Below are 72,089 nucleotides of genomic sequence, written 5' to 3'. Positions count from 1 at the left end.
CACAATATTTGACCCTAGAGGTCCGGTCCAGCTGCCTATCAAAAACCAGATTAAAATCTCCCCCTAATATAACCGGGACTGGGTTCTGTGATAGGCTTGCACTAAGTTTTAAGATAGGACCTGGGTTGTCCTCATTCGGGCCATAATACACTGCGCAGGTAAAGAATGAGCCACCTATAGAGAGGGCTGCCATGAGCCATCTCCCCTATTTCTGGACCTTAACCCCTTCTGTCGTGAACATAGTACATGCTGTACCCACCCCGATTTACCAAAAACGTGTTCACATACTTTAGCCTCTAAGTGTGTTTCCTGTAATAAATAGAGATGGGCTTCCGTGCTTTTTAAATACTCACAAACCCTCGATTGTTTCCTTCCCCCCCTAAGCCATTAACATTCCAGGAGAGGATTTGTATACCACTCAGTCCACTCATGATCTACCCGCAACTACAATACATCTAGAGCTTTTAGCACGAAAGACAATTTTGCATCGTATGAGGACAATTTTTCCCAGTTTACCCACCCCTTTGTGGCCCCACCCAAACCCTCCCATGAGGAACCCTCCCTTCATACCTGGCGCTGGTATCGCCTTGACATGATGACACAGTCGTTTCTCCCACTATTCCCACTGTGAACAGGAATCCATTAATTGTTTATTCCTTTTATTGTATATATTCTACTCCTTTATACTTTTATATATATATATTTTTTTTTTTTACCTACACCCCTTATTTTGTAGCGCCCCTCCTTTTTTCCCTTCTTGAGGCTGCCCACATATCTTTTAGTGTTCCCATTCACCATCTTTCTTCTTTTTTTTCTGACTCTATTTTATAATTATTATATATAAATATATAGATATATATTTTTTTTATTTTATTTTCCCCCTTTTTTTTCCCCCCTCTGAAGCTCGAAGTGGAATTTACTGACCCCCTTTTATTTTTATTTTTACTGTTTCATCTGAGATAGGAGGTCATCAACATCTTCTGGTTGGCTGTAATTGTACATTTTGTTCCTCCACATTATTTTCAAAAGGGCAGGAAATTTCATTTGAACTTGTGCTCCAAAAGACCTTAATTCCGGCATTCTAGAGCCCAGCTCCCACTGTCGCTGCGCGGTTCTTCCCCCGATATCTGATCTAATTTGATAGGGATGTGCCTGATGGTGGAGAGTGGAGCGAGATAGGCATCTACCTAAAAATAGTTCTTTAACGCAGTATGTTTGGAAATTAACAAGAATTTTCCTTGGTGCTTTCCAATCTGGATGTAGTCTAAAAGGGTCCCTATGTACCCTTTGAATCTCTGCCTCCAGGTCAATGTCAGGCCGATCTTTCAAAACTCCGTCCCTCAGTAGTTTACAGACAAATCCTTTAATGTCTTCCATCTCTTCCCCTTCGGGGATCTTCAAGATTCTGAGGTTGTTCCTGCGGGCTTGCATTTCTAATCTTTCCATGTCCATTATGAGAGACCGATTCTGGATTTTTAATGTATCGATGTCGTTAGAATTTCCTTGGACAGATTCTGACAGGGCAGTAACTTTAAGCTCAAGTGATCCAGTCCGCACGCAAATGTCATCCAACCTGGACTCTAAAAGGTCAAACCTATCGTGGATACTTTTTTGATTATTCTCAGAGATTTCAAACTTAGACATAAGATCCCCCCTTAATGACTGAAATAAGGAACCCAGCCTACCCCCGTCACCATCGTGGTTGTCTGACAGCAGAGAGCCCCTCTGAACCAGAGCCTGCAACTGGAGCGGAGCTGGGACTTGAGATCGGCAATGCCCATTAAAGTCCGCTGTAACCTGTGGAGGCGAAGGAACTAGAACCCCCGATGAGACCTGAAGGGTTTGAGTCGAAGAGAGGTAATCTTACGACTAATTGCTGAGGGGCCCTGATTTGCGCCCTCAACACCCCCTAGGTCCAGCAGATTCTCTAGAGGTGCATACCGATTTTCCAGCTCTAAGGAAGGATCACTGAGCCCCTGAGCTGATGTAGCCATCTCGGTTCCCCCCTCAAAGCCTACAACCTGTTCCATAATTTTAAAAAAGGTCTTAAGCGAAGGAGTATTCTTCTGAGTTTGTTGAACCACCTTGGGACCTTTTACCCTTTTAATGCCTCCTGCTTTTTTCTTCTTCTTGTAGGGGGTAAGCGGAGTTGGACCCTCCCTCGCCACAAGGTCAAGCACCCCTTTTGACCTCAGCTCTTGCTGCGACCTTAGTTGATATCTGTTTCTATTTTTTAGGGGTGAAATTGACAGCACTCTCTGTACTCCCGTAGGGTTTCTCCTGCTATAGCAGCCTGAGAAAATAGACGCCTGCACCTCTGGGCTTCTTCCTCGCTGGACTGCTACCCCCCCCTCACTACAGGGGTTAACCGATTGAACCTCGACAGAGATCAGATCCATAAAATCCCACTGACACTCCTCCCCTGCTTGGAAACTCTTTATCGGGAGTAGCTGTTGGGGAATGGGGTACAGATGGGGAAAATCTCTGCAGACCGGCCCACGAAACTGGGTGAATGCAAGTGCAGCCCGTGCCCGGCACCAGATATCCCTCCGTCGACCTCCAGGCCGCCGTCCTGATGTGCAGCTTGCTTCCTGGAAGGCTCTATCCGCCTCTACCGCTACGTCGTAGCCCATCCGTCGCTTCACTTCAGGGGGTTTACCCAAAAAAAAGAAAAGGAGCCGGATTACTCGTTAATCAAAAGAAAAGGGGGAAAACGACACCATCCGCTCACCAGTAGGACTAAAAAAAAACTCCGCTCATGTCTCCTGCTCGCTTTTGCATGCTGTGCCGCCTCAGAGCTCCTGCGACCGGCGTCAGCCTGCTGGCGCCATGTTCCTTCGAGACCCCCATACTTGTTCTAGAATTTATTATATTTTAGTTAGTAAACCCCTACTCCCATCCATTCAATCCTCTGAGATTGGATCTATTTATATTTCTGATCATGCCCCCGTTTTTTCTGCCCTTGATCTCTCCCTGAGTTCTCCAAAATTTGGTTGTTGGAAATCTAATTATTTTTTGTTGTCAGACAATACTTTTGTTACCGAAGCTACTACCTTTATTAATTAATTTTTTACTGTTAACAACCCTTTGGACACCTCCATTACGAATAACTGGGATGCCTTTAAGGCTTCCTTCCGTGCTTTTGCTATTTCATACTCAGCAAAAAAGAAGAAAACTGCTAAAGCCTAGTATGCCATTTTACTACAACAACTTAAACTGTTGGAACATAATTACTTTACTTCTAAATCTCCCTCTGCTCTTTATGAATTGATTAAAGCCAAATCTGCTCTTAACAAACTTGCCACGATTGATGCATGTAATGTTCTTCTTAAAATTAAGGCTAAATACCACGGTGGTCAAAATAAAGCTGGTAAGATGTTGGCCAATTATTTAAAAATTAAATCTGAACGTAAAAATATAGGTACTATTCTAAATGAATCCACTTATAATTTGGCAGACTCTCATGAAGATATTGCTTCTGCATCTCATGACTATTATCAATCATTATATTCTGATGATACGAATCCCTCTGCTCAAAATTTACATACCTTTTTTTCGGGCCTCCCTAATCCTTCTTTGCTTCCTGATAAATTTGAATCATTAGAAAATGAGGTTACTCTTCAAGAGATAACGGAAGCCATCAAATTCTTAAAAAAATCAAAAGCACCAGGTCCTGATGGTCTTTTTGTTGATTTTTTTCTACCTTTTCCTCTATTTTTGCGCCCAAATTTCTGGCCCCTTTTAATTAATTCATTGTTGACTCCAAAGCCTCTGGCTTGTTTATGGAGGCCTTGATTGTCCTTATTCCCAAACCTGATAAGGATCATTCCCTCTGTAAAAACTATCGCCCCATTTCATTACTCAATTATGACTGTAAGATATTCGCTAAAATCCTCTCCACTTGTCTTGAGAGTATCATCCCAATATTGGTTAAAACAGATCAAGCTGGTTTTGTTAGGGGTAGATTGGCTTCGGACAATGCTCGCATGTTTGTTAATGTTATTTCCTTCGGAAAAAAGTACAAATCCCCACTTGCAGCATTGTCTTTAGATGCTGAAAAGGCCTTCGACTGCATAAAATGGCAATTCATATTCAATACACTCAAATGGTTTGGTTTTGGTCCAAATTTTATTTCTTATGTTAAATTGTTATATCCTTTTCCTCGTGCTAGTATTTTTGTTAATAACCATTTTTCTAAATATTTTCCGTTATATAGAGGCACATGCCAAGGTTGTCCCCTATCGCCCTTGTTATTCGTATTATGTCTCGAACCTTTCCTTGAGTGTATTCGAATTAATTCAGGTATTTCTGGCTTTTCACATAACTCTATAGAAAATAAATTGTCAGCTTACGCTGATGATATCCTGGTATATATGTCTGATCCTAATTCCTCCCTCCCCCCTTTTTGGATGAAATTCGGCTATATTCTAGTATCTCTGGATATAAGTTGAACTTTTATAAAACAGAAGTCTTACCCTTTAACTCTCTTTGCTATCAATATATGTTTAATAATACAAATTTTACTTGGTGTCCCACAAAAATTAAATACCTTGGTATTTGGTTTTCCTCTACATTATCTACCACCATTAGTTATACGTTTAATGTTCTAATTACCAAAATACAATCACTCCTTCTTTCTTATTCCCCCCTTTATTTGTCATGGTGGGGTAGATTAGACACTATTAAAATGATGATTGTGCCCCATGTCCTTTATACATTATCCATGTTACCGTTTCAAATTCCTGCTTTGTATTTTTCACAGATTTATTCTATTTGTACAAAGTTTTTATGGAATAATAAACACCCCCGTTTTGCTCTTATGAAACTCAAACGTCCCAAAACAGAAGGGGGTGTACGTTTTCCATATTTTAAATCTTATCATTCTGCAATTTTAATTCTTTAATTTTTTTGCTTTAACTTATGATTTTGCTGATACCCCTATCCCCCATTGAATTGTTTTTCTTTTCGAGATATAATATATATGTCTAATGGCTCCTTCATATCAGATAATCCTATTTTAAAATACTCCTGACAATTATTACATAATATTTTTTCTGATGGTTTAGATTCATATCAATGTTTTTTGTCTTCCACTATTTGGTATAACAAATTTATCAAATATAAACGTAAATCATTTTATTACAAGCATTGGAAAGAGAAGGGAATTATTTTTATTCATCAATGAATCCAACATAATTCTGTTATTCCCTTCCAGGAATTACAGTTACAATATAATTTACCTGACTCATTTTTTAATGAATATCTTTTAATATCAAAAGCTTTGCAGTCTTTTTTATCTTCCAATAATTGCCCTTTAGACTTTCCATTACTCTCTTCACCTCACCGTTATATAGTGTTTCTCAGGAGAATAGGCCTAAGTCTGCTTTTATTTATAAGTTGTTGTTATCTCATGTTACTGAACAACCTAAATCCCCTGTCGAATTACTCTGGGAAACAGACTCATCTATGTCACTCCCTATTTCTTCTTGGGATAAATTATGGCTCAAGCTATTTAAAGCTTCTCTTGCCGCACGTATTACTCAATCCCTTTACTTCATTTATAGGAGAGCTGTTATTACTCCTGTTCACATATCCAAGTTTTTCCCTACTTCCTCATCCCTTTGTTGGTCTTGTTCTGAATCTACTGGGACTTTACTTCATCAACTTTATGATTGTTTGAATGTATTAAAGTTCTGGCAATCTATTTGGTCTAAATGTATGATAATATTTCCATGTAATGTTCCATTAACAATGCAAAATGTTTTCCTTGGTGCCTACTCACCTGATTTTGATGTTTCTAATCACATTACTTTGTTGTTTGATCTATTTATTGCTATAGCATTTAAAGTGATTTCATCCTGTTGGAAGGATAACTCTAAATTATCATTATTATCTTAGTGGAACTTTGTTTGTGATGAACACAGAATTGCCACTGTTTCTTCTCTTACTCTTGCTCAGAAAATTAAATCCGACCTACTTTGGCTACCCTTTACTTCTTATCTTTCTACACATGCACCTGCATCTTAATTTCTTACTCTTTCCCAATCTCTATTCCTCTTTTTTCTCTCCTTTTCTTTTCTTCTTCTCTTCTATATCTCTTCCTAGAATGTGTCAGCTTTATAAGGCGAGAGCCACACTGATTGTCTCCCATTTACAAGAAAGGGTTGAAAGCACTTAAGAGCAGCTCCTCTGAGGCAGACCTGCTGCGGCAATGCGTTCTATTAAGATGTCGTGATTGACGGTGTCGAACGCCGCCGACAGGTCCAGGAGGATCAGGGCTTGAGTGCTGTTAACATCAGCTTTTTCTTTAAGATCATCCATGACGGATAGAATGACAAATTCAGTAGAGTGGGAAGAGTGTAAACCTGCCAGATGAGGGTCTAATCATCTTGTGTCTTCTATGAAGGTGCTGAAGAGTTTAGCTACGGGTGTCTCTAATACTTTGGCCAGGAGTGGCAAAAGGTAAATTGGCCTATAGTTGTCCAACCTCTGTGGGTCGACACCTTGTTTTTTCTGTAGAGGGATGATTACTGCTTCTTTGAAGGCTTGTGGAACCGTTCCTTGGCTAAGGGATAGGTTCAGTAGGAAGAGGATACTCTCTGGAAATACTGAGCATATGGCTTTTTGTATGTGAGAGGGACAAATGTAATTTGGTGAGCCTGATTTTACTTTATTTAGAAGTTCTAGGAGCTGTTCACTGCACATGCATGAGAGAGTAGCCACGGTGAATGTGTTATTAATTCCAGGTGGTTCAATCACATTACTATTGTTAGAATCTATAGAATGCTGAATTTTCCTGATTTTGTTAGAATGAAAAGAGTTCAGATCATTACATAGTTTCTGTGTGGCCAGGATGGAGGGGGTCACACAATCGGGGATGGCTAGCTCCCTTACTGTGTTAAAGATGTCTTTAGTTTTGTTATAAGAGTTTAGTACTTTGTTAGAGAAAAACATATTTTATGCCTCCAAGATGGCTTTTTTGTCGGCTATAAGATTAGTGTGGTAATATTCTCTGGATTCTATCGAATAGGTGTTTCGCCATTTCCTTTCAGCCTGTTGTGTTCTAAGTTTGGCTGATTTTAGGTCAGCAGTGAACCTTTTGGATGCTTCATGCCGCCTGACACGAGAGGTTTGGTTCTGTAGAGGTGCATGAATGTTAAAAGCATTAAATTGCCATTTAGTGATTGCTTTCTCCAATTTATCTATATTATCTGGGCTTGCTGGCAATTTATCACCCAGGGTCTCGCATAAGGATTCTAAATTTATGCTATTCCAGTTCCTGGATAAGGGACGTAGTATTGGGCAGAGTGATATCACACATAGTAAAACTAACTGTGTGTTGGTCAGAGCATAAACAGGGTTTAATGACAAGTTTCTGCAGATTGAGGTTTATGGACCAGGCTTGGTCAAGTGTATGACCTTTGATGTGTGTAGCTCCTTGGATGTGCTGAGGTTCAAACTTTGTACAGCACTGGTCAGTTCCTTGGTGCTCTTTCCCCCTTCCGCCTCATTTACCCAGTCGTTAATGTCACCAATGATCAAAACTTTATCATAGTCCACTATCAGAGATGCCATACAATTTGCAAATGCTTTAGGGAAGTCCGGCATAGAGTTGGGCAGCCTATACAGGAGTACACAGACTCCAGTGCTATTTGGGAATTCAAGTTTGATAACTAAGTTGTCTACTAGTTTTATCTCTAGCAGAGAGATGGCAGTTAAAGATAGCCCTTTTTTTCCTTCCCGTAGATCTATTTGATTGTAGGAAATAATAATTATCTGGGAGTGCAGCTAGGATATCTAGGGTAGATTCCTCTGTCAGACAAATTTCTGTTAGGAACAACATATCAGGAGAGTCAGTGTCTATAAGGTTAAATAGTTCCAGCTGGTGTTTAACCATGGAACGAGTGTTTAGGTACATAATATTTAATTATGTTACAAGTTTAGACTTTGATTGGGTAAGAGTAGTTTGGCTCGAGGCCTAGCAAGTGTCCCTATGTTTACAGAGGTTTGGCAACTGGCCAGGATGAAAGAGACCAAGTTCTGCTAGTTTGTGTTGGAGGGCGATCATGCAGTTGCCTGACTTGCAGGACCAAATCTTTAAGTTCATCTAGCGTGTGAGTTTTGGGGCATCATGACGAGGCCCTGGCCCCGTCTGGACGCGGACGGGTGCAGACGGGCTAGACTTTGGGGCACGTCGGCTACGCTTGTCTGCTGTGCGTCCACGCTGCAGGCATCCTTTTCACTGTTCTCGGAGTGCAAGTGACTCCGCCCCCCAAAACTTATTGGCTGAGAGTCCTTGAACCAATCACGGGTACGGGCTATTGCAAGGCAACTGAACCTGGGGGGAAGCAAAGGTAAAGGTAACTGATGCAAACAAATTCATAACAATAGTGCTTTATAATGCGGCGCAATGGTTAAAAAAATTACTTGAAAAAGAATAAAACAAGATTAAAAAGAGTCTCAGGCAGAGCTCACTACCGACCGGACTGTTTGGTACAGTGTTTCTAAGGTGCATGTCCGCGCTGCGGGCATCCTTTTCGCTATTCTCGTAGTTCAACTGACTCTGCCCCCTCCCCAACCTGATTGGCTGAGAGCCCTTGAACCAGTCACGGTACGGGCTATTGTAAGCGAACTGAACCCGGTGGGAAGCGGAGTTAAAGGTAACTGATGCAAATAAATTCAAAACAGTAGTACTTTATAATGTGGCGCAATGGTTAAAAATGACTAGAAAAAGAATAAAACAAGAATAAAAAGAGTCTCATGGAAGAGCACCCTACCGACCAGACATTTTGTTGACCGCATATTGTGCGTAAGCTTTATTCTAAAAAAAAAGAATGCCAGTGTCTGTTCTGGGGTCCTCACAGGCCCCGTCTGACTCTAAAATATCATTGCTGATTTTCCCTTTTTCCCCAAAAATCGATAAGATTATGTTTTGTTCTTGAGGGATGCATTCCGACTGGCTGGCTTCAAGTAAGGTCTCCATTTTTCCAGTGCTCAGTGGCTCATGGGTTTCTGTCTGGTACTAATACTTTCCTATGAATTTATCACCAGGCTGCCTCTTCCCCCACTTTTACATATTCCTCTTTGGGTATGGTGGAATAGTCTCCTTCATCGCTATCAAGAAGGCAGCTTTTAGGTTTTTTTTTAAAAGTGCTTTTTAGAATTATTTTGAAATATCAACTTTTTATGATTAATTTGTGCCTAATTACTGCACATGGTAATATATTGCCATGTGATATGTTATGTATAGCATTCACTGCATTGCAGTATGCCTTCGTCCTATGGCCCTCATTTATGAAGAGCTTGCGCCGCCGATGCGTCAAAATTTTTGACGCATTGACGGCGCAAGTCATACTCCATATTTATGAAGTGACGCATCTGCGAAGATGCGTCACTTTCAACCCTCTGCGTGAAGAAAACACTGCGTCATAATGGACTGCGTCATTTAAGGATTTAATTATGCAAGCTGGGCGTTCCTTCGGAAATACATGCGCAAAAGTGACGCATCTATATTTATGACTTTTCCCAATAATGACGCATCCGTAGCTTAAGTGACGCAGCGTTGCGTTTACGTCAAAATCGGTGCGCCTGCAAAACAGACGCGTAGGAAATGACGCAACAACACGTATATATAGGAGAAGTTGGAGTGGACAGTGCTGCATCTACAAGTACACCATGGAGGTAGTAATTCTGCGGCTAGGAGCCAGACGGAGACGAGCAGCAACATCAACCCCACCACAACCCCCCTCCCCACAATCTCCCCCACCCCTCCAAAGGCAACGCATGAGAAAGGAGCGCATATTTCGCCAAAGGAGCACTCTGAGACGAATCAGGGAGGAGGAGGTCATCAGTCTCCTTCGCCTCAAGAAGCAGACTATACAACACCTACTACAACTTATTGCTCCAAGGCTGGAGGTCACAACCAACAGGCCTACCAACATACCTCCACAGGCAAAACTCATGGCTGTGTTGCATATGCTAGCGTCGGGCTCCTTCCAAACAACAGTTGCCAAAGTGGCTGGAATATCCCAGCCATCCTTCCCATCATTCCTCCCCACTGTCCTGGACGCTATCATCCATCTGACACCCCGCTACCTCCATTTCCCCAACACCCCAGGACAGCAGATGGAGATCAAGCAAGGGTTTTATGAAATAGCAGGCTTCCCACATGTGCTGGGTGCCATGGACTGCACACATGTGCAATTTGTACCTCCAGCAGCAACCTCACATCTGTACAGGAATCGGAAACATACTCACTCCATCAATGTACAGGCCATTGTGGATCACCGTGGACTTTTCACAAATGTGCTGGCCAAATACCCTGGCAGCGTACATGATGCCTTCATATTTCGGCACAGCATCATAAATGACCGCTTCAAGAATGGCCAGTATGGCAATGGCCTACTTGTAGGTAAGCTAAACAGTATGACCTAACGCACCATTCATAATGCCATACTGGCAACATTGTGCTGCTTGAAGGACACATTAATGATGTTCTGGATGGAACAATGTGTCACTAGCATATATATATAGAAGGTCATGTAAAGCCACGTAGGGTAGCAATCCATGCCCTCATGCCCTCACAAATATGTGTCCAGTTCCATGTAGAATTATGTGCAAAACTTTTGTTGGCTGTGTGTTGCTGGGTGTGTTCTCTGCAACATCCATGCCTTCTGGACACTGCACTTTCTACAAATGTACACGCCATATGGCCTATACTTTACCCTAACTATGTCAAAGATTTGATTGTATATTTTATTGTTTATTTCAGCTGACCAGGGATATGGTATACAGCCGTGGGTCATGACACCCTATGGAAACCCACAGTTGCCGCAGGAAATCGCCTACAACCAGGCTCATTGCAGGACAAGAAACATTGTAGAAAGAACCTTTGGTCTGCTGAAGGCCAGGTTCAGATGCTTGGATATGTCTGGTGGCCGATTGTTGTACTCACCACAAACAGTATGTAAAATGATTTTGGCATGTGCAATACTGCACAACATATGTGTGCTGACAAATGTCCCCTGGGATGAGGAGCCTGAAATCAATCAGCATATGGCGGAGGATGACCAGGAGGATGGCCAGGTTCCAGCAAATCCAAACACAGCAGCAGGCATACGCAGACGTGCCAACATAGTCCGTAATTTCTTTTCATAATAGTAACCTGCAAATATTCCTTATGCACCCAGATTTGTGTTTACAAAAATAAAAATACAGTATAAAACTATTACTTGCCTGTGTATATATATATATATCACATGTCAAATTAACATTGTAAGTCGCAGGACAAACTTAGACTTGGAGTATATGTCAGAAATGGACTCTCATGTCCGATGCCTGGCATCAGATATACATCAACCCACATTTGCAGTAATATTGTGCTGCCTTGCGTTTCCCCCAGCAATGGCCCTACACTTAGCAGTGTATGGCCAACACAGGTACCCTTGCACCATAGTGCAAATGTGTCTGTGTGCAGGGTAGGATTGCGTATGTGTGGGAAGGTGTCCCTTCAAGCACATAAACAATTCAATTTTGCCACTTTCATGTGAGCTGCTTAATGCATCACACATTAAAGTCACATACACATCATAAATTTGGAAATCGATTGTTTATATACAGGAAGGGGGACATTCATGTACAGTAACAATCCATGTCAATTTTGCTTGTTCGATGTGTGATGCACAAGGCAGCACTCATGGAAAATGCAAAAACAAGGATGAAAAAACATTTCTCCTTGCTTAGCAAACTTAAGAAGAGATTTTCCCTGGTATTAATTTTGGCGCTGCCTCCTGTGTATGCCACTCTTGTACATAGGGGGCAGTGTCAAAAACAATGGGAAGTGGGGTGGTACACCCACTGCCACACCGAATGTCCACACCTCTTACGCTAACAATAGTGTGAGAGGGGTCCTTATTTACAAGGCAGCGTTAAGCCACATTAAGTGGATTAACGCTGCCTTGTAACTAAGGCTAAGACCCTATCGCCAACACAGCCTTGGAAAAATGACATTGTTGTGGCCATAAACGCTTGTACATATGCCATAAAGATAACTTCCATTGTGTTTATTACTCCAATAACACATGAAATAAGCCTACATAGACACTACATTCCCAATTGTCATTAATCTAATTTTACCATGAATTAACATTGTTTACTATTCCAAAAACTGCATGGGTGAAGGTGACCCCATATAATGAAATCTCACACAACAGTTCAAACAATATAAATATTTATGTATGTTGTCAAATTTTGTGGATCAAAAATGTATAATAGGACAAACATTAAAGAAAACATCCAGTACGACAGTGGTGGACTGAAAAATTATGTCATGGAGTGAAAAAGGTGCTGTCAGTGCTCGTCAGAGTTTGCATAGTCCTAAATATAGCTCACCCCCGAATGACGTTTAAGCATCATATGTCAGAATCAGACATATGCATTTCCCACTCAAACCCCAAATGACGTTTGTGCATCATATGTCCGAATCAGAAACATGCATTTCCCACTCAAACCCCAAATTGCGTTTGTGCATCATATGTCAGAATCAGACATATGAATTTACCACTCAAACCCCAAAATGGCATTTGTGTATCATACGTCAGAATCAGACACATGCATTTCTGACTCAAGCCCCAAAATTGACGTTTGATCAGCATATGTCACATTCAGACACATGCATTTCCCACTCAAGCCCCAAAATTGACGTTTTATCATCATGTCACAATCAGACACATGCATTTCTGACTCAAGCACCAAAATTGACGTTTGATCATCATATGTCTCAATCAGACACATGCATTTCTGACTCAAGCACCAAAATTGACGTTTGATCAGCATACGTCACATTCAGCCACATGTATTTCTGACTCAAGCCCCAAAATTGACGTTTGATCATCATACGTCAGAATCAGACACATGCATTTCCCACTCAACCCACCCAAAATGACGTTTGTGCATGATAAGTCAGAATCTGACACATGCATTTTCCACTCAAGCCCCAAACGTGACTTTTGATCAGCATACGTCAGAATCAGACACATGCTTTTCTGACTCAAGCCCTAAAATGACGTTTGTGTATCATACGTCAGAATCAGACACATGCATTTCCCACTCAAGTCCCAAAATTGACATTAGATCAGGATACGTCATATTCAGACACATGCATTTCTGACTCAAGCCCCAAAATTGACGTTAGATCAGCATTAGGGGTGGGCGGAATTTGCGGAATTAACTTTCGCAAATTATCGCGAAAATGTTGAAAATTATCGCAAACTAGCGGAAATATCGCGAAGATGCGGAAGTTTTTTTCCGGCATGTTCGCGAGATTTTCTGCATGGTTGCGGGTCGCCAACTTACCCATGTGGTTGCTTGCGGGCGCGGCCATCTTGTTTTGAGTTGTTCTCGCGGTGCAAGATCGCGAGAAGAAAGACGTGATCGCGCGACGCATGACGTCACTGCGGGCGCGAACTGTCGCGAGACAGCGCAAATGGCTAAAAACAATACAACATCTCATGGAGAACGCGACCGGATCAAGAAAACTTGTCGGCGAACGCAGGGATTCAGGTAAGGCGATCGTGCGCGCGCGAGAATGTATTATTTTACAGCGCGAGCAAGAAACAAATTATCGCCAAGCAGCGGAAACCGGAATTTTTGACATTTTCGCGCTCTCCGCGGAACGCGAAAATGTCAAATTATCGCAATTTCCGCGAACGGAACGAAATTTTCGCCCAGGCCTAATCAGCATACGTCACATTCAGACACATGCATTTCTGAATCAAGCCCCAAAATTGACGTTTGATCACCATATGTCACATTCAGACACATGCATTTTCCACTCAAGCCCCAAAATTGACATTTGATCATCATATGTCACAATCAGACACATGCATTTGTGACTCAAGCCCCAAAATGACGTTTGTGTATCATACGTCAGAATCAGACACATGCATTTCCCACTCAACCCACCCAAAATGACGTTTGTGCATGATAAGTCAGAATCTGACACATGCATTTTCCACTCAAGCCCCAAAATTGACGTTTGATCATCATATGTCACATTCAGACACATGCATTTCTGACTCAAGCCCCAAAATTGACGTTAGATCAGCATACGTCATATTCAGACACATGCATTTCAGACTCAAGCCCTAAAATGACGTTTGTGTATCATACGTCAGAATCAGACACATGCATTTCCCACTCAAGTCCCAAAATTGACGTTAGATCAGGATACGTCATATTCAGACACATGCATTTCTGACTCAAGCCCCAAAATTGACGTTAGATCAGCATACGTCACATTCAGACACATGCATTTCTGACTCAAGCCCCCAAATTGACGTTTGATCACCATATGTCACATTCAGACACATGCATTTCCCACTCAAGCCCCAAAATTGACGTTTGATCAGCATTCGTCACAATCAGACACATGCATTTCCCATTCAACCCACCCAAAATGACGTTTGTGCATCATAAGTCAGAATCTGACACATGAATCTCACACTCAAGCCCCAAAAGTGACGTTTCATCATCATACGTCACAATCAGACACATGCATTTGTGACTCAAGCCCCAAAATGACGTTTGTGTATCATACGTCAGAATCAGACACATGCATTTCCCACTCAACCCACCCAAAATGACGTTTGTGCATGATAAGTCAGAATCTGACACATGCATTTTCCACTCAAGCCCCAAAATTGATGTTTGATCATCATATGTCACATTCAGACACATGCATTTCTGACTCAAGCCCCAAAATTGACGTTAGATCAGCATACGCCATATTCAGACACATGCATTTCAGACTCAATCCCCAAAATTGACGTTAGATCAGCATACGTCACATTCAGACACATGCATTTCTGACTCAAGCCCCAAAAGTGACTTTTGATCAGCATACGTCAGAATCAGACACATGCTTTTCTGACTCAAGCCCTAAAATGACGTTTGTGTATCATACGTCAGAATCAGACACATGCATTTCCCACTCAAGTCCCAAAATTGACGTTAGATCAGGATACGTCATATTCAGACACATGCATTTCTGACTCAAGCCCCAAAATTGACGTTAGATCAGCATACGTCACATTCAGACACTGGCATTTCTGACTCAAGCCCCAAAATTGACGTTTGATCACCATATGTCACATTCAGACACATGCATTTCCCACTCAAGCCCCAAAATTGACATTTGATCATCATATGTCACAATCAGACACATGCATTTCTGACTCAAGCATCAAAATTGACGTTTGATCAGCATACGTCAGAATCTGACACATGCATCTCACACTCAAGCCCCAAAAGTGACGTTTGATCATCATAAGTCACAATCAGACACATGCATTTGTGACTCAAGCCCCAAAATGACGTTTGTGTATCATACGTCAGAATCAGACACATGCATTTCCCACTCAACCCACCCAAAATGACGTTTGTGCATGATAAGTCAGAATCTGACACATGCATTTTCCACTCAAGCCCCAAACGTGACTTTTGATTAGCATACGTCAGAATCAGACACATGCTTTTCTGACTCAAGCCCTAAAATGACGTTTGTGTATCATACGTCAGAATCAGACACATGCATTTCCCACTCAAGTCCCAAAATTGACATTAGATCAGGATACGTCATATTCAGACACATGCATTTCTGACTCAAGCCCCAAAATTGACGTTAGATCAGCATACGTCACATTCAGACACATGCATTTCTGACTCAAGCCCCAAAATTGACGTTTGATCACCATATGTCACATTCAGACACATGCATTTCCCACTCAAGCCCCTAAATTGACATTTGATCATCATATGTCACAATCAGACACATGCATTTGTGACTCAAGCCCCAAAATGACGTTTGTGTATCATACGTCAGAATCAGACACATGCATTTCCCACTCAACCCACCCAAAATGACGTTTGTGCATGATAAGTCAGAATCTGACACATGCATTTTCCACTCAAGCCCCAAAATTGACGTTTGATCATCATATGTCACATTCAGACACATGCATTTCCCACTCAAGCCCCAAAATTGACGTTTGATCATCATATGTCACAATCAGACACATGCATTTCTGACTCAAGCACCAAAATTGACGTTTGATCAGCATACGTCACATTCAGACACATGCATATCTGACTCAAGCCCCAAAATTGACGTTTGATCACCATATGTCACATTCAGACACATGCATTTCCCACTCAAGCCCCAAAATTGACATTTGATCATCATATGTCACAATCAGACACATGCATTTCTGACTCAAGCACCAAAATTGACGTTTGATCAGCATACGTCACAATCAGACACATGCATTTCCCACTCAAACCCCAAAACTGACGTATGTGCATCATACGTCAGAATCTGACACATGCATTTTTCACTCAAACCCCCAAAATGACGTTTGTGCAACATACATCAGAATCAATGCCACTGGTGAGTGTGATATCATTTAAATCCTTGTCTGTTTGGTTACAATGTTTCCTCATGCATGCCTTGCTTGGAGACATGTCAGAAGCATCATCTTTGCATGCAGCAACATCACATGTGCATGAAAGAGCAAAGGAGTTATTGGTACTATGTGCACATGCATGATGACAAAATTAAGGGTCACATGTATGAAGTGTTGCTGTGGGCGAGTTCCAAATGTTCCCATGTTGTGCTGCACTATGTCTGAACCACATAAATGGAGCACACATTGTATGTGACAGATAGTTTGGGGAAACAATGCCTATTTGAGACATGGAAATAGTAGAAGCCCAAAGATATAGGGCCTTTTTTATGAAGGCCTTGCGCCGCCGGTGCGTCACTTCGGCCCATTTTAAGAGTGACGCACCGGTGGCGCAAGGCCTTCATAAAAAAGGCCCATAATGTATGCAGTTACCTATGTTATATAAAGGGGCATATGTAGAAGCCCCTATTGCCATCACAACGTCACATGCACTGATGTTCTTGTGGCAAACGGTACTTGCCTCATTTACAAGGCAGTGTTAATCCACATACCATGGCTTAATGTTGGCTTGTAAATTATGCCCCCTTTCATGCTGTGTCTACCATGGAAAGGGTTGGGCAGTGGGTGTTGCGCTGTGTGTCACAATGCAACACCCATTGTTTTTGATGCAGCCCCCCATTTACAAGTGTAACGTAAATAGGAGGCTGTGCCAAAATGAAGAGCAGGGCAAACCTGGTCTTGACTTGGTAAACCAAGCAATAATGTTTTTTTCCCATCGATTTGGCTTTTTACATGTGTGTTGCCTTGTGCAGCATACAGGGACAAAGTTCATTAGACCTTGGATTGTTCATGTGCAGGAAGGGACATCTTCAAACACATAAACAATCCTTGCCTGCTCGCAGACGCGCTTGCACCATGGTGATGAGGTGCCTGCGTTGGTGCATGGCAGACCTTGTGTTCCGGCGCTGGGCAAAAGCACAGAAATGCACCGTATCACATTGATACAGCCCTTTCCTGGCCCTTAGATTTGTCATAAGGCAGCATATTAATATTCATTACTTCGCTGCCCTTGGTCTAAACATCATAAATGAGGCCCCAATGCTTTCAAAGTGATTTTCTGTTAGCAATAGAGCCTTGATAATATGTCCCTTATATTGCCTGAATGTGCATGTCTACAAGTGTCAATGTGTAAGTGTAGACTGATGTGGATGTAATTCCTCCATTGCAGCCAACATGACACCAGATGAGGAGAGGCAGTACAGGATCCGGCTGGAACGATACCGCCACATCCGCCATGTGGCACGTTACTTCAGACAGATGGGCCGCCAACATGATCGCTCAAATGCGGCTGGAACCTGGAACTCACCAGTTCCTACTCCACCATCAACTAAACGCACACGAAAGACCAAGACAAAGCCATCTGCTATGGACACACAACAAGGAGTAGAAGCAGGGGAAGCCCATTCTCCACAAATGGAAACATCCTCACCTCAACAGCCTGGATCCTCTACCCTACACACCTCTGCACCATCCACAGCTGGCCCATCTGGATCTTCATCCAATCTGCCCTCCGGAACCTCCACAGCTCCCCAATCTGAAACTTCCTCTGTTCCGCCTCCTGGAACCTCCACAGCTCCCCAATCTGGACCTTCCCCTGCTCCGCCTCCTGAAACCTCCACAGCTCCCCCATCTGGACCTTCCTCTGCTCCGCCCCATGAAACCTCCACAGCTCCCCCATCTGGACCTTCCTCTGCTCCGCCCACTGAAACCTCCACAGCTCCCCCATCTGGACCTTCCTCTGCTCCGCCCCCTGAAACCTACACAGTTCCCACATCTGGATCTGCTGCTGCACCTTCATACATTGATGTCGGCCTAATTTTGTCCAAGGTAGAGAAACTGGAAAAGGGCCAGCAGGACTTGAGTCTCAAGATGTCGGGCATACAATTGCAACTGGCCACCCTATTAAAGATGGTGGCAGACTTACAGGAGAGCATAAACCAAATGGATGAGCAGCTGTAGCCAGCCACTCACCAACATGATCTCCAACTGTTATGTGTTCCGAACATTTCTTTGCACATATATAGTGTTAAAGTGTCTTTGCAAGGTTTTCTATTTTAATGCATTTATAGTTAGTTAGCTGTTAGTGTACTTGTAGTGCTTAGTATTAGTTCTAGGATAAGGCGTCAAGTTATTAGTAGTGGGTGGGGGGTTGATGTTTAGTGAATGTTTAATGTATTTTAAGAATACATTGTTTGAAAAAACATTAGAAAAATATATCTTGGTTTAGTTTGCTAGGTTTAGTTAGTCTGTGTTTAGATCGAGTGCATGTATGCCTGACGTGTGATTGTTGAATACAGGGGCGGGAGGTTACCTGTGTATTGTGATGCAGGTGTGAGGTAGGATAAGGTATTGGTATGAAGTTTAAGTTTAGATGTTAGGATGTCAGTGTAGTAGATTTAGTTTAGTTTAGTGTAGGACGTACCATTTAAAGTAGTTATAGTGTAGTGATGTTAAGCATAGCATTTGAGTGTTGTGAAATATTTTGAAAATAAAGCAATGTTTGTATTTAGGAAATGTCTGACTAGTAGGCCTCGGAACTGGTGACATCTGCTCAGGTTGGGACTTACACTTGCTGTGCGCAGACTGTCAGTTATGATCTCAACTCTAACATTTGTATACAATTACAGGTAATCTAAGCAAACAATTCATACCTCAATCAGGAATTCATAGAGCCCACTACTCACCCTTGAGGGTCTTAAGGTATAGTGGGACAGGGGGGCTTCTGTCATCACCCATCATGTGAAAATCCAGGTCTTGAGGCTCTTACTGAATGCTTGCAGTGTTGGACCGATGCTAAGGGGGAGTATGTTCCAGGTCATGGCCGCAAGTAGGAAATTGATCTGCCTCACGGTCTGGGTCTGTAGATGCAGGAAATTTTGGCCATGGCTTGGTCAGCAGAGCAGAGGTATCTCTTGTGGGTGTAGAAGGAGATTCCTTTGTAGAGGTATTGTGGTCCGGTGTTGTGGAGGGCTCTGTAGGCTTGTGTGAGCTGCTTGAATGTCAGTCTTTTTTTAGACGTGGAGGTAGTAGAGCTCTTGTAGGTGGTGGCCGATGTCGTCTTGTCATGGGACGCAGAGGGAATGTCGGGCTACAGTGGTCTGGACATTCGGGATTTTGTTGCTCTGAAATGTGTTGACGCCGGTGTACAGGGCTTTCCCATAGTACAACCTGCTGATGATGGATGTGTGGGTGATGGCATTCCTGATTTTGGGCTGGAGCCATTTGAAGGTCTTGCAGAGTATGCAGAGGGTGTAGAAGTATGTTGAGGATACAGCGTTGATCTGTTGGGCCATGGTGAGGGATGAGTCATGTACGAAGCTGAGGTTGCATGCTTGGTCCACGTGGTGGGAGGGTTGCCCAGGGCAGGGGGCCACCAGGTATAGTCCCATGTGGAAGGGGTGGCTCTGAGGATGATGACTTGCGTTTTGCTACAATTTGAGCTTTGGCCAGCTGCAGCTCATCCAGGTTGTAACATCTTTCATCCATTGCGGTAAGTTGTGTCTTGTGATGTTGGGTACCTTGGGGAGGGAGAGGCTGAGCTGGGTGTATTTGGCGTAGGATACTACGCTGAGTCCGTGTTTACTGATGATGTCAGCAAGTTGGGCCATGTAGATGTAGAAGATTGTGGGGCTGAGGGACGATCCTTGGGGAACTCTGCATCAGTACACAGTGGGCCCGATTCACAGAATTAACTTAAGACAAAATCCTAAACTTACTACTTCTCGTATTCACAGAATGCACTTACTACTTTTGGTATTCACAGAATGCACTTACTACTTTTGGTATTCACAGAATGGATTTCCTACTACTAACTTTACGTCCACACTCGGGCCGGAAAATCCGGCCCGGAGGCGGAGCTTCTGGCCCGGGGGCGGGGCTTCCAGCCCGGAGGCGGAGCTTGCGGCCCGGTGGTGGAGATTTCGGCCATGGCTAAATCTCTGCCACTGGCCAGAATCCCCACCTCCAGGCCGGAAGCTCCGCCTCCGGGCCAGAAGCTCCGCCTTTATGCCAGAAGCTCTGCCCCCGGGCCGGAAGCTCCGCCTCTGGGCCGGAATTTCCGGCCTGAGTGCGGACGTAAAGTTAGTAGTCGTAAATCCATTCTGTGAATACCAAAAGTAGTAAGTGCATTCTGTGAATACCAAAAGTAGTAAGTGCATTCTGTGAATACCAAAAGTAGTAAGTGCATTCTGTGAATACCAAAAGTAGTAAGTTTAGGATTTTGTCGTAAGTTAATTCTGTGAATCGGGCCCTGTGTGTTCAGATAGGAAATGCTGGAGTCTGAATCATTGACTTTGGGCTGCGAGGAAGGAACCAATCCAGTGTAGGGCATTTCCTTGTATGTCGCCATCATGGAGTCTGGCTGCTAGTGTGTGGTGGGAGATGGATTTTAAAACGGCTGAGAGGTCTTGTAGATTGAGGGTTGCAGTGTGGCCTTGTTTGAGGAGTGTGTGGATGTTGCGGTGGCATCTAGGAGGGCACTCTTGATGCTGTGGTTTCTTATGGAGCTGGATTGAGAAGTGTTGAGAATGTTGTAGGATTCTAAGAAGTTCACTAGGTGTATGTTGACAATCTGGGTGGTGCCTTTGGGGGCAAATGTGAGGGGAGAGATGGGCCTGTAGGTCTTGCTGTCTGTTAGGTCTGCAAGGGGATGATTGGGAATGGCTTGGACTTCTGGCCATTTGCTATCATTGGGGAGGCGCCTGTTCCAAGGGTGCAGTTTATTGTCTGTCAGTTTTCTGGTGCAATGGCGGAGGCAGCCCTGTGGAAGATGTGCTGCGGGCAGGAGTCTGTGGATGCTACCGAGTCTATGCCCCTCATGGCGTTTGCGGTGTGTTCTATGGTGATAGGGGCACAGCAGAGGATGGTCTGTAGGGTGGATTTTTTGTTGGAAGGTCTTGGGTCGGATGCCTTGGTACTGTTCATCAAAGTTGGCATTGACTTTCCTGATCTAGTGGTAGAAGAGGGATCCAAGTTTCTTGCTAAGGTCCCGGGAGGGAGTGAGGACTGAGCTTTTGCTGGGGGGTCAGGTGAAATATTGTATGATGTTGATGAGTTCCCTGGATTTTCAGGAGTTGGAGAGGATACTGCCCTGGATGAAGTAGCATTTTTGTGGATCTGATGAGTTGGATAGTGTGCTGTAGTGTTGGTCCTGTAGGCGGTGCGTGTTTCCTGGGGTTTTGCTGATCCTCCCAGCTTTCTCGACTTGTCAGCACAAGAGCTTTGAATCTTGTAGGTCCGTGATGAAACAGGTGACTTTTGTGATGTGTTGTATGTTGTACTTCTGGAGGGGTGCAAGCATGTTTCGGCAGATGTAGTCCCATTTGTGGAGTTAGTTCGCTGCAGAGTTTGTGTTACTCATGGTGGGGGGAGGAGTGCGGATTAGTGCAGAGGCAAGGGGCTCTTTGGTGATCTTGCACCAGTGTCTGCACAGGGTATGGGGTGTTGACTTGTGTATGGTGTGTTTTGAGAAGGAGAAGTGGACGCAGTGGTGGTCGGTCCAGAGAGGTTGTGTGGGTTGGCCAAGGCAAATGTTGTTACCACTGCAAAAGATGGGGTCAAGGGTATATCCCATCTTGTGAGTCGGGGTGATGACAAGTTGGTTCAATCTGATGTTGGCGAGGTTGTCTAGGAGGGCGGTGTAGTTAAGATGGTGGAGGTTGTTGAGGTGTATATTCTGGTCTTCAAGCAGTACGTAGTCAGAGGAGGCAAGGTAGTGGTGCGCTATGTGATCTGCGATGGTGTTGGTGAATGGTGTGGCAGATCCAGGATGTCTGTAGGCGAGGGTTCAACAAACAGTTGTTCTGGGGTTGACCGGGATCCGGGAGTGGACATGTTCCATATTGCGCAATGAGTTGATCATAATGGAGCTAGTCAGTTGGAGGCAGTTCCTGGGGAATGGTGGCAAGGCCTCCTTCAGGGTGTTTGGGCCCGTATTTCCTCATGATCTTGTACCCGTTGGGGATGGCGTATGCAATGTCGGTTGCAGATGTGAGGAAGGCAACGTCACTTGTGCAAGAGGGTGTTGATGACCTCCCAGATTTCCATAACATGTCTGTGCAGGGAACGTGTGTGGAGGAGGATGCAGCTCAGGGGTTTGGGTACATTAGTATCCAGCCTGCTGACCGTAGCTGTCATTGTCCGGAGGTGGGTGAAGGTGCTTCGGCAGTGTCGACATGAGAATGGTGCTTGTGAGTTGCAAGGTGTTGAGAGCTGGCAGTTGTAGTAGCTTCCAAGGTTGCATGCATAGCGTGCTGGAGTTGTAGCGGTGGTGAGTTGGTGATCCAAAGTCACTTGCGCTGGTTGTGGTCAGGTTGTGTAAGTGCCCCGATGGGCTTGACTTCAGCACACCAATGATGCAGATACACAGCAGCCGCCATTGACCAGGGGTCGTGGGTAGGGAGAGCAGTTAGAAGGCAGGAACATGTGGGGGGGCTGGATGCAGAGGTATCTGCGGCGGAAGAGGGAAGGAAAAGACAGTGGGAATACAGAGAAAACTGGGTAAACGGCACAGACAGGCAAAAGAGGCGCTATCAGTCAAAGCACAAACACACAAGGGCCCAAAACAGTGAACAAGGCACAGACAGACCATGGGGGCACAGACAATTGACCTCATTGGCAATATGCATTGTACTACTGGTACGGATAGTACCACACATCTAGTACACCACAGATATTTTCCGTTTCAGAGTTTAATTGGTATCTGACATTTAGGGTCCGTTAATGCGCAATAATCAGTGTGACAGGCCTGCACACATGTCAATATTGTGGATATGCAAGCTAACTCCACGTCCCATTGCACTTTTGCTGATTTACAAATTGTCTTCAACCTGGTAATGAATCAGGTTGTCAAGTCTCTACAGGAAATGTGTAACTTAGCTCAAGGAATAGTGGGATGCCGAATGGTTGACAGTCTCTCAGATTTACATATGTGTTCGGACGAATCAATTCTGCCATGTCAGGGAAGTTCTGTTGCCGTGGTTAATTGTAAGGCCATTTTGGTGCATCAGTGTCTCCTTCTATATCTGGCACAGTGTCATTGCAGTACCACAAAAGTGTTTGTAGGACCTCATACATGAGACACAGGTTGAGTGATAATGGATGTGGTTGCAGGCACACTGGTGTGAAGCATGTCCATATTCCAACAAATGAGCAAATTGCTGTGTCTACGATATTTTTTACTTTAGGGTGTGCCTTTGATGCCAGCCACCTGCACATGTTTCACATGTATATATACCTGAGGGATGTCAGCATTTGTATGATCTCACACATTCACCTAGGAATGACCCACATAAATGCAAGCTTGCAAGCAGAATTGCTTTTACCATTCACACACTCTTTGCAACTTTTGAACTGTTTGTCATACCAACATGGGACCTATTGTGCTATCTTAGCCATTGCTATTTCTGTTCTCCACACGGTACTAGTCACTTAATTGCTGTTGCCAGTTGCACATTGCATGCTGAGCTTGAAAAGTACATTTATTGATACAATAAAGCAAGTAGCAAGGTATGACGGCAGGTAAATAATCAAGAGACACTTACAGTAAGGATGAGGATGTCCATGCACAATCCCTACAAAAAAACCTTTTCGGACATATAGGTGAGAGTAAGATTTAACTGTGAAGAAAGGAAGAGTTTCCAACATACGTTCATCTCACAGAGGAAGGCCACAAATAATTAGGTGATAATCCAGTGACAATGAGAAATAGGACATTTACATTTTTAGGGTATGCTGTCAGTACAATGAGCACCGGACAGTGTAGATTTAGGATCATTTGGCAATAGGTGATGCTAACGCGCCATTTTCCGGACGACTGGAAATTCATCAACATCATCTTCCTCAGATGTATGTGTTGTCTCAGCTGATGGTGTTATCAATGATCCTGTAGACACAGGAGGCATACACACATCAGGAGCTGAAGATGTGGAAGGCAGATTTCCTGCATCATTTCCCTGAGCCAACATGTAAGGCAGCAATGCCCTGAGCATGACTTGCTGGTTTGCCAGCACTGCCGCAACATCCCGTTGGTAGGCAGCCAAGGCGGTAAGGTATGTATCCTGTTTCTGACCCATGGCTTCAAGTATGTTCTGGATGGCCCTCAGCCTGTTGGCAACTTCAAGGGTGCCACTTGTGGTGGGCATTTGCTCGTGCCTCTGCTGCATGACAACAGATATGCCATTCAGGGCCTGACACAAGCCACGTTGTGGAGCATCGGTGCCTCTTCCATTTTCTGCACTGCCACAACCTGAGCTTAGACAACTGAGGACCCCCTCTAGGGTGGCTGCCATGCTCTCCATCCCTTTCCGCACCTCATGTACCAACTGGCTCTGCACTTCAACAACACGTTGTTCAAATACATTTAGCGTGTCCTGCGATTGGGGAGGTTCAGATGTTGTGGGAGATGGTGTACGAGGGTTTCCAGACAAGTTATGTGGAGACCCCACAATGCCGCTTGACCTTCTTGTGCCGGGAGAGGGTGTTTGAATCGATTGTAACAGCTCCTGGAGGAGGCCTTGGTCCAGGCTTGGCACACTGTCACCCTCCTCATCAGCCTCTTCAAACACAGGTTGCTGCTCATGAGTAGGCGTTGCATGCCCTGAAATGTAACAAAATGTAGGTTGATACTCATGTTTGACATCTGGTCTCAAGATTCTACCTTTTGTGTTCACATCACTTTGTAACTATGATGTAGGTCAACAGAGCAAAGTTCAAGCTATACATCATCAGATAAGATTTTCAAATTTTGGTTACAAAATGTCCTAGTTGCGTTTAAAATGTGTTTCCTATCACATGGCACATGGCCAGACAGGCCAGGCCTGAAGCAGTGCATGCACCTTTGCACCATTTTGCAAGTGTGCATGCCTTGATGGCTGTATTGTTGACGGCTAGGAAAGGGCACCTTCCAGCACTGTAGCAAGTCCAAGTGGCATTATGCCACCTCTATGTGTGTGACAGAAATCAGTCCACATTTTATGAGGAATTGACACATGGAATTGTTAACTTTTCACATCATCCCACCTGTCATAACCATCCCTGGTGTGGTGTTTGGATGTGACTCATTTCCCATGTTTACATGCTAATTTTGATATGTTGTAATGATACAGATTCCTGCCAATTTGTCAGGCCCCTTGCACCACCATTACAACCCTTTCATGCATACTTGGATTTATGCACAGGTAGCACAAGAATTTTGGTGAAGAAGACAAACAAAGACATTTTTGTGGGGTCACAAACAGCAACACCAATGTTAAAACAAAATTTTACCATTTTGTCAATATAAACTCTAACATGTTTCCAAGGCCATGTAAAGGTATACTAAATTGCCATACGTAGACTTGTTCAAATGCCATTGATTAGCATGCAACAGTGGGATTGTTGAGATTTGATGAAACAGCGGGACAGAGGTGATACAGGGTGTATGAAATAATGTGAAGCATTGTACTTGGTGACCTTGTGCACTGATACTTCACTATTGACATGAACATTAGTGACATACCAGTTGCACAAGGCCATTGTAATTTGGAAAATTGATGTTACTGTGTCTCCCTGGTTTTCATATGAACTTGTGTCAACTGTAAAATGACAAATGTGAGCGGAACTGGATATCTCTACAGGCACTGTTGACAAGCATAGCCTACTTAGCTTGACATGTTATATGGCACAACAGGGTCATGAATGTACAGTATCAGACACTTACATGTCAAACAATGTTAATTGTCTGTGTTTAGAGCACCTCCGCGATTTGAGAATGGTTTGAGAATGTAAATATTATCCTAGGCTGCTTATACACACACAGCATGAGCATGTATATTGAAGCTACATTTAAATCGTTTGATAATGGATTAGTGTAGACACAATGGGGCATATGTACATGGACTTCACGCCGCCGTTGCGTCATTTTGTTTTTGGTAATGTTGTATTTTGTTAATTGCCATATGTAGAAGTTGCTGCTACCTGGAGTTTGCGGCACTTTTCTGACCAAAATGTACATTTGAAAGATTGTCACTTCTGTTAGTGGTACTTAACAAAATGGAAATGCAAGTTAGGCGGTCACATCCAAAAACTGCAGCAAAGCCAATTTTGCAATAGGTACAAATATTTTCTAATATGTTGCAAAACAAACTCCAGTTAGAGGCATTTTTTAAGCCCAGGAAATAGCTGATTTGAAAAATGTGGAAAACTTTTGGGGCCATATTAGCAAGAAATGGCGATAACTCTCGCTAACCTAGGTAAGCGCTAGTTCTTTTTATCGCTGTCGATCCCTACAAGTTATCGCCCTGTTAGCGACGTATTACCAACGTGTTGCTGACAGGCGATAGTTTCCGGGAAGACTGCCGCTAACGTTAGCGTGATGGCGTTAATGAAACCGGCGATAGCGGGCGGAATCCACCGAAAAGCCCATCCCGTTAGAAAAAGGCACCCTAAGCAGCAAGTGTGGACTTAGCCTATCAGTCCCCCTCCAACATAAAAAATGTAGAAAAAAAAGTTTAAATGCAGATTTGAGCAGCCAGGGCCAAGTGCAGCACATATCAACAACCCCCTCAAACCACCCAGCATCCCGGCGGACCAGGATGAGAGTCTGGATGCCTCGCTGGACATGCGTCTGGTTCCTGGATCCCTTGCTGGACCTGCTTCTGTGGCCTGGAGTTGGGTGTGGAATAGCTGTGGAGTCGATGAGCCGTTGCTGAAGACATTACTTTGCGAAGATCGCCCATACATGGTGGTGAAGTCTGGCAGGTCACATGGAGACATGTTGCTGACCTGTGTGAGAAGCCAATGGTAGAGGTGATCCTACGCACCAACGTTGTGAGGTCCACTTTGCATACTATACTCCACCACTACACCAGGGTGCATGGAGGGGATTGCCAATGGTGGGTGCCGTCTCCCTGCATCACAGGACGTGATGATGTTGGGCTGGCCAGATGCTCTGGAGGGTGAGGCCCCTGTGCTATGCCAAACTTGTGTGCTCTGAGCGCTACAACTACACACCTAAGGGAGCCCTGCTGCATCAACTGCATCAGGTGGTCCACCAGTGGACTACGTGGTGACTGCTGTACCCAGACCAGTGAAAGCACACCTGGCTCAGGCTCCTGCTGGCTGAGTCACGGATTTGGAGTGAGTGCAGTGGACAGCGCCACGGGGTCAATGTCCAGAGAAGGAGAAGGTGAGTCGCGTAGTGCAGGAGGGCCGGGGGGGAGTTGCTCATGCCAATCACACATAGATGATGCACCACTAGAGAAGAGTGTTGCCCCAGCACCTCAAGCAGGGCAGGAGAGGAACAATCATCACATGATGAAAACCCAATTAATCAATCACTCAGGGGAATTGTAAGCGCGCTACTCACCCATGTCTCGTATCACTGAGGGGGGGGGGTGCAGATCTGTTAGCGGAAGAGCCAGGTCTTGAGGGTCTTCCTGAAGGTGTTCAGGGAGGGGGCACCTCTGATATCTGCTGGTAGCTCATTCCAGGTATTGGATGCGATATGGGAGAAGGATCTTCCGCCTGCTCTGGCTCTGTTGATGCATGGGGTTTTGAACAGTGCGAGGTTGGAAGATCAGATGTCTCATCTGTGTACGGGAAAGTTGATTCTGTTGTTAATGTATTTGATTAAGTTGTTGTGTAGGCATTTGTAGGCATGAGTGATGATTTTGAAGGTGACTCATATCACCACGGGGAGACCGTGGAGTCTACATAGGTGTTGGCTGATGTGACAGTGCAGGGGGATGCCGTGGAGGAGTCTGGTGGCGGTGTACTGTCATGTCGGAAGTTTGCAGAGTAGGGCTTTGTAAATGGTGGCATACAGTGAATTTCTATAGTCCAGACTGCTGGTGATGAGTGCATGGATGACTGTCTTCCTTGACTCTGGGGTTATCCATTTGAAGGTCTTGCTGAGGATGCACAGGGTGTTGAAGCAGCTGAAGGTGACGGCGTAGACCTGTCTGTTCATGGTGAGGGATGGGTTGAGTACGATGCCGAGGTTACTGGCGTTGTCTGAGGGGCTAGGTGGGCTTCAGAGGGAGAAGGCCAACAAGTGGTGTCCAATGCTGAAGGTGTGGTTTCAAGGACAAGGACTTCTGTCTTCTCTGCATTGAGCTTCATGCAGCTGTTGGTCATCCAGACTACGACGTCCTGCATTCCTTTCTGTAAGTCGAGTCTGATGGTGGTGGGGTCTTTGGTGAGGGAGAGGATGAGCTGGGTGTCATCAGCATAGGATACGATGTTGAGGCCGTGTTGTTGGACGATGACGTCGAGGCTGCCCTGTAGATGGTGAAGAGGGTCGGCCTCAGAGATGAACCCTCTGGGACTCCGCAGGTGATTTACGTGGTATCGGAGAGGAAGGTTGTCAGTCTGATCCTTTGGCCTCTTCCGGGGACGAATGATTGGATCCAGTCGAGGGTTGTTCCTTGTAATCCAGCGTCATGTAGTCTGGCGACTAGTGTGCGGTGGGAGACGGTGTCGGAGGCCGCTTAAAGGTCGAGTATGATGAGGGCTGTGGAGTGGCCTTAGTCCAGGAGGGTGTGGATGTCATCTGTAGCCGCGAGTAGGGCAATCTCGGTGCTGTGGTAGATATGAGGAGGGCAGGGGTCGGTGTGGTCCCCCGAGTGGATTCCTGTCATGATCAAGGCGGTGTATTCAGCTGTGACCGGCGTCCAGGTGGGGATGGTGGGATGGCTGGTGTGTTGGGGGGCTTTGGGCCAGCTGTAGGCATCTGGTGGATGGACAGCAAAGTTGTTGTGGAGTATTTTTGATCTTGAGGTGGAACTAGGTTCCACGGTTATCGCAAAGCTCTTGGGACAGGGTGATGTCTGTGGCTTTGCTTCAAGGGTTGGTGAATTCATGAATGACCTTGAAGAGTTGCCTCGAGTTGGTGGAGTTGTTGAGGATTTGGTTGTGGTAGTCCCTCATGACGTCCTTGTAGGTGGTGTAGATTTCAGGTGTCTTGGTGTTTCTCCAGTTCTTCTCCAGGAATCTGCGTATTGCTTCTTGGGTCTCAGGTGGCTTTCCTGGGGTGCTGTTTGTCGGGCTTGCGTAGCGGGGTGAGCTTGTATGCGCAGTTGGAGATCCAAGTGTGGAGTTCACTGGCTGCGACGCTGGCTGTGTTGGAGGTTGGTGTGGTGGTTAAGGTCTGGCGTCAATGGAGGCAGGTGAACTGGCCATGGGTCATGTTTGGCAAGGCCTGTTGTCAGTCTCTGAGTTTTCCGTGGTTGAGTCCGTGGAGGGTAACTGAGCTGTAGCAGTAGCTGGCTCGAGATCCATGGTTCCTGGCACTGGTTGCGTTTGGGACACGGATGGGCGCAGATGGGCTTGCCTTAGGCGTGCCTTCAGCACACCAGCAGCGTGCATCTGCTGCGCGACTGCGCAGCGTGTGCCATTAAGTAGGTGAGGGTGGAGGAACGATCATCTGGGATGCGGAAGTGCATGAGGACAGGGTGCAAGCTGCAGGGGTAGCATCCGCGGGAATCGGGAAGTGCGGGCTCAGAGAAGACAGAAAAACAGAATGAAAAGGGAAAAACAAGGGATGACTAACTGATGTGATCATGCTATGTATCCTCAAGGCATGGGAGGGTGGGTAGGACTGCTTCAAACACGGAGCAGGGCATGGGCGGATTGGCGAGGCAACTCAAGTGCGCAGTGACTGTTCGGTCGGCCCACCCATGATGCACAAAGCAGTCATGTGCACTTCCCTGTTCGCAATGCAGGCTGCATTTCAGCCTGCATGCAGAACATGACCACCCTCCGGCCTGTGGCTGCATGACTTGTCCCATTGCCAATTACCAGTCACACCGCTGCATCAAAGCATTGTGATTGACTCAGGGGAGGAAGCCTGGCTGCCTACTTCCTTTTCCTGGAAGCAGACGTAGGAAAGCAAGAGGTACGAAGACATGGGACACGGCTTCGAGGTAAGACTTCCCTCAATAGATTTTTAGCAACACCCGCTCACACACACATCCTCGCATCTATGCACCATTCAGTGTTCTTCAATCAATGTTGGCCGCTGTGCGCCCATGCAGAGCAGGCATACCACTCTTGTGCCAAAGGCACATACATACTTGCAACGCATGCCATAACATTGCATTCCATTCCAATGCATACCAATATTAGGCATATTGCAACTGTAGAGTGGGTGTTGCATAGCGGAGACTTTAAGAACACTGTTCCCACTTCGGTGAGTGAAAACCAAAACTATCCTTGTCACCACAAACGCAACCGAGAAGCCTGGAATTCCTTTATGAGCACCCACAACACACCCAAAAATCTCATTTGAGACTAATGCACACCCCATTTTTCATTTTCAACACCAATATACACGCCATTCTTCATATTTTACCCCAAAAATACACCCTATTTTTCATAATTTGCCCCAAAATAAACCCAATTTTACATATTTTACCTCATAATACACCCCATTTTTCATATTTTACCCCAAAATAAAACCCAATTTTTCATATTTTACCCCATAATACACCACATTTTTCGTATTTTACACCAAAATACACTCCATTTTTCATATTTTACCGCAATAAACACCCAAAAGAAAATGTTTACATCGAAACCCATACCCACCTGAAATACTTAAATTACACCATTATTGACCTCACAATGCCTTGTATTCAAATGCGATGTAATGGCACCTGTGTTGTCAGAGTTGCGTTGTTAACAATGTACTGCCTGCGCTGTAATGGGCATCTCCCGAGCTAAAGGCAACCATAGGCTACGCTGTTTGCGTTTGACTGGCCCTGGACCACGCTCAGCATCAAGGATCATTCCTCTTGGACACTCCACCAATACGATGCCAGCACCTTCCTTGCCATCAACCCTGGACGCCACCTCGCCTGCCAGGACCAACCTCTGCTCCGGACATCGCCATTGCCATCACTGACGACTGCAGTGTCACCTGCAAGAGGTACCCCAACCATCAGAGAGGAGGCATTGACATCATACAAAAGAACACTCAGACTGACCTTGCACTCTAATGTGCCAAGGGTGACCATGGACTACGGCAACTCCAAGATCCTGACCAGGCCCATGAACATCCTCTGTGGCACCCTCATGTGCAGACCCCCCCGGACCATGGCTCCCATTCTCCAACGCCATTAGACCTCATTGCACCCCAGGGTCTCCCATCCACAGACAGCATCCAACTCGGTGACCTCAAGTTCCACCTCGGCAGCCCAAGTGACCAGAGCACCACCCCCTCCTGGGGGAAGTCACTAACATCAGACGCAAGCAGCAAGGCACCTCAACAGGCCACATAGCAGGACAGACAGTCGAGCACGTAACCTATGCCAGCGGGTACTTCCACTACATCCACGACTTCGGACTCTCCTGGCACTACCATCATTGGATGAATCAAATTTTCAAATTGCCCACCGGACGCCACAGCCATCATTGGACCCCCTCGCAGCTGGATCAAGACCACCGCTGAACGTCTCGTCAACTCACTCGAATTGACACTCCACCAATGCTTACAAATGATGACACTGCAGCGCACAACCACCACTGGTGGATCTCAAACAACGCCATCATTCGGGCACCCCTCATGAACGGCACTGCGTCAGTACCTTCCGCCTGTCTCATGGCAGGCGTGAAGGTGGGGAAGTGCCATGGGGATAGGCTGCCCCAATGCATTGCTGGAGTTGCGTCGTGGTTGTGACACGACTGCAGCAGTGCGTGACTTTAGTGCAAACAGATTTGTCATGATTCCTGACGTATCTGTCATTAATTGCGCCATGGAGCACTGTCCAGTGAGTACTGCACATCCATGCTGTTGCAAGGGGGGGCATAATGAGAAGTGTTGCAACGCTGTCTGGTCGCAGCTACACTTTTCATGCCTGGGGCCCAGGAATGCGCACTACCTTATTGATGGTGCGCATTCCTGCAGTGTATTTTTGTCACAGGGCAGTGCTGCAGCATTGCTTGCAGCGCTGTCCAGTACCAAACACATGCATAGATGTGGGCCCAAGACTTATCCCCCTCCTTAAGAACAGCTATTTTCTGGTCTTAAGTTCCTGCAGCTAACGGGCCTTAGCCTGACTTTTTTTGTTGCTTTGCGGGTCCGGGCCAGCCTTGCTAATAGGGCGAAGTGCGGTTAGCGGGATTTTTTGCAATATTTAGAGATGGAACGCCTATCTTCAATCAATCAATCAAAGACATTTATAGAGCGCACTACTTACCCGTAGGGTCTCAAGGCGCTGTGGGGAGGGGGGTGCCGCTACTGCTCGAACAGCCAGGTCTTCAGCTTCTTCCTGAAGGAGAGGTGGTCTTGGGTCAGGCGCAGGTCGGTCGGGAGGGAGTTCCAGGTCTTGGCGGCCAGGTGGGAGAAGGACCTTCCTCCTGTAGTCGCTCTTCGTATGCGGGGGACGCCGGCGAGGGCGTGGTTGGCTGATCGGAGGTGGCGTTTGGGAGCGTAGAAGTTGATTCGGTTGTTGAGGTAGCTCGGGCCTTGGTCGTGTAGGGCTTTGTGTGCGTGGGTGAGGAGGCGGAAGGTGATTCTTTTGTTGACGGGGAGCCAATGTAGGTCTCTCACATGTCCGGAGATGTGGCTGGTTCGTGGGATGTCGAGGATGAGTCTGGCTGAGGCGTTCTGGATCCGCTGGAGTCTCTTCTGGAGCTTAGCGGTGGTACCGGCGTAGAGGGCGTTGCCGTAGTCCAGTCGACTAGTGACGAGGGCCTGGGTGACGGTCTTCCTGGTCTCGGTGGGGATCCACCAGAAGATCTTCCGTAGCATGCGTAGGATGTTGAAGCACGCCGAGGAGACGTTGTTGACTTGCCTGGTCATGGAGAGGGAGGAGTCCAGGATGAAGCCCAGGTTGCGTGCGTGGTCTGTCGGTTTGGGTGCGGTGCCCAGGGCGGGAGGCCACCAGGAGTCGTCCCAGGCGGAGGGTGAATAGCCCAGGATGAGGACCTCCGTCTTGTCTGAGTTCAGTTTCAGGCGGCTGGTCGTCATCCACTCGGCTACCTCTTTCATCCCTTCGTGCAGGTTGGCTCTGGCGGCGGCGGGGTCGTTGGTCAGGGAGAGGATCAGCTGGGTGTCGTCGGCGTAGGAGATTATGCTGAGGTTGTGTTGGCGTGCGATGGCCGCGAGGGGGCTCATGTAGACGTTGAAGAGGGTGGGGCTCAGCGAGGATCCTTGAGGGACGCCGCAGATAACTTCGGTGGCCTCTGACTTGTACGGTGGTAGGCGGACTCTCTGTGTTCTTCCGTCGAGGAAGGAGATGATCCATTCCAGAGCCTTCTCCTGGGTACCGACGTTGCTGAGGCGCTGTACTAGGGTGCGGTGGCAGACAGTGTCGAATGCCGCGGAGAGGTCTAGGAGGATGAGGGCCGCTGTTTCTCCGTTGTCCATCAGGGCTCGGATGTCATCGGTGGCGGTGATGAGGGCGGTCTCGGTGCTGTGGTTGGCTCGGAAGCCAGACTGTGAGGGGTCGAGGGATCCATTCGTCTCAAGGAAGGCGGCCAGCTGCTTGTTGACGGTCTTCTCGATGACTTTGGCTGGAAACGGGAGGAGCGAGATGGGGCGGTAATTCTTGAGTTCGGTGGGGTCCGCTGTGGGTTTGTTGAGTAGAGCGCTGAGTTCGGCGTGCTTCCAGCTCTCAGGGAAGGTGGCGGTGTCGAAGGATGTGTTGATGATGTCTCGCAGGTGGGGTGCGATGACAGCGTCGGCCTTGTTGAAGACGTGGTGAGGGCAGGGGTCGGTCGGCGATCCGGAGTGGATTGAGTTCATCGTGCGGGTTGTGTCTTCGGTGCTGATCGGAGTCCAGGCGTGGAGGGTGGTGGTGGGGGGTGGTTGTTCGGTCGTGGTGTGCGTTGGTTGGTTGTTGAAGCTGTTGTGTATGTCCGCGATCTTGTTGTGGAAGTATGAGGCGAGGGAGTTGCAGAGGTCTTGCGATGGGGTGATGTCGTTGCTTCCTGCGCTGGGGTTGGAAAGCTCTTTCACGATGTTGAAGAGTTCCTTGCAGTTGTGTGCGTTGTTGTCCAGCCGGTCCTTGAATGCAGTTTTCTTGGCGGCGCGGATCAGCTGATGGTGCTTCCGGGTGGCAAGCTTGAAGGTGGTCCTGTTGTCCGGTGTTGGTTCCCTTCTCCAGACTTTCTCGAGGGCTCGGCAGTTCTTCTTGGAGCTCTTGAGTTCATCGGTGAACCATGGGGCTTTCTTGCTGCCGGGTCTGCTGGGCGGGGTCCTCAGCGGGGCGAGCTCGTCCGCGCAGTTGCTGATCCACTTCGTGAGGTTGTCGGCGGCCTGGCTGGGGTTCGGTGAGCTGGCAGGAGGGTGCTGGCTCAGGGAGGTGGCTAGCTGGTCGGCTGTGATCTTGTTCCAGCTTCTGCGGGCAGCCTGTTGCTGGTGGTGGTGGGTCGTCGTTCTTTTGAAGGTGAAGTGGACGCAGCTGTGGTCCGTCCATTGAAGCTCTGTGGCGTGGCTGAAGTCGATGTCTGTGCTGGATGAGAAGACTGCGTCGAGTGTGTGTCCGGCGAGGTGGGTGGGGGTGGACACCAGTTGCTTGAGTCCAAGATTGGCGAGGTTGTCGAGCAGGGTGCTGGTGTTGCGGTCGTTGTTGTTCTCCAGGTGGAAGTTGAGGTCCCCCAGGAGGATGTAGTCAGCGGAGGGGAGGGCATGCGGGCTGACGAAGTCGGCGATGTCCTCGCTGAATTGGGTGCGTGGTCCCGGAGGTCGGTAGATCAGGGTGCCTCTGAGGGTGGTCTTCGGGTCGGTGTGGATCTGGAAATGCAGGTGTTCGGCGGTGGTCAGGGTGTTGTCGGTGCTGGTCGTGAGACGGATGGTGTTCCTGTGGATGATGGCGATGCCTCCTCCCATCTGGTTGGCGGTGCGATCCCTCCGGGTGATCTTGTAGCCCTCTGGGATGGCGATGGCGATGTCGGGAGCTGAAGAGGCGTTCATCCAGGTCTCCGTGAGGAAGGCAACGTCTGGAGCTGTGGTGTCGAGGAGGTTCCAGAGTTCGATGGCGTGTTTGTGGACGGAGCGGGTGTTGAGCAGGATGCACTTGAGGAGGGTGCTGCTGGTGTTCGACTTGGCGGGTGCTGGTGTGAGGCAGGTCCGGATGCAGGTGAACTTGCAGGCGTGGCAGCTGAAGGGTCCGTGGGTGTGTCTCGGGGTGGCTTGGTGGCATCCCGGGGTTCGGCCGGTGTTGAGTGCATTGAGGGTGGCGGCGTCGTACATCTGGCGGGTGGGCTGGGGTCTTCGGGAGCCAGGGGTTCGGGCGCTGGGCGCGGGCCAGGCACGGACGGGCGCAGACGGGCTTACCTTTGGCGCACCTTCGGCGCACAATCGGCGCGCCCGCTGCGCGTCAACGCTGCGCGTTCGCACGGTCGCCATATATGGCGAAGTGCGCGGGGGGGCGGAGCAGCTGGGATGCGGGAGCGGGGAGGGTACAGAAGGCAAAAGGGGCGGGGTTTCGCGGTGGTGGCGGGAAGCGGGGAGGGAGGGTGAACGGCGGCAAAAACAGCGGCAAACAGGAAGGAAATACACAATACAGAAAAAAAACAGGCAATACAATTTAACAAAGCAGATGACAAGGCAAAAACAGCAGGGGCAGGTTAGGAGAGCAGGGACCACGCCGCTCGGGGGCCGGGGGCGTGGTCACGCGCTGGTAGCGAGGCAGTCAAGGCAGGGAGGGAGAGCACACGCAGCAGCTGGTGGCCGTGCGGCGCGGGGGTGTCCTAGAGCTAGGTCACACTCACCTGCGTTGCACGGTCGCCATATATGGCCAAGTGCGCGGGGGGGCGGAGCAGCTGGGAGGTGGGAGCGGGGAGGGTACAGAAGGCAAAAGGGGCGGGGTTTCGCGGTGGTGGCGGGAAGCGGGGAGGGAGGGTGAACGGCGGTGAAAACAGCGGCAAACAGGAAGGAAATACACAATACAGAAAAAAAACAGGCAATACAATTTAACAAAGCAGATGACAAGGCAAAAACAGCAGGGGCAGGTTAGGAGAGCAGGGACCACGCCGCTCGGGGGCCGGGGGCGTGGTCACGCGCTGGTAGCGAGGCAGTCAAGGCAGGGAGGGAGAGCACACGCAGCAGCTGGTGGCCGTGCGGCGCGGGGGTGTCCTAGAGCTAGGTCACACTCACCTGCGTCGCACGGTCGCCATATATGGCCAAGTGCGCAGGGGGGCGGAGCAGCTGGGAGGCGGGAGCGGGGAGGGTACAGAAGGCAAAAGGGGCGGGGTTTCGCGGTGGTGGCGGGAAGCGGGGAGGGAGGGTGAACGGCGGCGAAAACAGCGGCAAACAGGAAGGAAATACACAATACAGAAAAAAAACAGGCAATACAATTTAACAAAGCAGATGACAAGGCAAAAATCATGTCATTAGCGAAATTTATTGCTGGCATGCAAGGCAATTGAAAAACCAGTTGCTACCGCTGGAAAGCTGTTGCTAACACCTGTTAGCGACAGCTTGCTAATAGGGAGATAAATATATCACCACTTTAGAGGCAAAAAAGTGCTGCTAATGCGGCGACAGTCCCTTGCTAATATGCCCCTTGGTGCCTCTTTTCTGAATGTTTTGGAGCTGGACAGCGCCACAAGCAATGTAGCTGTACTGCCATGCAACAATAAATACAGGGCAGGAATGCGCTCCATCAATAAGATAGTGCACATTCCTGGGTACCTTTGATGAAAAGTGTTGCATCACTGCAACAGCGTGGGAACACTTTTCTCTAGGCCCTTCTTGTGACAACATGGATGGGCTGTATTCACTGTACGACGCTCCATGTTGCAGTTAATAACAGATACATCAGTCATCCTGACATATCTGTCAGCGCTTAAGTCATGCATTGCTGCAGTTATGTCACAAGCATGAATCAAGTCCAGCAATGCATGGGGCTAGCCTCTCCCTGTGGCACAGCGTCACTCTTACGCCTGCCATGATGCAGGTGTAAGGTACTTACGCAGTGACGCCCTACAATTTTAGTAAGGAAATCTGATAGATTGCACAGCACCACTCCTATGAGTGTTTGTTGCTTGTGAACGCCCACCCTGCATACGTCATACCTGATGCAGGTATGATGTTGCACAAGGCTTCACAAGCTCACGAATATGCCTAAAAGCTTACCTTTGCAAATACAGCTAATCGTGGAGATAAAATCATGTAGGAAATACGTCAAGAAAAATAACCCACCAGCAGGGTGAAAGTGTCAGAAGGGGCTCATGAATGAGCCCCCCTGTCCTTTCCAACTACATAGGTGCACAATGGCTGCCATGCACCAACGCATGCACACTTGCACCATGGTGCAAGGGTGTCTCTGTTTTGGAGTTGATTGATGTGGCTCCATCTCTTCTCAAGACGTCAGCAGTGGGGCTGGACTTGTGGAGGGTGGGAATAAAGAAGTTGGCTGTCTTGGAGTGTTGTTTGCCAGGTTTTGTCATGATGGGTGCCAGGTTGTATGCAGATGTTTGGAGATCCATTGATGGAGGTTGAGTGCAGCGGTGTTGGGGTCTGTAAGAGTTGGTGAAGTGGTGGTGCTGAGGGAGTTGATGTGAAGTTTTTTGATGGTCTAGATCCAGCTGCAAGGGTGGGGGCAATGATGGTGATGGTGTACAATGGGCGTGGTGAAGGTGTGATGTAAAGAATGATGGTTGGTACAGGAGAGTCCTGTGGTGCAGCTGGAGTTGAAGATCCCAGTGGTGGAGAAGACAGGCCCATGCGTGTGTCCGAATATGTGGCTTGGTGCAGTGACTAGCTGATTGAGTCCGATGTTGGCAAGATTCCCCAGGAGGGAGGTGATGTTCTTGTCCCTGGGGTTGTACATGTGGAACTTGAAGTCTCTTAGTAGGATGTTGTTGGTGGATGGGAGAGCCTAGGGTGAAATGAGGTCTACAATAACCTCGGTGAATAGGGGTTCATGGCCCGGTATGCCTGTAGATGAGGGTGCCATGGAGGTTGGGGTGGGTCTGGATCTGAAGGTGGAGGTGTTCCATGGTCACTGGTGGCTCATTAGAGTGCGTGGTCAGCTGGACTGTGTTTTTTCAGACGATGGCAATGCCTCCTCATGAACACTCAGGGAGGTCCGTGCAGGTGAATTTGTGGGAGTCTTGGATGGTAATGGAGATGTCCAGTCCGGGGCGGAGGGTCGTCCATGTTTAACTGAAGAAGGCAATGTGTGAAGAGATGCCATTGTGGAGGGACCACACATTGAGGAGGATGCAGATGAGCCAGTTGGCTGCACTGTTGTTTGGCTGATTGGCAGCAGGCACTGGTGGGCTGATGTAGCAGAGGGTGCTTTTTCAATTTTGACAAGCGCAGGGTGCAAAAGAGTTCTACTGTGTCATTAGATGGCAGGTGGTGTGGGGTTTAGGCTTGTTGACAAGGAGGGTGCCAGCATCATAGCAGTGTAGTGTCCGAGAGGAAGGGTCCTTAGTGCTGGGTAAGGTCTATGGGAGGATGGACACAGACGGGCTTGCCTTTAACTCGCATTTGACGCCTCAATGGCATGCCCGTTGTGCATGCCTGCTCTTGGTCTGGCATTAAGTATTGCTTCAGGGGGCAATGGTCAGCTGGGAAGTGGGAAATGCAAGAAAGGACTCTGGAGGGGGTTGGAACGCAGTGGGGAGCGAGTGTATAAGAAAATTGATTTTTACAATCTTACCTGTAGGCCAGGTCCCACATCTTCCGTGCTCCTACTCTCCTGAGTCTGCTTCCAGGATCAGGAAGCAGGCAGCCAGGCTCCCTTCCCTATGCCAATCACAAAATTGCAATCCGGCCATGTTCTCCATGAAGGATGTACTGCAACCTGCATTGTAAAAGAGGAAGTGCAGATGACTGCTTTGTGCAGCAGGAGAGTGCTGGACAAACAGTATTTGCGCACTTGAGTGGGCACGCCTCACTGCCCCTGCCCCGGCCCTGCTCCGTGAGTGGAGCAGCACAAAGCGAAGGAAACATAGCATGGGTACATGTTAAAGTTTTATTCATGTTGTTTCCTCTTCTTGCACTGCTTGAAAGAAGTTGTGCAATGATCTTTCGCCATAGCGGAAGCTCCGCCACTGGGGGTACATCACACACAGGTGCTAGGCCTGTGTCCGACTCAGACCCCGGACTAGGCCTGGGCAAAAATTTCGTTCCGTTCGCGGAAATTGCGATAATTTGACATTTTTGCGTTCCGCGGAGAGCGCGAAAATGTCAAAAATTCCGGTTTCCGCAGCTTGGCGATAATTTGTTTCTTGCTCGCGCTGTAAAATGATACATTCTCGCGCGCGCGCGATCGCCTTACCTGAATCCCTGCGTTCGCCGACAAGTTTTCTTGATCCGGTCGCGTTCTCCATGAGATGTTTTATTGTTTTTAGCCATTTGCGCTGTCTCGCGACAGTTCGCGCCCGCAGTGACGTCATGCGTCGCGCGATCACGTCTTTCTTCTCGCGATCATGCACCGCGAGAACAACTCAAAACAAGATGGCCGCGCCCGCAAGCAACCACATGGGTAAGTTGGCGACCCGCAACCATGCAGAAAATCTCGCGAACATGCCGGAAAAAAACTTCCGCATCTTTGCGATATTTCTGCTTGTTTGCGATAATTTTAAACATTCTCGCGATAATTTGCGAAGGTTAATTCCGCAAATTCCGCCCACCCCTACCCCGGACCTGCTCTGATATGCGTACCACATTCCACTCATCTACACATTGACACCGTGATGCAATCTGCTGCACTCTTGCCAAGTCTGTGAGTCATCCAGCATGACCTTCAGCCATGCTGAATTTCCCAAGCCTGGGTACAACAATTGCCGCAAAGTCCACTGGTGAGGCTCCCGATGCAGGTTATGCAACAGTGCCGTAATAGGCAAGGAGTTGCTGTGCTCCCACCACACAAATTCTGTGCAGCTCAGGGTCCTCACCCTCCAGAGCGTCCATCCAGCGCAACCTCCTTTGGCCTCTGATGTCAAGAGGCACAGGCCACCATTGTTAATCTCCTCCGTGCACCCCGGTGTAGTGGTGGGACATGGTGTGCAATGAAGACATCCCCACGTTGGTGCGCAGGGGCACTTATGCCGTTCAAATCTCCCAGGGGCACCTGGTGGTCTTCTCAGACAGGTCAGCAACATGTCTCCATGCGACCTGGCAGACCTGACGACCAGGTAAGGGGGATCGCCGTGCCTCAATGGCTACTGCCACGGCCCAGCACCTCCACAACACCTCTGCATCCCACTCCCAGACGCAGGCCCAGTGAAGCCTCGGGCCCCTGGAGACTATCTGCACTTTCCAACTTTTGGATGCCATGGTATTGCAAGGAGTGCACTATGATGAATGTACTACGCATGCTTTTAGTGCGATGTTTTTACTTTGCAAACGGCATTAGTTCGCATAATATTTCTACGCATAATATTATGCAAACTAATGCCGTTTTCAAAGTAAAAAACACCACTACTCTTCCCTAAACCCTAAGTCACTACCCCCAGCATAACTCCCTAAACTACCAAAACACAGCACTACCCTGAACCCTAATATGCTACTCCCAACATTCCCACACTACCCAGCACGACACACCTACACTACCCTTCTCCCTAAAACACTAACCTACACTACACATACACCACAACACTAACCTAAACCCTAAAACACTACCCCAGCACGACCCCCTACTCTACACATACACCACAACACTACACTAAACCCTAAAACACTACCCCCATTACGACCCCCTACACTACGACCCCCTACTCTACATAAACACACCACATCCTCATTACCTCACTCTCCTCGTGGTTCCTCTCTCCTCCTGGGACCTTCCTCACGTCGTCTCCGAGGGGCGGTGCACGTCGTTGTGAGGAAACAGCCTCCGTTTCCTTACAACGACATGGGTCGTTTTCTTTTCAAGCATACCATTACTTCGCATGCGTAGTAACAACGCTTGCGATGTAACAACTTGCGTACTAATGGTACACGTTGGAACATTGCAAGTTTAGTAACGCTTGCGAAGTAATGGTATGCGCAGTAGCAGCCGCGCACTAAAGGTTGTTTACCCACTATGATGAGTGATACATCATTGGTTTTGTCCAGCGATACGTTTCTTTTTATGATTGTAGCCCACATTTTCCTCTTCCCCTGAGACTCTGGCCGTTAATGCTGGTGGGGGTGGGGGTTGTTGCTCAGCGCTGCACTTGGCCCTTGATGCTGCATTCTGCATTCCATTGGTTTTCTTTCCTATTTTTCATTGGAGGAGGACTTAAAGGGTATTTTTGACTCTGAATGTAAATAAAAATCACATTGGGCTGACTAACGTGAATGTTTTTCTTGCGAATGGCCCTTCTGGCAGTTTTTGCCTGGTAACATCAGATTCTGTATCGCCTTCACGGTAGCAGTTTTCACCACGGGTACCTGAGACAATTGCCATGTAGCAACATATTGTAACTACATAACTAACAGGGCGATAGTTTTGGTTGCTAGGCAGCATGGAGAAAACTGCCTCTAACTAGCATTATTTAGCGGCTGTTCTTGTAGATATCCCAAAATATGTTGTCATCTACCTTGCTTAAACTTATCTCTTGCAGTGCAACTGTGACATATGTGTGATTTTGTAGATGTGAGGCTACTGACTCCCTCCTCACACATGTTGCATTTTATGGCTGCTACACATTACAGATATGCTGTATTTGCAAATGTTCTCAGCTATGGTATAGGTTACAAAGTTCTTCACAGTGCTGGCGCCGTGAGACACAACAGTGAATATGTTGTTGTTTAATGTGAACCTTCGTGGTAAATTATGCCTTCTTAATCCCTCCATAGCCAAAACTCTACCCATACACACGCTGTCTGTTGTCAGTGCTATAGCTGTCCCTATAGTACACAGCTTTTGGCAGTACAATGTAAGCTCAGCAATGTGGCCTCCTATACAGGTATTGGACACAGGTATCCTCCACTGTTGATCTAGCTGTACAGTGTCACCAAGAGGGTTTCCTTTGGACTGATAGCTACAAGACTCCTATAAGTAGCGTTATTTAAACACAAACTCGCAATCTTGGAGAAGATCACATTGATCATTCAGGCTATACACATTTCATTTGCACCATTCATGCAATGAGAGTAGAAAGTTAAACCCAAACTCCAAAATATTTATTTCTTTTTAAATCAACAGTTCATCAATACCGTGTAGATAAAAAAAAAATGATTTTTGTACAAACAAATTCAGAAAGAATTTAAATCCAATCTAGGCGACCATCATTGGCAAGATGGCCACCGACTGACTGCAGTACACAGTCGCTCCAAACCACCCTCCTTAATTTTGCCCACAACAAGGGGAAAATAAGGTAACCTAGAAGAATGCTGGAATGAATAGTAAAATAAACCTCTCCTACCTGAGTGTCGAGATTTTGGCGCTTCGGTGGGTTACTAAGACAAGAGCATTACTCGGCAGTGGACTGTTCCCTTTTCGATGTGAAAATCAGCCGGGAAAACTCGAAAGAAATATGCCTCCCAAAGTATCCAAACCCGCGAGAGACACCGGGGCAGCTAAACGAGCACAGCCGCCAGCAGCGGATGGTAAAGGAAATTTCGTAAAGGAGAAAGACAAGGAGGCTTCGATGTTTGCCGGCCGACCGCCCTCGCTGCTTCGTAAGGGTCCGAAACCGGCAGACGCAGGGCTCGATAATGGCGGCATCAGCAGCATAAGCGGTTGCCAGGAGATTGTCACGTCGAAAGGAAGCGCCCCAGGAAAGGACCCGACTCTTAGACAGCCTTCAGTTAAGGAGTCGTTCGCAGTGAAGGTCTCAGAGCCCGCGTATCCTCAGGCATCGACTGCACTACAGGGAGCAGCAGGGCCGTTAGACTCTGAGCAGACCCGGAAGCAACGGCAGAGACAGAACAAGCAGGAAGATGCAGAGGTGGAAGCAGAGGCATGCACGGGTGAGGAGATGGGCTCAGAAAAACGGAGCGACTCCCTTGTTCAAGGACTAAGTAAGACAACACAAAAAACGAATGTTGGTGGGACACTGACTGGGGACATAAAAACGGGAGGTCTAGCAACTAGGAGTATCCCTGGGAAAGCGGTCCCGGCAACACCCGATGGGGAGTGCTTTTTTTCAGTGAATGAGGATTCTGATTCAGAATCCTACCTTTCTAGTGAGCTGGGTGACGGAAGTCAAGATGTAAGCTCTGTTTCAGGTACTGACTCAGACTCCGCAGAAAAATCCTCAGTTCAGAAGGCACCGCCAGGTCATGCTAAACCCCAGAGAATGAAAAGGCGAGCTAAAACAGACTCCCTAAATAGCCCTCTACTTCAAGCATCTGATCCTAAGCTTTGCTGGGATTATTCTGCAACGGCTTCATTGTATCAGGAAGAGGAGGCTGAGGGGGGGGTCAAAGAGGTTGTGAATGAGGGTGCCTCTACTTCAGCACCCTCATTGGGGTTACTGTACAAGACTCTTATCCAGATGCAAGCAGAGGCTAGAACTGAAAGCCGAAGAGCTAAGGTGGCGACAAAAAAGATACAGAGCTCCATGCGAAAAATGAATAAAGTATATGAGGAATTGGCGGATAGAGTATCGCATGTGGAGGAGCGTACATCTAGACTAGAGGATGATGTTTCTCGATGGCAGACTTTCAAGGAATCGCAGGAAAAGATGTCAGAAGACATAAGGTGGAAACTGGAAGACTATGAAAATCGGCAGCGTCAGAACAACATTAGATTACTAGGGGTTGCCGAAGGACTCGAGGGAGAGAACATAAGAGCTTATGTAATAAGTCTGTTAAGGGGGGCTTTTCCAGATGTTACTAAATGGGATTGGGAGAACGAGGTGCAGAGGGCTCACCGATTCCCATTGCTACAAAGGAAGATATATGGGGGGTCACAGGTTCAAAAACCTAGGGCTATCCTTATATATATGGGAACTTTTTTGGCCAGGCAAGAGATTTTGAATAAGGCAAAACCAGAGGCAAGGCGAAGTTATGAGGGGGCCACGTTTTTTGCAAGGCCTGACTTTTGTCACGTCACGGTGGAGAGGAGGTGGCGTCTTAGACAACTGATAGCCCCAATACAGAAGCTGGGTCATGAAGCATTTTTACTTTATCCTGCAAGACTTAAGATCATTGTCAATGGAAACATTAAGATGTTTACCTCTGAGATAAAAGTCCAGTTGTATATCGATGAGCTCAAGGGGAAGAAGGAGGGGTAGGTGATTTATAGATATTTTAGTCTTATTTAGGAATTCTGGGGCTTGGAACTCTCTCAAAACTTTAATTTAAGTTTCTTCTATCAAATTTGATGGTGTTTATATTGAGGCTGGGTATTATTATTATTCTGGTCGAGATAGAGAGAGGGGGCAAGTAGGCTTACGATCTAGGAGGGGGGGGAGGGGCGACATGTCTGCTGTTATCAGGCGACCACACATAGGTCAGGATTGACCTATTTGCCTGTAGCTGGGGGGGTGGGGGTGGGGGGGCGGTGGCTCGAGGAAGGAAGGGAGGGTTAAGGGGAGGGGGGGGATCGGTTTTGTAAGTTAAGCATTGTTCACAGCATTTTGTACAGTATATATCACAATGCAGATTCACAAATATCAATTAATGTTTATTTTTGTCACCTTAAAGTATTGGTTTTTCTAAGTAGGGGTTTGCTCGATGTATTTTAATGTCGTGTAGAATTGCTTCAATTAATATATGTGGGCTAAATGATGTTAACAAAAGATTGAGAGTGGCTGCTTTAATTAAAACTCTCCGGGTTGATATCTTGTGTCTTCAAGAAACACATATTGAGGGAGGAAAGGGATATCTTCTGGAGCAACTGGGGTTCCATTTGTTGGCATCTTCTAAACAGGGAACTAAAACAAGGGGAGTCGCAATCCTAGCCAAAGACAGGGATGTTGTTGTAAATAGAAAAAAAGAGGATCAATGGGGGAGATGGGTATTGGTGGAAATAATATATAAAGGAGCAAAGTGCACGGTAGTTACATTATATGGTTCCACTGAGGATGACCCGGAGGTCTTTCAATTTTTAGATACTGAGCTGGCTCAATGGTCAGAACCTATAATATGTTGTGGTGACTTTAATATACATGATCCAGGTAGTTCATTTGCACAGGGAGGGGGAAAATATATTGGCAGAAAGAAGAAGATGTTCAGAGCCCTATCTGATATGACGCACCACAACTCCCTAATTGATCCATGGGTTAAGCTATATCCCCATCGGGAAGGTAGCACCTTCTTCTCTGCGCCACACCAAGTTATGGTTAGACTTGATTATTTTTTAATCTCCAGCTCCCTTAGTTCAGGATTATTGATGGAAAAGCAACCTAGGATTGTTTCAGACCATAATTCCCTGATCCTAGAAGTGAATATAGGGCAGACTCAAAGGAAAAGCTCACAGTGGACATTTGAGAGAGCAGTATTAAAAGATGAAGGATACAGAGAACATATGAGCATATGGATAGAGAGTTTCTGGGCAATAAATCGAGGAACAGCAGCCCCAGGAATGGTTTGGGATACGTTTAAAGCAGGTATCAGAGGGGAGACTCTTAGTTATACTGGTTATAAACGTAAGTTGGATAAAACAAGATTAGATGACTTGATTAAGGAGCTAGGGAATTTAGAGAATGAACTGATACAGGGAATTCGATTAAAACTACCTTTAGAGGATCTTCTGCTTAAAATCATGCTGATTAAATCCGAAACTATGGAGAGTATTGCAACAAAAACAGCAGTTAACTACTTAACAAGGAAAGAGAATTCATATGAATTAAGCGAGAAGGTGGGGCACATACTAGCTGTCCGTACAAGACAGAAAATAGCTGCGGCAGACATTAAGGAGATTATAGATGGGCAGGGTAATCTGGTCACAGATCCTGATGCCGTTAGAGAAGTCTTTAGGCAATTTTACTCACATTTGTATTCACGAGAGGGTGGTACTCATTTAATTGATGTTGATGTTGAAGGGTATACTAGAAATATAGCTTCACCCAAACTACTGCAGGAAGAGAAAATGGCTTTAGACTTACCTTTACAGCTGGATGAAGTGAAAACAGCACTGAATGAGCTACCTTCAGGTAAAGCATCTGGTCCCGACCAAATCCCACTTGAGTTTTATAAGGTATTCCAACATATCATAATTAAGGACTTTTTTAATATTCTGAGGTTAGCACAGAGAGGGGAATCAATTCCGGATTCATGGGGGGGAGCAGATATTATAGTAATCCTGAAGAAAGGAAAGTCCTCGATACTCCCCGGTTCTTATAGACCAATCACGTTAATAAATGCAGACGTTAAGATATTTTCTAAGATTATGGCTAAAAGACTTGGTAGAGTTATTGAGAGTATAGTTAGTTCAACACAGCACGGGTTTATTCCGGGGAAAGGTACCACCCATCATATTAGGCGGCTGATCACACTATTTGATGCAACGGTAGTCCTGGGAAACCCTATGGCAGCCTTATTCTTAGACGCAGATAAGGCGTTTGATAGGGTTTCCTGGGATTACCTTTGGGTAATCATGAGATGGTTTGATATAGGGGAGGGGTATATACGAGCAATACAGACATTATATAGGAACCCTAAAGCTAGGATAAGAGCCAATAGAGGGTACTCCTCAACATTTAGGATAAGCAGAGGGACGAGACAGGGTTGCCCGTCATCCCCATTATTATTTGCCCTTTTTATTGACCCATATTTACGTAAACTAGAGGCCAATGTTAAGATACCTGTAGTCTCAATAAATGGAAGAGCCTGTAAAATGTTGGCGTATGCAGACGATGTAGCCATCATAACATCTAATCCATCGGAGGCTATTAGGGAGGTGGACGCTGAGGCTCAATATTTTGGACAGTTGTCAGGATATAAAATTAATAGTACTAAGACACAGATTGTTAAAAATAAGTATACGCATTGTATTGACAATCGAGTTGTAAAATCAGCAGTATATCTTGGGGTTCAGATTTCTGCTGAGGTGGAGAATGTGGTAGAGCAGAATATGACCCCTCTTATGGCAACTGTACGAGTAGAACTGGAACGAATGAATAATCTTCATTTATCTTTGGTTGGGTGTACAAATGTTATTAAGATGTTAATATTGCCAAAATTTCTTTACTTTTTCAGATCCATACCTTTGTTTTTTGAAGCTAGGTGGTTTCATGCATTAGAGTTAATTTTGAATAGATTTATTTGGGCTCAGGGGAAAACACGTAGGGCTTATAAATTTATTTCTCTTTCTAGAGAAAGGGGCGGGTGGGGTGCACCAGATTTTAGGTTGTACTATTGGGCCGCAGCGTTACAATATATGCAGGGTCTAATTGGGGGGGGGTTACACGATTGTTGGGATATTAATAGCTCCATGGATATTTACGCAGTGGTTTTTGGCGAAGACGTTGGAAATTGTTTTTTGAACTGTATTGATTTTTCATATTACAAGAGGACTAGGTTTAAGACTGTTAGCGCAGTTATTAAGATTTGGAATGCATTTAGGGAAAAATTTGGTATGGGTAGGATAAACAGATATACTCGACTATATCGGAATAAATCGTTCCCGGAAATGATTTTCGCAGATAATGTTATGGCAGAATGGACGAGTAAAGGGATAGTGCAGATAGGGGACATGATGGGACAAGAGGGCGTTGTACAGTTTGAGGTCTTAAGAACTAAGTACCAGTTGGATACTAGAATTTTTTTTAAATATCTCCAAATTAGGAGTTTTCTGAATACTAAGAAAGGGGGGCCTGCTGGCTTTGGGAATAATGTAATATTGGACAAAATAAGCAGGGGGCAGGGCTGTACAATACGTGGTTTTTATGCAACATTAGTAGAAACTAAAACAGATGATATCGATAAGTTTGCTAATAAATGGGTGGAGAAGCTGCCCATCGAGTCGGGATTTTTTCAGGAATCATTGACTTTGGGATATACCGTTTTGTGTTCAGCCCCACTTCAGGCCCAGCATTATAAAACAATATATGCTCTGTATCATACTCCTGCTAGAATTCAACAATGGGGAGGTACCAGTGGGACGAGTTGTGCAAGATGCAACTCCGTTGGAGCAGATATTATTCATATATTTGCATCTTGTCCTCAGTTATACACATTAAAACGGGATCTGGAAATGTTTTTAGCTACACACTTAGGCATCCGAGTTGCGCTTTCACCAACCTTAGTGCTACTTGGGATTAGTACAGACCCATCGGTCCCACATCGGGAATTCCTCTTTATAGCAATGGCAGTATATAGATTAATGATTGCCAGGGCTTGGCTGGATGTAAGACCTCCGGACATGCGTCAGTGGTTGGCAAGTTTATTGTCTGCTTATAATATAGAAAAAGCAATCTATGCACGTAAGGGTAAAAAGAAGAGGCAGCTTGGATTAAAAATCTGGGAGCCTGTAAGAATATGGAAGCAGGGAATGGTGTTAATTTAAGGATGTTGGATTGATTGTTAGTTTAAATACCTTTATGATATAGTTGATCACATATATATGTAAAGAGATGTAATATAATGTGAATATTGGTTGAATTAATATTGTCTGTAGGGTTATTTTTCAAAAAGCAATATACTGTATTATGCTGTGATAATGATGGATTATTGATGGATGTAAGGAAAAACTTTAGAAAAATTCAATAAAAAAAAATAAAAAATAAAAAAAAAAAATCCAATCTAGAATCAACACTATTACGCAAGACTTTAAAATCACATAAAGAGAGTACTTATAAGAGAAGACTTCTGACTTTGTCATCACACACACATCCGTGATGCAACAATGGACACCAGCTAGAACTAGATTCTACAATTGATTCATAATCTGTGGTTCCAGCAGGTACTCGGATTGTGTAGAAAAATCATTGACGCGTTTTGATGGGATAGCAAATTATTGTCCCATCTTTATCAAGATTGCATTTTTAGAACTCTCTTGTTTCCTAATGTTTGTGCCAGAAAACAAATTTAAAAACACCTTAGATTTATTGAGGCAAAGAGGGATCTCCTTCTTGGATCAGGTGGTGTTGTTAGTTATTTAATCTTCTAATGGAATGACGATTCCAGACCTCTATTTATTAAATAGACTTCAGCCCAATATACTTCTGTCCTTTTCTATTATTTGTACACCATATTATCCTTCCAGTAAGTTTGTCCTGATTATTTGTATTGGGATGGGTCACAAGCATGAGTCTTATTTCTCTGTGTTACTTATTCATAAATGCCATAGATACTGTAGATACTGTTTCGTCCTTGATGATACCCTCACTATGGTAGGATCCCTATCACACGCTGTGCATCATATCTATTCTCCAGTCAGTTCGATAATGATGAGATCTAGCTGTACGGGTCAATGGTTCAAAGTACACTCATGATGATGCATATTGTAGGTGAGAGCTCCATTTTTTGCTATTTTCACATGTGGTGGCATCAGTTATGAAATTCCATGAACAGGAGCAGGAATCCTTGAACCTTAGAGTTACGTAGTTGTATCATTTGTAGAATTGGCATGCATTCCAGGTGACCCACATCCCTTACATACATATGAGTTTTCTATGTGCTGCAGTATCAGTCATGTTACCACTTAGCAACAGATGTAACCCAGGGACAGTCTGAAGATGGACAGAGTTAGCCTTCCTATGGGCATTTCCAAAGTGATTTTTGGAATGGTACACCTAGTAAAACTAGCAACAAATAGAGGCACTAGGGAGCTTATTTACTATCCCCTAGTACCACCGGTACATCACTTCTTCCCATTTTGACAGTGACACACCTGCTGCGCCAAGGACCTTCTACATGACCCCCTTGTTTTGGTTAGATTGACTATGTCATGTTTGGGACACACTAGGCAACACACGCAGACCACACCTTTGAGGCACTGAGAGGTTTGTATTATGGACATTTGAAGTTACGCATGGCAAACCAAACAGGGGTGACTTGCATTGCTACACATGTTATGTGATAGGCATTGCCAGAACTAATATGATGAGATGTACATTCCGCACAGCTTCGGTCAATGCAATTAGCTGTCATAGGCACATCAATTCCCAGCATGTAATGCCCAGCAGCTTTGCAAAATGTCACACTGCACTGCCTTTGTGTACTTGTACACTTAGAAGAATGAGACCTGTATGGTAGATATGCAACAGTCCAGACCATTGAGCCTGCGGCATGTAACAGGCAGCAGCTTTACACCAGTGTAGTCACCCATATGGCATGTTGCAGGTTTTACTCAGTTGCAAGAGTAATTGTTGTTTTGCAAGGAAAGATACATTCCTGATTAACACTGAGAGGCATGATTTCCTTTATGTCCAGTGATATGTGTTGCAGATTGTGGCACACTGTGTGTCGCTCATCCATGAAGTGTTAGCCAAGTGAAGCAACACAATAAATCTAACTGCACTTACCAGCAGCACAACATGAGCTGATGAATGTGCCATTATGTTTGTTGAACAATGTGCCTGCCTTGCAGAGTAGGTTACTTTTTGGATTGTAAGTGGACCTTCATGTGCAATTGTGGCTGACATTCAGGACAATTTTTTGTACATTTGACATCACTGATGCATCACTAATAATATGCTGAGATGTGAGGTACAGTCAGCTGTAACTTTCAGCCAATGTGCCCCTATGGAATCCTCAAAGGTCTCTATATGCATCAAAGAACACTGTTGATGTTACCACAAGGTCAAGTATCAACATTTTTTGCTGGTGTAACAACACTGTCCAGACACCTGCATTATACTATGGAGGCACTGTGAAGTGAAAATAGTTTCTTGATGTATCTTGTCACCATGTAACATTTGTGCTGCATCCCGCAATATACATCTTTCATGTAATTTGCTATTTAGAATAGATTAGGAGCAGGTATGCTTCCATTCCGGCACAGACTAAATCAGGCCCACTTCCCAGGCACCCTTGCAACATAATGCAAGGATGCGTCGATTGGCACATGGCAGACCATTCTGTACCACACAGGCCCAAAGTTTATGGATGCACTGTAGCATGGGGATTGCACACATTTCACAGCTTTTATTTTGATACAGGGTAGCACAGCCTCATTGCACCACTGACCAGTCCAGAATGAGATATTAAGATTGCTCACACTGTGTGTAGGGTAGAAAGAGATTTCCCGTGGTGCAAAATAGTATAGAAATTAACTAAGTTGTTCTAAACAGAAGCACAAACATAAGCCCATGTGTTAGGATATGTCTGATTGATATAATTCATACCACTATGCAATTTAAAAAAACATCATATTTTATTAAAAACCAGTTAAAAACACATAATACAAAAACAGTTTTTGATCCTGTCAAGAATTGTGCCTATTGCCAATAAACAGATAAGTTCTGCTGAATCAAAGAGCACAACAAATACGTCTTACTTGGGTGTAGTTTTACAGACCCGGCAGTACACAATGACTGTGCCCATCGATTAACAAACTCATAAACCGGAAGTGGAGAGACAAAAATAGACAGTACAATTTGTCATTAAATAACACATCTGCTAATGAATCTCAACAGAGCTTTTCCTATACACAATATGTAGATACAGTGTCTATCAGAAAAGCTGTTCCCACAGATTATGTTGTAGTGTTGCGTCGACGCGTTTCGATGGTTTAATCTAATTGTCCATCTTTTTCAAGACAAGGATTGTCTCATCCTCTCAATTATTGTAGGCACTGATTGGTTGCCGTTGCGGTAAACTCCTGTTAACAAATGTATCAATAGTGCAAAATTACGTTTATGGCAAGCAATGATCACTAGGTGAGTCAGCCTTGAAGTTGGCCGGATCTTAATAAGGTGATGAGATTTAGCATGCTATGAATACTCCGTGATATAAAAAGTGTAAAAAATAAGGAATATTTAAATTCGGAGGCTGACTTGGTGTTTAAATTTAAAAATAATATTTGCCTCTTTTCTAGTAGAGACGTATTAGTCATAAAAAGGTTGAGGGCAATTCTATTTAAAATATATGGTGGTTTTTAAAGCAGATTAAGAGGCTAAGGATGTTAGGTGAATGCAAGATAGGACTATTAAGATCCGGCCAACTTCAAGGCTGACTCACCTATTGTTTTTTCAGATGTTGTTGATAAAATTACAAGAATAAATAGACAATCCTCGAACTTGAAGAACTCAAGACATGATATAAGGTAACCCCTAGATTCCTAAAATCCTCCTACACGCAAGACTCACAAATTCTTGAGTCCTGTATGTTTGAATGGCCCATTTGATAGGATAACAGAAATCCAAACATGACTAAACAATGTGTTATATATAAGACCATTTTAATAATTTACAATGCAGACGTTTTTAAGTGATCATTGCTTGCCATAAACGTAATTTTGCACTATTGATACATTTGTTAACAGGAGTTTACCGCAACAGCAACCAATCAGTGCCTACAATAATTGAGAGGATGAGACAATCTTTGTCTTGAAAAAGATGGACAATTAGATTAAACCATCGAAACGCGTCGACGCAACACTACAACATAATCTGTGGGATCAGCTTTTCTGATAGACACTGTATCTACATATTGTGTATAGGAAAAGCTCTGTTGAGATTCATTAGCAGATGTGTTATTTAATGACAAATTGTACTGTCTATTTTTGTCTCTCCACTTCCGGTTTATGAGTTTGTTAATCGATGGGCACAGTCATTGTGTACTGCCGGGTCTGTAAAACTACACCCAAGTAAGACGTATTTGTTGTGCTCTTTGATTCAGCAGAACTTATCTGTTTATTGGCAATAGGCACAATTCTTGACAGTATCAAAAACTGTTTTTGTATTATGTGTTTTTAACTGGTTTTTAATAAAATATGATGTTTTTTAAAATTGCATAGTGGTATGAATTATATCAATCAGACATATCCTAACACATGGGCTTATGTTTGTGCTTCTGTTTAGAACAACTTAGTTAATTTCTATACTATTTTGCACCACGGGAAATCTCTTTCTACCCTAAAGTAGCACCCTATTCCCCTGGTTGGTCAAAGGGGTCACTCTCACTTCTACTTTAAACACACTGTGTGTAGTACATCCTGGATGTTGTGTCAACACCTAAACGTCAACACACATGTTTCAACACAGTCCCGCATTGTACTGGCTGTAAGGTAAACATAATGACAAGGGCTCAGGAAGCCACACAGGGTGACTCTGCATGGGCTTGAAAATGGGTGCTGAACCATTGTGTCACCAGTTTGAATCATGAAGGGACGCACAAGTGGTGATGTGTTATTCCTCAAATGTTCCAATACAGCTTTTTCACCTGCGCCTTGCACCTCTAGATTTTCAGTTATGAAATGTGTCACAGGTGATACTCCAGTGTTGCTAGTGGATAATGTGTGAGACCTTGTGTAGTGGGCTGGCCCCAAGTGTTTGTAGAATGTCAATCACACTGACATTCTACACGGCATACTCACACTGGCTGAGCAGCTAGGTAAAAGGTGAAAGGGAACATAAGGACATAACCTGAGGATACTGCACCATGTGCATATTTTAAGTGGGTTTTGCCATTGGGCTGTGCAACACGCCTTGCTGCCCTGCTCTACAACTGAAAGAAAGTGCAGGGATGCTCAGTATCTGTTGCATACGGCACATTCATGCCCTTTTCCCCAGCACCAGTACACAATGCTCTGCCGTGCACCAATGCAGGCTCCTTTGCACCCTGGTGCAAGGGTGCCTGAGTTGCAGGGGATGATTGTTTGTGTGCATGGAAGGGAAACCTTCCTGCATGAACCAGTCACAAGATGCTTTTTCCTCTTTCTAAGTGTACTGTTGAATGCAGCACATTTATGTAGAGGATAGACAAGAGGGAACAAAAATAATTATCCTGGTTGTGCCTCCCGTACGCCTCCCCTTGTGAGGCATATGTTTATTGCACTGCCTCAGAGTTACAATTTCACGTTGATCTTGGGCATTGTCAATTGGACAAGGATGTTTCTGGGAACACCCCCAGCAACACCCATGGAATACCCCTTTCACGCACTTTAATGCGTGAATGATGCCAATTTCATGTGACGTGGCTTTCCTTGCCCTATTATTATGCCTGTAGCACATTGTGCCACCAGTACATAATAAGAGTGACATCCTGGCAGCACAGTGGTGCCAGTCCAGCATCATAAATGAGGCACCCTATGTCTGTTGTAGGGTGTTGTGGGGCTTGTATTTCATATGGGTTCTGTTGTGTTTGCACCTGCATGTGGCAATTCACAGGTGTGGCAGTGGGCTGGTACTGCGCTTTTGACATATGTATTGTGATGTACATGAGAGACCTGGATTGAACTGTGCAACATCTGACTGTCCAGGGTACAAGGCTTTTATGTGACACTTCACTGTTATTGACATGCATGACTTCCCTTTGCACAACGCATGTCACTAATGAGGCCTGGTACCTTAGTAAATGCACTGCACAACATTAACTTGTTACCAACATTGCCCTTTGTAACAACTTACCCTGTGTGTCATGCAGTTCCTCATACTCAGCACTCTCCTGTCCTGGAAGTCCTGCCACCAACTCATCTGGGATGACAGCCGCAACCCGCTCCTCAACGGCATCCAGCTCTTCCTGGTGTGCTGGGCTGCCTCCTCCAGTCTTCATTGCTTCCTTCCGATTTTGTGCCATTTTTTCTTTTGTCCTGCGCTTGATGTCATGCCAGCGTTTCTTTATATCGGTCGCTGTCCTCTTTGATTGGGCCACACAGTTGACCTTTGTCAATATGGACTGCCAAATGGCCTCTTTTTTAGATAATGGCAACTTTGAGTTGACAAACAGCTGGTGTTGGTGGTCTGTTACCTCATTAATGAGTATTTCGTTTTCCTCCACACTGAAATTTACTTTCCTCTTCCTCTTCCCCTGGGTTTTGGGCTGGACATCCTGGCTGGCATGTGGGAGGTTATCTTGACTGCTGTTGTCTCCTTCATACTCCATGGTAGTTATATTTGCCTCAAGAAATGAGTTTATAGGTGGATGCGTGTATTTTTAGCTATTTTCCGAATACTGACGCAACGTAAAAGTGGTGCAGGGCAAAGTTGACTTGCGTCAGAATACGTGAATCTGACTTACGACACTTTTTCAGCAGTTGCGTCAGTTTTGGTTACGTCAAGACGGCAGCGTCTGCGTGTGTTTTTTTTTACTTTCATCATCACTTACGACATGATGCGCCAAACCATAAATTTGACGCATCGATGTCGGAAAAAAGTGACGCAGCATGTCGTACGGAATTGTGACGCATCCCTGCGCCAGCGCAGAGTTGCGTCACTTTTCATAAATGAGGCCCTATGTCTTTACGTAGGCGAGAGGCACGCAGAGCCCAGTCCTTCTCTTACTGTATTGACTCTGGCCCTTTCCATAAATCAAGAGTCAAGAAGAGGTGACAAAATGACACTAAGAAATCTGATCTTGCCAAGAAACCTAAGAAAAAGCTGCCAGCACTGCACACTAGTCTCTAACCAAAGTGTCTTCGTTCTTCAGGCACAGCGAGCAATGTGGTGTATCTGAATGTACCCCTTGTGGGTAGAAAAGTAGTGGAAACACTCATGAACGCCGTGTACCAACACCATTGGCCCTTCGGAGAGATAAGCTCCTTCCACTCGGTTCCACAGTGAAAGCACTCATGATTGAAAGCGAGGCTGGATAACCCCCAACATCCGGGTCACCCGCGGTAGGAGCAGAGCACGAGGCTGAGCCTGCTTCATCATGGAAGTTGTCTTCATGGAAGAAGGCGAACGAACGAGCTCAGCTTTTTCAAGACCGCTCCGCAGTAGAAGGTAGTTAGGATGATACCCTTGCGCCTGGGTGTCAAACATATATGGTAAAAGAAAACTTTCAGAAATTCCAGTATGCAGTGGTCATGGTGATGAAGGTGAGCATGTTATTGTTTGTGTTGAGAGTGGCAGTGCGAAGTGCAAGTCATTTCCATTCTGACTGCAGCAGTATTTGCTATCCCTATTGGCTCCATCTTCTTTGCATAAAAAATATCAGCAGTAACCTGCATGTTAGCACCCCACAAGACCTTATCACACAACATCTGACTCTACAACAAGTTTTAAACAAAACAAACGGTTCTGTCGGGTATTTCAATTTCTTTGCAAAGTTCAAGAGACAATTTACTTGTAACTGTTTCAAAAATGTTTAGGGAAAGGAAAGTATAGCACACACCGGGGTAAGGTTTACATCGTATATTTAAGGTTATATCAAATATTCAAGGCTGTGACAATATACATATTTGATTGCACACAAAAGAATCAAGTGACTGAGGTGACAAGTTATACAGACAAAACACTATGTACAAAACAAAAAATGAAGGTGCAGTAAGCTGGGAAAGTAAATTAATTGTTTGTCTTTACAATTTTAACACATGGGCACTGTGCTGACATATGAGATACGTCGACGTTTCGACCCAAAGTATAGCGCAATTTGTGATCAGCGTCTAGGTGGGTCTTCCTCAGGACAAGGGGGGGTTTGGGGGTGCAGCCTGTAGGATGAATTGGAAAACTAAGTCACGCGTGTGATAAAAGTTAGAACAAAGGACAATTGTTCTAAGTCGAATTGGGCTTACCAAGGCGCAGATTGCTATGAAGTCTCTGCAATGGACATGTGATTCATGTTGTGGTTCGTGAGCATCAGCCACAGTTAGCCTAAAAGATTAAATAATCATTGGATCAGATTCTAGTTGAAGGTTTAGGCGCTTAAAACTGAAGCAGAGTAATTCCTATTTAACCAACCTGGATTAATTTCTTTAAGGGCTGCATAATCAAGGTCTGACAGAAAGCTTTCGATCACAACACGAACACAATTTTTTAAACAAAACAGAACCCAGAATACCAACCATTTACACACTGCCCAAAATCCACAAAGACCTCCACAATCCACCTGGCCGTCCTATCGTATCGGGCTGCGGATCCATCTTGGAACCTCTCAACCAATTTCTAGACAGCTTTCTGCAATCCTTCGTGGTGGAAACACGCTCCTACCTAAGAGACACCATGCATACCATACAATTGATTGAAGGCCAACCTTATGATAAAAACACTCAGTTCCTGGTCACACTGGATGTCGGCTCATTATACACAAGCATCACCCTGGACCAAGCCATTCATTCTGGGCCCACACATTCAGCGGGTCATACACTTGATATTATACTCTCTACATCCCCCCATACTGTTGCTGATCCTGCTTATCCATTAATATGGTCAGATCATTTTATGATTCCATTCAAAATTCAGAGTAATTGTAGACCCCTATTGATGGAACGCTCTGTGAAAGGTCCTCAAAGACAATGGCATTAGGTCACATCTGAATCCTTAGATAAATCTATACTCCCCCTGTTTTTAGCGAGTGCATGGATAGCTCCACAAAACTTCAATACATCCTTAAGTGAGGTGATTGATACATTGGCGCCCATGTCAAACCAGCTTGGTAATACTAGGAGAAAAAAAAAAGTGAAGAATGGTATACTGATGTATTGCGCTGTGAAAAATCCAGGTGCAAAAACTTAGAAAAGTCTTGGCATAAATCCCAGTTGGAGACTGACAAATTAAGATTTAAACTAGCCCTTACTAACTATCATAGAAACCTAAAAAAGGCACGTAAAGATCATTTTATAACCAAACTTGACCAGGCAGGCAATATGTCAAAAGACCTTTATAAAATTCTTAAGACCCTTACCCATCCTACTGTATGTGTACAGTTGAGCATCCCTTCACAGGGGCTCTGTAACAATCTAGCCACATATTTTGATGACAAAATCAACTTGATCTATAAACAATTCCCCCAAGAAATGGATCAGGGGCTACCGGTCAATTCCGAATTAGTACTGAGATTGGACTCAGGAGATGGTTTGAAACAGTTTAAATATATTGGCGTTTCACAAGTGGAAGCCATGCTAAAAAAGGCTAAATCTGGTTCTCTTCTGGATATTATGTCTGCACATAAGTTTTCTCTTCTCTGGCTGCCCCCATTTCTGAGATCTTAAACTCATCTCTATATGAAGGCAGTGTGCCTTTAGACTGGAAGGCCGCTCAATTAATACCCATTAAGAAGAAAGATCAGGTGTCCTCTGAAGTGCTCTCCAACTACCGTCCTATTTCGCTTCTTCCTTTAATGGGTAATATGGCAGAGAGCCATGTTAACACGCAGTTAACGGAATACTTGGAGATTAATGGCATTCTTGACCCTTCACAGTTCGGATTTAGATCTAACCACTCAACGGAGACAACCCTCATTGGGGTTACGGACTATATTAAAATGGCCTTAGATGAAAATAAAGGAGTGATGCTGGTCCTATTGGACTTAACCGCAGCCTTTGACACGGTCTCTCATCAGAAATTGATACTCCGACTGAGAGAGACCGGTCTACAGGAGCTGGCGCTTAAATGGCTTGTTCGTTTTTTGGACCAGCGCACGCAAACTGTCAATCTGGGCCCACTCCACTCACGTATGGTGAAGCTCAGTAAGTGGATGCCCCAGGGCTCTTGTTTGAGCCTGATTTTATTCAATATCTATGTGGCCCCCCTTGCTAAAGTCATCCGAAAGTTTGGCTTCATGCCATTTTCTTATGCAGACGATACTCAATTACTCCTTTGCTTTGATAAAGATAGGGAGTCAGTTGATCAGCGTTTTGCTGAAGGCATGTCTGCCATAGCTGAATGGATGACGGATCATTTCCTGCAGTTGAATGCGGCCAAAACCGAAATCCTGTTGTTTGGTCCTGCACTTACCTCCTGGTCGCCTGCATGGAGGCCGACGGTGTTAGGCCCCGCCCCCACTCCTACTTTGGTGGCAAAAAATCTAGGAGTCCAGTTGGATGCACGGCTATCAATGAAAGATCAAATAATGACCACCGTTGGGACCTGTTATAGCACCCTGAGCCTTTTGCACAGAATGTTCATCTGGCTACCTCTAACAGTACGTAGAACCCAAGTTCAGGCTCTGATAATAGGTCGCCTCAAATGAGGCCCTTCTTAGCAGATTACAGATTGTTAAAAATGTGGCCGCACGCTTAGTCCTTAATAAACCACCTCGCACCACCTCCGGGCCACTTCTGAAGTCGCTTCATTGGCTTCCTATTCGCCAGAGAATAAAGTTTAAGCTCTGCTGCCTTGCTCATAGAGCTGTTTTTGGCAAATGTCCGAGTTATATGGCAGATGAGTTTAAATTGTATCGCCCGAACCGGTGTCTTAGATCAGAAAGCAAAGAGTGGCTGGTGGTCCCACGCTTTAAGAAAATTCGAACTAGAGGTAAAACAGTTGCCTTCCTGGCCTCTAAACATTGGAACTCCTTGCCAGAGGAGCTTCGAAAATGCTCTAGCTTCACGCGCTTCAGAAAACTCCTGAAGACGGAATTATTCAAGATCTGAGCTACGGAAAGCTATGTCAGTCTGCTCTGTTTTCTATGTTAGCGTGGAGATACCCCTGTGGGGTGATTCCTGGGCTTTATAAATTCCCTACATACATACATACTTTGAAGTAGTAAAGAGGAACTTGGATAAACAACCAGCACCTACATGGATTCCAACTGAATTTCTGGTTGAACTACTTAAAATAGCCATGAAAAAGAATTACTTTATCTTCCAAAGCACATACTATCTGCAATGTAAAGGCGTGGCTATGGGGGCCAGATTCGCCCCCAGCTTGTCCAACCTCTACATGGATGATTACGAAGATACACATCTATAAGACCCCACTAACCCCTACTTGAACAACATATCAATATGGAAACGGGCACAGAACAAAGTTTAACTGAATTCAGATCATGGCTGAATGCACGCAATCAAGACATACAATTCACCATGTCCTTCAGTAATGAGGCAATCAACTTTCTGGACATCACTATACAGAACGAAGAAAGAAGCCTCTTCACGACACTTGGGGCCATATGTAGGTAATTTGGAAATACCGATTCCTAATTACCGAATTTTACCGAATCGCTATTTAGAAATCGGTATTTCCGATGTACGTAATTATTCGGAAAATATTACCGAATCGGTAAAAATCGGTAAATATTTACCGAATCCACAATACCGATCGGTTTTTCCGAATCGGTAAATATTACCGAATCGGTAAATACCGATTCGGAAATTCTAAAAAACTGCAATTGAGGAATCAGCTAATCCTGTGCAACCACCACCCCTCCCAACCAGCACAATATCCTTGGTGCAACAACATCAACTGTTGCATGGCTAAACACTTATAAGGCCCCAAAGGCGAGACCTATTGGCTATGCCAATGCTTGTTTGTTTTGTACATAGTGTTTTGTTCGTATCACTTATCACCACATGTCACCACAGTCACTTGATTCTTTTGTGTACAATCAAATATGTATATTGTCACAGCCTTGAATATTTGATATAACCTTAAATATATGATTTGAACCTTTCCCCGGTGTGTGCTATACTTTCCTTTCCCTAAACATTTTTGAAACTGTTACAAGTAAATTGTCTCTTGAACTTTGCAAAGAAATTGAAATACCCAACAGAACCGTTTGTTTTGTTTAAATCTAATACCCAGGTTCTGAGGGATACTGGGTCACCCCATTATTATTGTTAATCTACAACAAGTTTGGCACCACAAAAATGCAGAATTCCTGGTTTGGAATATCTTTACTATTGAGAAAAGTGAGGGACATATTGCATTTTACACAAGTTGGAAGGTTAAATAAAGTGTCTCATAGAAAACCAGCCGACTTCTTGGCACCGGAACCCATTGACGAACTTGAAGGAAGAAACATGCATTCGAATAGACAGAGGACTAATTAAAGCAGCTCCTTTCTCAGTGCTGAATTTAAGAGTCGGTGAAGGTAGATGATGCAGGTGATACTGTGCCCGATGGTCCAGCATCAGAGGTCAGAAAAATGAGCCTTTCCTCCTGCATGTATCATCTGTAACTTCCATCCAGGATAGAGGAAATATCATGGCTTAGTTAGCCAAGGTAACACTCTATCACACAGCTTATCTGAGAGACTGTTAAAACAATGATAAGCTTGGCATAATTCTTGGCGCTTGACTTCCATACTTTTTAGTTAGTGGAAAGAGAAAGGTTTCTGGAATTTGTGGCTACCAATTGTTAAGAATATCTGATCAGCACACTCACAGAGCAATGTACCTGCAGATAGCAGTAAGGACTGTGGGGCTGAGTGCCCCGGGAGGCTTGCTTGAGCCCTTTCAGCTAGCTTGTGGGTGTGCAGGGCGCATCCTGGTGTTAGGATCCTTTTGGGTTTACAAGGAGTATAAGGAATTCAGTGACTCCTAACAGGCCACAACAGGAACTTGACAGGTCATCTTTAGGTAGGTCTTCATGTTTTTCTACTGCCCAGTCCCGATGGTCTCCATATTTCATGCATTTATACACACCCGCCCAAACCAAAATGGCTACATCCACTCTGGGGTAGATAGGGTAGTTTCAGGTCAAAATCCAGGGCCTGAGTTACAAAAGTAAACTTACAATTTTGTGGAAATGTATGATTGGTTGCTATTTACAAACAGTTAAGTCCCCTCACATAAAAAGATAGGACTGTCCTATCTTTTTATGTGTGGAGGAGGTTGTTTACTGGTGCTACAAAATGTACTAAAGTGCTATTCACAGTCTTCATACCTACACTTATGTGTGCAGAGTTCTCCCCCCCCCCATCTACAGAGCCTTAGCACATGTAAGTATACATATTAATAGTAAATGTCGGAGGTACTGGAAGACGTGGGAGAAAAAAGGGGGAGATTTACTACAAAAGGGGATGGGGTTAGGGAAGAGTAAACTCAGTGCAATATCTTTATGCTAATCACTGTTCATTTTAGAAAAACAAATCAAAAGAGCTATATCATTAGCTGGGAAGGATGTCAGTCCTTCATAAGTAACAAATTACAACATTCCATCTACTGGGAACCAAGTTATCCGTTATCCATTATAGCACTTGACTCCCTCAAGGTAATCAACAAGGAACTGTGCGAAGCCTACTAAGGGGAGGTGATGTAGTCTGCAGACACACAGCAAACAGTACCCAATAAATGATTGTCAATGTGACTTTTTATACTTACAAAATCGAAAAGTACTTGATTACACACACATTACTCAATATTGCACATGAATGTGCACATATATACTAGTTGGCAGGTAGAAACACCTAGGGCGACTCCCACTTCACTGGTCAAACCCCTAGCAAACCCTAAACACAAAAACCCTAATACCCCCTACATGTACTAAGCACACCAGCCTAACTAGTTTTGTTGGGGCATCATTACAAGAATTTACGCAGTGTCATGATAAATCAATGTAACACCATTAAAATCACTTAAGATGGGATGACCTTACAACAACATACATTTTTATGTGCAACCAAATACTGCTAACTTTGCCATTGTTAATAAAGCATCTCAATATTCCATTGACTGTGCATGAGTCTTTTCTTTACTTATGCACATGCTGCAATGCGACCTTAGGACATAGCAACAAAGATCTCCATATCCTAAAGCCATTAGGTTAAAAGCCTTGGCTCAAGGAATGTTTGAAATGAGCATAAACCTTTATTGGGTCCATCAATGCATCACCCTCGGAGAATCAAGATGCCTTTCAAATTTGTAACCTGGGGTTCCTGGGGGGTTGCTGCACTCCTGAAAGCTCCAAAAACGCTTGTTACCATGCTGGTGGTCCTCCTGTTCCCTTTGAGGCACCACAGGAAAGTGAACAATTTTAAGGCCTTTTGCACCAGGCTCATTTTAATCTGTGGATTTTGCACTGCAAGAAATAGTTTTCTTTTTCAATTTTTCTTCATTTCTCTGTGTGCCACTGGATGCATACACTCTGAGGGGGGCTTGCGGGAGTCCAAATGAGCATGCTCAAATGTGGCTCCCCATCCTGCAGACACTGTCCTATGCTGACGTGGGAGTCAGCAGTCTATTTCCCACCCTCAGATGACGCAGATGGGTTCATGGTGTGCTGCACCTGCCGCTCCCCATGGAAAAGAACAGGAAGTGGGAGGCGAGGAAGTCCAATACTCCCTGGGTTTTGATCTCCATGGTTGGTTTCTCCTGGAGTGCTACAGTGCTCATTCTGTCTTTGATTTCCGTTGACGTGAGAGCCCCCTGTGACATTTTTGTGATTGAGGCGACAACACATTTTTTCCCTCTGTTCTTCAGAGTCGGTCCTCAGGCAGAGAGGAGACCTTGTGGACAACCTTACAAAAAATAAGGGCGAACACAGTCCAACCCTAGGCAATTTTCCTCCCGAGGGAGATTTCCACACCCGGAGAGGGGGACGCTATGAGAAAAATGTGAAAAGGCTAACATAGAATCGTGATGTTTATAAAACGTGAACTAGACCACAATTCCTGTAAATACCAACAATCATGATTCCTTAATACCTATTCTAATTCGGAAGGTAAATACTGACACCTTATTCATACAAAACTCTTCCTAATCAAATTTACAAAAATCAAAATTTACAATTACCATACACCCTATGAAATATCGCAAAAGGACGTAACTCTTTGGAAGCAGCAATGAAAGAAGTAGTGCTCAAGAAATATTAGAGTGTCAGAGAGTTTTTTATGGAGATAGTTGCGTTTTACATGATGTTGTTTGTAAACACAATAAATTGGTTATATATCTAATGTATGCTCCTTTTTTTTTATTTACAAAATTAGCTTTTCTTAACACTGAAAATCACAATTTTCTAAGATGTAATAGATTTTTTGCAGTCTTACTGCTGCTACCATGAGGATGCAACAAGCCTGTGAATGTACCTAGATTTTATGGCAATGTTTTGGTTCAATCCTTGCCCTGCCTGTGTTTGGTGCAATCTTGCTTTTATTCATGCCTTCTTTCTTGCCATATGCTAGTCACCATTTAGTGAAATCCATGTATCTGTGTGCAAGGGCTAATTAAAGCCCTTGAATGTTCTGCCACTTTTAAAAATCTTCATCTGGGGATTTTTGTAGGTATTGGGTCTCTTTTAGGGCCCACAGATGATGTTGTTGAGTTCACTGAGTTTGCTGCTATCTTTTAGCGGCCTGGTGGCAGTCTGTAGGCCATGGGTATTATTTTAAATCTAATTGATAATTGACATTCTCTCTCTTGCTGTACTGGGGGACAATGTTATGTTATGTTATTGAGAATTTGTAGAGCACACGTTCACCACCAAGAAATAATTCCTTATTCCATCCTAGGAGACACCGCTAAGAGAAAGCCAAGACTAACTGTAAGCTTGTGAGAAAAGCCAGGTGTTCATCTTTTTTTCCGAAGCGCTGATGGTCAGTTTCTATTCTCTGTGACATTGGCAGGGCGTTCCAGAACTTGGGTCCCTGAATAGAGAAACGCAAACCTCCCATGCATTCACATCTGAAGCCCGGTACCAGCAGTAGATTCTTGGACATCGATCTTAGCATGCGGGTAGGGGAGTACCTGTGAATTTTTGAGGAAATGTACTTAGGGCCAGTACCATGAACGGCTTTGAACAGGATACAGCCTGTATTGAACATGGAACGCTGCTCCACAGGAAGCCAGTGCAGCTCCTTCAGCAATGGTTTAACGTGGCAGCGCCTGCTTTGTTGATAGATGATTCTGGCTGCCTGATTTTGTATCAGCTGCAGACGATGTATCTGGTTACGCTGGAAGCCTAGGTAGACTGCATTAGCATAGTCAATTTTGGATAGGATCAAGGCGATAAAGATTTGAATGCTGGCCTCCCTGCTGGAAAACCTTCAGATTTTTCGCAGTTTCCTAGGTTGGAAGAAACAAGCAGAAGTAACTGCCCCGATCTGCGAGTTCATGGTGAGCTCAGAGTCAATATAAATGCCTAGGCTCTTAATCGAGGTCTTAGGGGCAGGTGCCGGTCCTAGTTCTGTGGGCCAAAGAGTGGGGGTCCAATGCTGAAGTTTATTGTTAAAGATACACAATTGATACACAATTGGTGGACGGAATACAGAACAAATCAAAACATCCATCCCCCAGTCAAGAGACCTGGGTTAAATCCATCATTCTTTTGCTCACCATGCCACCCCAGTTTAGACCTGGATATGTGCAAATCAGTCTTGACCCTGTGCCTCATGGGAACAGTCCTGCCCGAACTGCCAAGCCAGGTCCTCCCTGGACAAGTTTATTGTTAGGGATAATAATTTCAGTTTTATCTGAATTTAATTTAAGCTGATTTGTATTCATCCAGTTGCTGATAATCAGCATAGTACACCTAGGGAACACCTTGGAGTTTATGGAATCATCTATGGAAATAATCAGCTGCATGTCGTCAGCATAGTTATAGATCTGTGCACCCATCTGACGGAGCGTGATTATGAGGGGTCGGATATATACGTTGAAGAGGTGCGGAGACAGTGATGAACCCTTCGGAACTCCACAATTGAGGTAGCATGTGTCAGCTTTATAAGGCGAGAGCCACACTGATTGTCTCTGATTTACAAGGTGGGATTGAAACCACTCAAGAGCAGCTCCTCTGAGACCTGCTGCGGCAATGCATTCCATTAAGATGTCGTGATTGATGGTGTCGTCGCTGCCGACAGGCCCAGGAGGATCAGGGCTTGAGTGCTGTCGACATTAGCTTTTTCTTTAAGATCATCCATGATGGATAGAATGACAGATTCAGTAGAGTGGGAAGAGCAGAAACCTGCTAAATGAGGGTCTGAAAATGTTGTGTCTTCTATGAAGGTGCTGAAGAGCTTAGCTGCGTGTATCTCTAATAATTTGGCCAGGAGTGGCAAAAGTGAAATTGGCCTATAGTCGTCCAACCTCTGCGGGTCGACACCTTGTTTTTTCTGTAGAGGGATGATTACTGCTTCTTTGAAGTCTTGTGGAACCGTTGCTTGGCTAAGGGATAGGTTCAGTATGAAGAGGATATTCTCTGGAAAAACTGAGCATATGGCTTTTTGTGTGTGAGAGGGACAAATGTAATTTGGTGAGCCTGATTTTACTTTATTTAGAAGTTCTAGGAGCGGTTCACTGCACATGCATGAGAGAGTAGCCATGGAGAAGGTGTTATTAATTCCAGGCGGTTCACGTTACTATTGTTAGAATCTATAGAATCCTGAATTTTCTTGATTTTGTCTGAGTAAAAAGAGTTCAGATCATTACACAGCTTCTGTGTGACCGGGATGGAGGGGGTCACACAATCAGGGTTGGCTAGCTCCCTTACTGTGTTGAAGATGTCTTTAGTTTTGTTATAAGAGTTTAGTACTTTGTTGGAGAAAAACATCTTTTTTGTAAACCATAAGATTAGTGTGGTAATGTTCTTTGGATTCTATCGAATAGGTGTTTCGCTATTTCCTTTCAGCCTGTCGTGTTCTAAGTTTGGCTGATTTTCTGTCAGCAGTGAACCATTTGGATGCTTCATGCCGCCTGACACGAGAGGTTTGGTTCTGTAGAGGTGCATGAATGTTTAAAGCATTAAATTGCCAGTTAGTGATTGCTTTCTCCAATGCATCTATATTATCCGGGTTTGCTGGTAATTTATGGTTCAGGGTCTTGCATAAGGATTCTAAATTGACGCGATTCCATTTCCTGTATAAGTGTTTTTTAAGGGGCTTAGTATTAGGCAGAATGATATCACACATAGTAAAAATAACTGTGTGGTGGTCAGACCATAAACAGGGTTTGATGACAACAAAATGTACTAAAGTGCTATTCACAGACTTCATACCTATACTTATGTGTGCGGCGTTGTTCCTCCCATCTGCAGAGCCTCAGCATATGTAAGTATACATATTAATAGTAAATGTTGGAGGTACTGGAAGACGTGGGAGAAAAAAGGAGGAGATTTACTACAAAAGGCGATGGGATTAGGGAAGAGTAAGAGGGGTTGAGGGAAGGTCAGGGGTTTAGGGAGGGACATCACCCACCTACACAAGAGTAAACCAATTGCTTTACACAGGGGGTGGAGATATGAAACGTACTCTTTTGTAGTAAAGTTGCATTTGAAGTTTTCGAATAGCGAAATGTCAGTCAGAGCAGGACGTTTACTGTCAGTCATTTCGGGTGACAGTCTAGTCTTCATTTTTTGGAAGTCTATTTCAGGTCGATGCTGGTGCAACCATGCAGCTGATACTCTCTCCTGCCTAACTACAATTGCACTTACCAGCACATATATATATTTTGCACATTTATGGGAGGATACTAAATGTAACGTTCATCCACGTCTGTCAGAGTAGGATGTTTCCTGTCATCCATTTTGGGTGACAGTCTAGTGTTCATTTTTGGAAGAGTATTTTGGGCCAATGCTGGCTTGACCATGCAGCTTATCAGAGGTACTCTCAGCTGCCTAACTGCAATTGCACATACTGGCACATATATATACTTTGCCTATATTTGGGGGGATACTAAATTCAGTCACAGGTTTTAACATTTGTCCAGGCCTGTCAGAGTGGAACGTTTTCTTTCAGCCATTTTGGGTGATGGTCTAGCGTTCATTTTGGACGACTATTTCAGACCAGTTCATATGCGCCAAAGGTAAGCCCGACTGTGCCCATCTGCACACCGACCGCGCCAGCCATGCTGCCAGTTTCATCGCAGGGATCTTGTGAAGAAGTAGGATACTCAGGTAGTTGAGATATCTTCTTTATTCAGGATACAGGAATACGAGGTCCCATCCACAGGACATCCAGCGGCAGCTGACACTCAGCACTAGGCAGCCAGTGCCAAGCACACCGCATTCTGCATTGCAGCTAATCAACATTCTAATAGTAAAGAGAGCTTACAAATACATAAAACTGTATGGGAAGATACCACACACCTTCCCCAGAACCTAAAAGAAAAGAAGTAATTACAAGCAATCAGTTCAGTTCAGTTCATAAACTGTACTCGGGTAGCTTAGTACCCATAAAAGCACAGCATCATAGCAAATTGAATAACAGGCGGAGAGTAAGAGAATACATGATGATAAGTGAATTGCAATGGTATAAAACATAACATTATTAAATAACAAATTAAAGAGAAATTCATTGATAATAAATAGATTACTGTTGTATAAAATATCAGTTCATCCAGCAAATATACAAAGGTGTTCAAGCATAATTAAAACTCAAGGATTGGACATGGTCTTATGTTATGTTATGTTATGTTATGTTATGTTATGTTATGTTAGCTGGACTTCTAAGGCGCACAGCTACTCCAAGGAGTGTCCCGGCACGAGCATAGGGAATCAGACATCATAACCTAAGACTCAAACAAAAAGATGAGTTTTTAAAAAAAATTTGCAGGATCTTCTACACTACGAAGCGCCAGCGGTAGCGCATTCCAAGCCCGGGCTGCAAGAACGGCCAGGGAAGCACCCCCTAGTCGGTGTCGATGGAAACAAGGAACCTTTGCCAACCTGAGAGCCGAGGAGCGTAGTAGCCTCCCTGGAACGTAGAAGGAGAACCGTTTCTGCAGATAAAGTGGCCCCAGACCATGAAGAGCACGATGAGCGATAGTGAGAGATTTAAAAAACACTCACGCCCTCACAGGAAGCCAGTGGAGAGAGCCTCGCACACTATTCCTTAGAGGGATCTCTCCCAGAAGGCAGGCCGCCGCATTCTGCACCACTTGGAGTTTATTAAGGGAATAAGCCAGGGTCCCTACGTACAGCACATTGGCCTAATCCAAGCGGGAGAGGATGAGCGCACGTACCACTGATTCTCTCGCCGCCTGAGGAAGCAGTGGAAGAAATCTTCTCAGGACTCTAAGGAGGCCAAAACAGCATCCCGCAAATTTCTTAACTTGAATTGAGAAGGATAGATTATCTTCAAACCACACTCCAAGATTCTTTGCAACACAGCTGTTAGACAGTGGGGCGGAAACTCAGCTGGCCAGATCATATCTTTAAACCCGAGAGGGAAATTACCAAACAAAAGTACCTCAGACTTATCTTCATTGCATTTTAATTGGGCCTTCGCAAACCACTTGAAAACCGAAGACAGGCAAAACTGAACAGGGAGCACGGAATCCTCATTCTTATCCCAAGTAAAAAGCAACTGAGTATCGTCGGCATAGCCGATCACCTTAGCCCCCAAATCCTCCGCCAATTTGACAAGCGGAGTAAGATAGATGTTGAACAAAAGGGGGCTAAGGGATGATCCCTGAAGTACCCCCGTGGAAACCCGCTGAGGTAAAGATGCAGCTGGAGGAAGCCATACTTGCTGAACCCAGCCCTCCAAAAAGGACTTAATCCAACCCCAGGCTGATCCTGCAACGCCTATCTCCGCAAGTCTGTCCAGCAATAAGGGATGGGGGACCGTATCAAAAGCAGCCGACAGGTCGAGCAGCACTAAAGCTGCTCTCCCGCCGGCATCGAGACAGTCCCGAATCGCCTCAGTCACTTCCACCAGCGCCCCTTCCGTGCTATAAGAGGAGCGAAAGCCCGACTGAGCCGGATGCCTCCCTCTCCACAAATTCAGACGTGCTCGAGTGGCGATTCTCAGAAATGTGCTTATGCGAAAGACCAACTCTTCATCAGCCAGAGTGAGTATACACGAATAGGCAGTATCCAAACTAATAGGCCTCTTCTTTTTAAAAAATGGATATAAAAGCCACGTTTATATATTTCATGTAATATTTGCAGAAAAAATAGAAAATGTAAGATTGATTGGCCACTCACCCCGTCATATGGACATGGTACGTGATCAAGATTGGGGTGGTAACCAAGAGGGAAACACAATGCAAATTTAATAATTCCTGCTCTTAGATGGAATAAGAGGCTCCTTTCCCAATGACTCATAGGTAGAGTGAGATATATAGGTAGAGGATGGTGATACTGTTCTATAGACATATAACTAAGAAAAGAAGATTTCTTAGATTCCAAACCAATCCTTTCTGTATTATATAGTGAATAAAGGGCATCTCAAGCTCTTTTTTGTGCACGGTTTCAAATAGGGTAGGGTTTAAAAAGATGCATTCTTTGTTAACACTGCGCAGGCTTAGGTGCACTCCAGTCAACCAAGGGATATCCATCCCTTCCTCACACTTAACACAGTCAGTAATAATCTCTCTAGTTAGGGAGGCGGCCTGATTCTCAAAAACTGATAACCAAAAAAGAGCTGGTCGGGCATGTATAAAATATATAATTAAGATTGAGTTCTCTGTGACAGATATATTGTGAAGTGGAAATTGGGATGCCCAACAGTTTCCTGCAAAACCTGTTTTCTTCCTGTTGAATACAGGAACTGTCCACAATACTCCAAATCTCCGCCCTGTACATGGCTACTGGGACACACTGTAATTAAAAACAAATGTGAATGGCTAAAATAGCGCCAGTGGTCTTTGGGCGGGGAAGGCTAAGAATTGAGTTAATGGCCTTTGAGAACTTGCTCCTGGAGTGAGCAAGGTGCTCAGTCCAGGAGCCGTTCGCAGCAAAGACCAACCCAAGATAGGGGAATGTGCGGGTGCTTGTCAATTTCTGGCTACTCACAACAATAGAGCTTAGTTGACGTTTCCCAGGGCCACAGGACATTAAAAATGATTTTTTTAAATTAAGGCGTAGGTCCAAACTATCCATATGTTTGACAAATGTCTGTACTAAGATATGCAGAGAATTCGAGGTGCGACCTATAAGGACTGCATCATCTGTGTATAATAACACAGGAAGAGTTTTCCCATTGATTGTGGGGACGTCTTGGGTCGAGGTTTTTAACGATTTGTTCAGCCCATTAATGTAAATAATAAAAAGGAGGGGGCCAAGACACAGCCCTGTCTGATCCCCCTTCCTACCTTAATGGCTTCCAAGACCTCTCCGCCCATGCCAATCCTCACCTGTGCCTGGAGATCTTTATGAAGGTATGCTAAAAAATGTACCAAAGGCTCATCCAGCCCATAGGCCAGAAGGATACTCCAGAGCAGTGTTTCCCAAACTGTGGTCCGGGGACCCCCAGGGGTCCCTGACACTTTCCCAGGGGGTCCGCAGGCAGCAATTTAAAAAGCACTGCACTTGTATAATTAGCAGTTTTCCAGCAACAATAAAAGTGTCAAGATAACACCAGTGATTAATGTACCTGCTGGGGAGAGATGAGTTTTGTCATGTGGCAGCTTTGAGTTATCTAATGTAGCACAGAGGGTTAATATGCCTATTGCAAAGAATGTGTACCATGCATTTTAAATACAGTATTTTATGTGCATAGGTGAGTGGGTTACTGCTTTTGTCACAAAGATTATTTTGTTACTGTGCAGTACATAAGTGACAACCATAATCTAGCACAGTGACGTATAAACTATCATTAAAGAGCTGCTTGCAAACTGCATGGTACAAGTTAGTAATTTATGTTTTTTCCCTGCCTTTCATTATCCCGATGCTGCTAAAAAGGTTTACCAGGGTGGAAATACATCTTTATTGTTAAAGTCAATGCTAACCACTGTCTTACGTTCTGAATCCTAAGTTTTTTGTGCTTCTCCAGACCAAGCACTCTTTAAAAATGCCTACCAGTATAAATGACATGTGAATCCTCACCTTGTAGTCCCCTTTGCCTTATGTAACATTTTTTCTACACCGAGTTACACTTAAGATTAATTGTCTCTATATGTGTGTGATGTAAAGTGATAAACGTGTTGTAGACTGCCCCATTGTTTCCTACATTCTTTGGGGGGAGAACCTCCCAAAGCCCCCTTTGTAGTGGTCAGGCACACTCAATGCACTTGGTGTGCACCGTATGGGGAATGGTCTGAAAACATTTGCCAGGGCTGCTTTGGGTTTCCGGTCTGGCCCTGGCAGGAGTAGGAGGCTCGTACTGCGAAA

The 72,089-nt window shown here is 45.1% G+C and overlaps 1 protein-coding gene across 1 annotated transcript; it reads right to left on the bottom strand.

The window, feature by feature from the left end:
* Window positions 1–24,310: 24,310 nt before the first annotated feature.
* On the bottom strand, window positions 24,311–55,326 carry LOC146789860 (uncharacterized). The gene is made up of 2 exons (XM_085631212.1): window positions 54,852–55,326; window positions 24,311–25,116 (listed from the first exon to the last, which is right to left on the bottom strand). Exons 1-2 carry the CDS (start codon window positions 55,324–55,326, stop codon window positions 24,311–24,313), a joined length of 1,281 nt encoding a protein of 426 aa, XP_085487338.1.
* Window positions 55,327–72,089: the final 16,763 nt, after the last annotated feature.

This window comes from Triturus cristatus, chromosome 10, assembly GCF_964204655.1.
Source record: "Triturus cristatus chromosome 10, aTriCri1.1, whole genome shotgun sequence".
Classification (NCBI taxonomy): Eukaryota; Metazoa; Chordata; class Amphibia; order Caudata; family Salamandridae; genus Triturus; species Triturus cristatus.
The sequence above is the reverse complement of the archived record's forward strand: the minus strand, read 5'-3'. Positions and strand labels throughout refer to the sequence as shown.

Bases quoted from the DNA above. Each gene is read 5' to 3' on its own strand.
- LOC146789860 (XM_085631212.1), bottom strand. From the start codon at position 55,326: ATGGAGTATGAAGGAGACAACAGCAGTCAAGATAACCTCCCACATGCC. The intron at 25,117-54,851 runs GTAAGTTGTTAC...GTTACATTTCAG, and splicing joins GGAACTGCATGACACACAGG to GGCATGCAACGCCTACTCAT.